The sequence below is a fragment of the Tetrao urogallus genome (assembly GCF_951394365.1).
Source record: "Tetrao urogallus genome assembly, chromosome: 18".
Classification (NCBI taxonomy): domain Eukaryota; kingdom Metazoa; phylum Chordata; class Aves; order Galliformes; family Phasianidae; genus Tetrao; species Tetrao urogallus.
Genome location: NC_136831.1, coordinates 6,700,637 through 6,756,949, shown reverse-complemented (window position 1 = coordinate 6,756,949; position 56,313 = coordinate 6,700,637). Strand labels below are relative to the sequence as shown.

Below are 56,313 nucleotides of genomic sequence, written 5' to 3'. Positions count from 1 at the left end.
TTAATTTCTAATGCATTATGGAGCATTTTTGGTAGGGTTTTCCTCTTTTTTTTTTTTTCTCTTTAACATTTATACAATTTAAAAAAATAATCTTAGCTGATGCACTGATCATTTTTCCTTCCAGGAGAGCCCTTATGTTGAGAGTTAGGATTCGTGCAAGCACGCTTAAAAATATTTATGGCTGAGTTAGGAAAAAGGTTCGGGTTAAGAGACAGGAGGCTGGATCTTACAAGGACCAAAAACCACTAAGTTTAAAATTCAAACAGCTACTTTACTATCTACAAAAGGCTTCTGTGGGGGTAGGGGTGGTTGTTTTTTGCACAATTGCCAGTTGTATTGCAGTCAGCTGCCACAGGCGAAGGTCTGGCCATCATCATTTTCGTCTGTTGTGGCACTACCTGGAAATCATGGAGCTGGAGTGGGACTGGCTGGAAGAGGTGGTGGCAGCACTGAGCTGAGAGAATCCGCTGTGGCTTGATTCAAGGCTGGTCATAGATCCTCTGCAATGAAAACCCAAGTAGATGTACGCTTCTGAACATACAAGATTTGGTTTCCTGCAGTGTTTCTGCATTGTATTTCTTTGCACGCTGAATAAAAATCATTTTGGTGCAGGGGCTTAAAAGCTTTCCTGCTTTACCATGTAAGACAATGGCAGAAAGCCTTGCAAAGAAGAGATGCTGCTTAAAAAGGCTGAGTTTCAGCAGGTACCTCAACAGGCAGACAACTGAACCAACTCAGCTCCATGCTGAGCTGCATCTGTGTCAGCACGACAACCTGCCAAGCCCTGCGGCTCACAGTACTCCCAAGAAGAGCAAAGTAACAAATGATGATTAGAAAGATAACTGATTGGTCCCTTTTTTGTGCTCCTATTGCTAACCTTTTTTTTCCCCAGAGCCAACTAAAGGTTATTTAGCTTTATGACACTAACGACGCTCCATTAAGAAATACAAGCCCTTACAATTTATTTCTACTTCAGTGGACTTGATAGTAGCACCAAAAGGGTTTGACATGGGCTGCCCTTCACGATCCCTGGCCAGACGTACCTGAAATCTTCAGATCCTATCACTTCAGTATAGTACATCACTTTGCATTTGTGAGAGGAGACCTGCAGAGATGCCAGCACATCATCCACACGAGGCAGGTTGGTTGCAGCACAGGCAGGCATGCTGTGGAATTTCCACTGGAGAATATAGAAGCCAGGCCACCTGGTCACATGCGATCCCTAGAAGCAGCCACAGCCAAAATGGAACCTGGTTAACACACGGATCTGTACACTTGCAATTTGTTTTCACAGCTTAGAAAGACTGCCCATAATACGCCCTTATTTTGTCCCCCCAGTGCCGCATTTCAGCTGCTCACCCAACCAGCAGTGGTCAGCTGGGATCTCTGAACATGGAATACATTTATAACAGAATATCAGAGGTGCCTTTTTTCACACACACCCCCTCCTTACAGTGACAAGGGTTTATATTCACTTGAAAGTACAAACTCCTTGGTTAAAGCAATCTTTCTCCCCCCCAACCCCCCCCCCCCATTTATTTTCATCAATGGCTGTCCTTTTGAGGCTGTGAACAGAGCAAAAGGTTCTGCCTCACAGAATGGGAAAGCGTAGTTCAAGAAGTCACTGTCCATACTTCCAAAGGTGCAACACTTTCGATTGCAGTAAGGCTGTCCAACTCTCATTTCAAGCCGTAAGGAGTAGCAGTGGCAGAGGATGACTGTAAACATGCATCATGTGGAAGCACGTTTCATAAATAAGGCTGCAAATGCCATTAAAAGAAATAACGGAGCCTTTTGGGGACCTTGGCCACCGGCTCCTCCCTGTTCTGTTGTTACAGAAACAAACACACAACTCAGTCTTCTTTTTCCAGACTTCTCTCATTTCTGAGAGAAGACACCAGCATATCCTTCAGAATGTTTGCCTCATAGTTAGAGCACAAAGCACACCTGGGTATGCTCTGCACATGCACTGTTCTGGGTAACTTTCCTCTGCTCCTTGCTGATCAGTCTCAATCACTATCAGACTGATGCAAGCTGCCCTTCCATCAGATCCCATGTAAATACAATCCCCCTTCCACGAAGCATGCAGCTCAGAACAGAAGCTGAAATGTCAGCCAAAATCGAGCAGACAGTCCAGAGCTGAATCACCACTCAGCCATCAGTAATGCCTGGGAATGAGAACATGCAGGTTTGGAGCTACTTCAATCTGTTTCCACACAACAATTCAGTAGCCTTACCTGCACACTTTCCCCTTCCTTGCAGATAAGAGGAGATTCCACCATGCTGTAATCGCGGCCCAGCTGCCAGACTTTGTCTATCAACTGGACGTTGTTCCCACCAGGAGATGTGATACTGTGAGCTCCCAGAGAGTCTTTTTTAGGAGGCTGTGGAGCCCTCTTGGAATGGAAGATGTTAAAAACAATGTCGCCTTTACACACATCAAAATCCCATGTGATCACAGATGAGGCATCCACAATCTGAATGAGAACCTGGGACGGGAGAAGAGTCGTATTAGACACCAGCAGTTTGGTTGGTAAAGGCAGAAACTCTTAGCAGAAGAGAGCTTTTTATTGCTGGGCTTAATTTAGACTGTCAGAAGGCATTCTAAATAGAAGTTTCCTTCTGCTGGAGTGTCCTTATTTTAACACACAACCTTCAGAAACTCTTGAGTAGCTTCTGAGAACATTATTTGCCTTTGCTGCTCATTTCATCCAGAGCCGTGTCCTTCTAAGCAATGATATCTTCTAAATGGCAACAAGATGATACCAGAAATGGCCACAAACTTCAGCTGCTAAGTATTACAACATATCAGAGCTACAGAACAACAAGGTGAATGCAGGACAACTAAATAATCTCATTCTGGACCACTTTCAATTCAGGAGACAGACTCCAAAGCAGAGAGCTGAGATGGAAGCGCAGGCTGCAGCCATACCTCATGGGGAGCTCCTTTGAAGACACTTGCAGACTGGTAGATTGTTTCAGTCCAAAGCTTTATGTCTTCATTTTCCAGCTCTTCTGCTGTCCGGTAGAGGGACTTGGGAACCAGCCCGCCCTCTGGTACTTCACACTGAAAATACAGATAGCCATTAAGAAGCATCCCCTCTGCACGCCCACCTTGCTCTCTCTGCCTGCTGGTTTCAGAAACGACTCGCAGCCAGCAAGTGTTTTGAAGAATGAGATGAACAGAATTTAAAGGAATGTCAGAGCTTGCACATCGTATGCATGTACATTTTGCACAAGCCACTAAAATAAATATCTAGCTTGCATAAATTTACAGAATCCGATGCCAGAGAAACAGCTTTACTTTATACACTAGAGCTGCCTTTACAGAAAATGACTGTGCAAATGGCATTGTCATCACTTAGGCTGCCCTATGCTGAAGACATGCAGGAGCCACTTAAAAATCACAGTTGCAGCAACTCAGAGTTGAAAAAATTGAGCCCAGAGTGCTGAAGGAACTGATGCAGCTGAATCCAAGGACTAAAGATGGAGGAGAGATACAGCAAGTTTCCAAACAAGGCAAAAAGATATTGCAGTGAAGGTAACAGTTTTCAAGTTACAGTCTTGACAGTTGAGTACTGGCACTGATTACACAACATCCTGAAGCACAGTTCTTTATGAAGAAGCCTCAAGCAACAAAGTTTGACAACACTCTGCTCAGGAACAGGTTCCATAGAAGTGTTTGGGGCAGCAGAAATATTCCATAACTGAATTACAGGAGAGAATTGGAAGAACCTTCGAGAAGTCATTTTTGTCCAAAGTAAAGAAGAAAAAGACCCTGTGATTGCCTGCGACCAGCAGGAAGTATTGCAGCAATTTGCTTTCTGGTAACCTTCACTTCTGTTTACTCAGGCAGTAGATTTTACCCACTTCCCAAGCTGTGAATTACACGGTACGAACTCTGCACTGAAAGCTACTGCTGCTATAAAAGGCAGCCCACTGAACATAAGCATATGGCCTACTGTAAAACATCTAGCAGTGCTCCAGGGTAGTATGAGACTGCAACTGAAAAGAACTAGATGCATTCTCCAGAACAGTACAGAAATTAATCTAGAAAATGTTAGCAGGGGCTTAATAAGCAAGCCTGGAATTATCATCCTTCAACAGAGCTGAGTACAAAAAGCTAACCATAAGCCAATCAAACAAAATCTAAATGTTATGGTGATGGAAGCTTCAGAAAGTGCCTGAGTTGCAGTGAAACAAACAAGTTGGCAGTCAGAAACATCATGGAGCAAAAAAAAAAAAAAAATCTTACAGCACTGTTCTATGTTCTGTGTTGTATGTTCTGTGTTGTATGTTCTGTGTTGTATGTTCTGTTGGTGGATCTGACTGACACCTACAGCCCAGGCAGGAAGCAGCTGTTAAGGCACGTGACATGAGACTGAGAAATTGCACTACACTCCAGCAAAACACTGCTTTTGTTTGGTGTGGTCAGCACAGATCCCAACATATTGCACATATGAGACTCAGCTGTTTGCTAAACCCTGCTAGCAGCTGGGCCACCTCCTTGTGCTCCTTATGGTATCAGTCAGTTTGTTCAGAGGATGCAGGCTTTTCTGATTAGTTGGCAGCGTCACAGCCAGTGAGATCTGGTAGTTACAATGAAATGTTTTCAATTGGGCCCATGCATGTCAGAATCTTCCCTGACCATCAACTTTTCTTGGACAGTTGAGACCACTATTGATACACTGTTAAGTGAGAAAAGAAACGAACAGCTCCTAGATGGGCACAGAATCATTTTGGCACGTTTAATCCGTGGTGCGATTTGGCTACCGATGGTGACAATCGAGCTTTTGCTCCTCTAGCAGACTGGTAAGGATATTTCTGAATCTCCAGAATATTTGAAATCTTGGCGTGATGGCAGACCATAAAATGGCATAGTGTAGCACAGTGGCTATAGCTAACCTTTCATCTTGCTGCCACGACGAGGAAATAAAAGATCTTACACTGCATCTTATGCCCTCACAAAGATGCAAACAACAGAACCACGCACAGCTCCAGGCACCTATATTGCACACAACAAATGCTAAGGTCAAGAACTGTGGTCACACAATGGCCACAGTCAGCCACCGTGGCTCCACAGCTTGCAATTCAGTTCTGCTCTTCAAAGGCTTCCTTTTGAATTCTGACCAAAACCAACAGGCTTCTTTGTTTAGAGGAGTGAGGGGAAAAAACCCAACCCAACCCAACCCTCCATATGCACTGGTTTAAATTCATACCATGCACTCTCCACCAAGAAAGTCAGGAATAATTTCCTTATCGATGTAATCCAGCAATCCCCCAGGACCCTGGTAGTCATTTCCAGCATAAATAAGGAATTTCTTTCTAGTGTTGTCATCGATGAATGGACTAACCTATAAATGAAGAAAAATAGAATAGATCAGGTTCCCAAGTTCGTCTCAAGAAAGCGTTACTACCTTCGTTATGAAAATTCACACCATAGCTGTTTAGCTCAATTCACTGGCTATATAATGAAGTCTTTAGGTTGGAGTTCTAAATCCATCCCGAGAATCCCATGAAAGAGACACATCCAAAGGAAACATTTACTGCCTATAAAGCCCAAAAGTGCTTTTACAAACTACAAATGCAGAGCAGAGTACTGAGAGCGTTGAGAAAGACCTTGAATTAAAAACATACCAGTGTCCAAAGAACTGGGAAGACTCGAGGTGCTCTCAGGATAAGAAGACGACCCAAAGTCTCAGGGTAATTTGCTTCTACCACCTCAATGATTCTTAGCAATGCTTTGACACCAGGCCTCCATAAATGCCGCATGTTTAAGCCTTCTAGATCTACCAGACAGGTCCAAGAGCTGAATTTTAGAGACAGAAAGGGAAAATAAATCTCGCATGGAAGAAAAAATATCCTACTTGTTGGTTCAGGTGGGAAGACAGATTTCAGCCTGCACAGGGGCAGATGAGATGCATTTATTTATACCTATTTCACGTGCCTTACGCACACATCCAGTACCCTGGACTCCACTGCATGTAAAAGCGTGACTGCAGCTCAAAGCTAGTTCTGCTATGAGATCTCAGGAAGAGAAGCTTTTTCATAGGATTAAATGTGTTCTTCAGACAAAATACTGAGCTTTAGCATATGCTTTGTTTATTTTCCAAGCTCTGGTCTCACCCTGGGCACAGACTCAAGACGTACAGCTGTGCTGTACCAGCTCGCACCCATGAAACCACGTGCCATGTCAGAATGAAAGAAGCGTTTGCTGTTTCGTATGCAGCCCTTTAGCAAGTGCTGTGCTTCCATCAGGCTTGGAAGTCACTCAAGTGGTAATGAGGGCAGGTCTCAGTTAACAGTAGCTGTGCTCATATCTGTGTGTGAAACACAGACTGCCCTTTGCTTGGCCCATTTAATAAATGGAACTCAGTAGCATTGCAATGCACAATGTCATCCCACCCTCCTCGCCCCCACAGTGACACTTGGTAATTCCTGAAAAGCAGATCTATAATGGATGTCTTTTACCTTATTGGTCTGCCAAACACTTTTGTATTCTCCTCACATCGCCTCAGACCTTCTTCATTTATGGAGAGAACCTGCACGAGAAAATTGCCATGAGAAGGCAGTCAGGAGACACTGAGAACACTCAGTAGGTAGGATAAAGAAAAAAAATGTTCAACCAAAGTCTAATTAAAACTACAAGCTCGAACCAGCACAAACTTAAGTGAAAAAGTTATAACATGATTGATTTTCCTGAGAAATTACACAAAAATGTAGTACTTAACTTGGCATCATTTTTTCCCCTCCAAAGAATCAAAGAACACCAAGGTTGGAAAAGAGCTCTAAGGTCATCCAGTCCAACCGTCCACCTAACTCCAGTGAGTGAACTAATGATTACTGCGTTCACTTCACTGGTGGATCTTGCTAAAATAGAAGTGCCTTTCCTTAAAACCAGGAACAGGTAAACAATGTGCCTGGAAAAGCTGCTGGAGATGAAAAATGAAATCCAACCCCTGTACCTAGAGGTTACTATGGCTATGACTGTCATTACTATTGAAAACCTGGAATTCTGCAAGCTTCCTGCCTAGAAACAGAAAATCCACACTAACAGTACGAGTGCTGCCTTTAGGAAAGGTAACATTAAAAGCATTCTGCCTTTAAAAATAGCTTATTCTAATCCAAGTGATAAAGTCTGCAAGTCTGAGCATGTTATTTTCTCTTCCGCACAAATGCAGAGACTTCAGTTCGAAGCAGCACACAAACTGCAGAAGAATCTACAAGAGTGCTAACCAGAGACTGCAGGAGCTGCCAAGAACTACGCCTGTCCACCATCAGTTTGCAGTTGGAAAGAATGCAGAAGACCAGGAGCTTTCAGATGTATTCAAACTGAAAACAGACGGACAGGGAGTACATCAGAATACCCAGTGTGATGGATGTTCTGGCAGAAAAGGAAGCTTCTAAATGAAAATATCACATTGTTAGCAACTGGCTGGCTCCAAGAATACTTACGTATCGAAGCAAGGCCTCTTCCCCAAGAGCCCTCACTAAGCCTTTGGTGTCCATCTGTCCCAGCCTCAGCACGTACAGCGGGCGGCCATCTGAACAGCAAGGACAATCACATCAACATAACATTTTTACAGTAAGAAATACAAGAGCAAGGCAGCTTTATGCTAAAAATCCAAATGGAAACGAGCCATGTTCAGTTCTAACTTTGTTGTACAAGTGGAAGGAGGAGTACCTGGAATAGATGGCAATAAGAGCTTAACCCTGCCCAGTTATACCACAAGATTACCAGTCAATGATCTGCTTACAGCAACCACTTTGGACAGACACTACACTAAGTGCTAAGAGCTAAAGAAACAAAATGTTAGCCTCCAGTTTTGCTTTCTGAGTGTTTGCTGAAGTCACACCTCTCAGCTGTATCACGACATTGTGTGGAACTGGCACACAGCCTCCCTTATGCTGTCTGAGCCTGGAGAACACAGACTTTGATCCAGGAATCAGCTTCAGGTGATTCTCTGTATACAAGAGGTTGCCTTTTCACAGTCCTCTTGCCACAGTATGCTGCTCTGTCCCAGGATGCAGTGGCACTAAGTTTAACAGCTGCATTATCTGAACTTAAGAAAGATTGCTGGTTCTTTATAATAGGAGCTGGTTGTCCGAACTACTTTCCATCCTCCTCCAAAGACCTGATGTATTTGTTCAGCTTTGCTCCACCTATTCTAGTACACAAGCTAATAACCACCAACTTATAGAACTAAATATGCTATTAAGAAAAAAAAAAAAAGGAAATCAGCAATAAAAGGCAGCTTTCTCCGTAAAAATCTCCCTCAAGCCTGTATGTCTGTTTCTATCGCTCAACAACTGCAAACAGAATAGCAAATTATCATGAAGTCCTTCGGGAGTCGAGGAAAGAAACCGTCAGGATATGCAATATTAAAAACAAATTGCAGAGCCAAAGCACGTTGCTGTTTTAGCAAGGACACTGCTCCAGGACAGTTCACAGGGTCAGCTGATATTCAATCAGATGGTCTGAAAAACAATATCGCTTTAACCCAGCACACACTGATCTTGTTTGGTGTTTGAAACGCCACACCAAGCAGCAGCTGAGCTTCCTGGTAGGTGCCCCTCTGCACAGATGCATACGCATGCAAAACTAAACAGCTTACTAACCCTGCTCCACCCAAATGACACATGAAGTCTCGATTGACAGTGCTGGATATTTAATTCAAGCTTAATCGTTTAAGTAAACATTTGACTGAAGCACTCTTGACACTCTAAAAGCCACTCATGTAAAGAAACACTGTGCTAACTGAAAGCCAAGATAGTAACTTTTGCACTGACAGCTTCTTGGAGACAGACTTTGCACACTTCATACCTCTGTTGCCTCTGTTTCAGCGCTAAGAACTATGCAGAATTCTGCTAGCTTAAGTTTGGCACATCTTGCTCATGTGGGAGGGAAGGAGCAACACTGGAAAAGAGGATTTTTTTAAAAGCTGCCCATTCAAGTTTTAAACTGTAGAGAATTGCTCGGTTTTTAAAGTCTGTTTCCAATATTGACAGCCCTGGTACATTTGAGGGAACGGCCAGAAAAGGACAAAGAATGTGAGGAGAAAGGAAGAAGCACATGAAGTTCACAATGCTGAAGATCTGCTTAGAAGGACAGTAACAACTCAGGTGTGTTTTGCAGCTTCCTGCTCACTGGCAGCAGCCTGTTACATCTGGAGAGCAAGGACAAGGAGTGACAGAAAGGGGGAATGGATTCACAATTCTTTTTCCTACAGCCTTTATGATCATATTCTCAATTTCCACTTTCTAAGTTCGAGTCTGCCCAACCCTGAGCAGCAGGGCAGAGCCATTCAGGCTCTTTACAGCAATAAAGCTTCTGCTGTGTCCTCCTGGCCAGGACTGCAGACAGCTTCCTGTTATCTTCTCTGTAGCAGGAAGAATTGGCAGAAACAATGGTGCCTAATGGGGAAAGGACTACAGCAGAAGGACAGAGATAGCTCCAGTAAGAGCCATTTCCTTATCTACAGAGCCCAGCATGCCTCAAGCAATGAGTTCCAAAACATTTCATTACTGTGCATGTACTGGCAACAAGACCAGTGCACAATAAAGGCAGCTGAGGGACGAGGGAGCATATCATGTATTGTCTTCCATGTTTTAAAGATTTGGCCATGCCAAATACATACATACAAATACAAATTCAACCTGAGTTTCCTCCCATCTTAAATAAACCCGCTCTATCTGGTGTTTCTGCAACATCCCACTTCTCTTCATTAAGCTGACTGTAATGCCAAATAAGCATTTATGCCATGAGCAGCCTCACCCAACATCAGAAATGAGTTGATTAGAAAAAGCATTTATTTACAAACATCTCTTAATCACCACAATAGAACACTCAGCATTTGCATAACACCATTCTAAGCAACTCAGAGCAGCAGAGAAGTGCAATTACATTGTTTTTTGAAGGTAATGACATTAGCAGAGTTAAACATGTTGGCGTTAGTCAAAGATGAGGACCTAGGAATCTGCTCCCAGCACCTAAGGAGCTGGCAACTCGAATTTAAATACGTTCAGTACAAAGCAATGGAGAAGACCTATCCAGCTTTCTAGCCACCTCTAGCTAACAGAGGAACCATTGCAGCCTTTCACACAGAACATAAAAAGGCTGGTCTATAACCACAGCAGAGATCATCATACCTTTGTCATGATGATGCCAGCCTCCTGCATAGTAATCCTGGAGTACTTGAGGAGGATTCCAGGTATCTAGAATATAATCCACCTGGTGCTGCTTACGCCACGTCAGAGACTGGCAGAGGATCTCTCTTGCTTTATCAATGTTGAAATCCCGGGCACGGAGGAATCTTAAGATGTGCTCATCCTTTGGGATCTGTTACAAAGGACACAAACAACAAAACCAAACACCACGACTTTGTACTCGAGGTTTGAAACTAGCAGAACAGAAGGATGAACAAGAGGAGCTGAAAAAGCCTAGCACCAAGGCAAGAGGATGGTATAGAACACACAAAGTTAATCTAGGAAATGAGTCTCTTTTGCAACTAAACCTAAGCCCTGTCAGATATTGCAATTGCTATCATTTGAAGGACATAAACATTTCATGAACTCTTACAGTGGTTTACATCTGTGTGACCATAAGTTAATCCAATTTAAATGAACGTAGTGGCAAAACAGACTGCACCTCATTGCTAAGTTAACAGGAAGGCCTGGAAACCGAGACAGATAAGCAAGTCAGAAGCAACTGGAAAACCCTCAGGTTTTCTCTCACAAGAGATTTCCTCCTGTGAGGTTTTCTCACAAGAAATAAACAGGAACTTACTTTGCCCTTGTGTGTCTCTTGGAGCCATTGCCTAAGCCGAATGAGGCAGCTTTCCTGCATGGGTGTCAAGTCGCCCAGATAACGTTTGATGTAGTCTGCATCCAGCTTGTCTAAAGAGAGAAGTACATGCGATTAAAGCGGTCCTCAACTGACCTAACCTAACCAGCAACTGATCTTATGTGCTGATATCTGAGACAGAAGTGCAGGCTTTGTGCTCTCTGCAGAGTTGAATGAGATTTGCCCGAGTCAATGAAAAGATGAGCAAAGAAATGAGAGTTATCTTCATGTCAAACTGAGAAGACTCATTCTTCTGCAACTAAGAAAGAAGTGAAAATAAGCATTTATAAAAGGTTTTTTTTTCCCCCACAGTATATTCAGACATGTCAATCAGCAATCATAGGGCTTGATTCTTCTGGAAATACTGGAGAAGCTCTGACCTAAACCTTCCAGTGCAAAAATTTTCCCAAATTCCATTACTGACAGCAGAAAGATAGAACAGAATACAGCGACCAGGGAACTTTCCTCCTCATTCCTGCTGCAGTTAAACCCATCCCAGAATTTCTGGGCAAAATGCCGGCTACTGATTTGCAACCTAATGAACAAAGAGAAAAGCTTCTCCACTCTTCTGATCTTCGTTCACTAAACAGACAAGCTGATAACAGCTCTTCAAGCTGATGTTCAAGTTTTCAGCCACCCTGGATAAGTAGCACAGTGCTGCCAAGAGCCTCCAAGTACAAAGAATCCCACTAAAACAAGTCAAACCACCATACCATCAGGTGTTCCTGCTGTAAGCTCTGAGGGGCTGCTTGAGGTGTTGAGGATCTCCTTATTGTTCAAGCCCTCCTTTGTGGCAGAATCTGGCACATTAATAGCAGGTGAAACTGGTCGTCTGGTGTGGGATGTGCTGCTCTCCAATTTACATGCATCAGGAGGAGTCCAACGAGGAACAAAGGTTATTCCTTCTTCCTCCAGCTGCTTCAGGTAGTACTCTATTATTTCCTTTCCCTTTAAAAAGGAGACTTTACTTCAGCTACTAAAAATACCTTTAGACACAAAAAGGATTGGTCTGGAAACTTTTTATGCGGCCAGACCTCTCTAAGGATTCCACTTCCAACAGACCTACACACACACCCTGCCCTAGGCTAAAGAGCAAACGGCCCAGCTTTCTGACCACAGCAGCCTGTGACTTAGCAGCAGTTACACTATCTTTCCATAACTTAGAGCCAGGCACCAAATTCATGGCTGCAAGCTCACCTTTTTGATATTGCTGGTGTACTGCTTCATGGCAATCTTTTCCACTGTGCTTTCAAAACCAAAAAAAGATTTTATATCCAGACTTGCTGACTGTTCAAAACAGGTCCAGTCTTCGTTGTCAGGATGAACCTAATATTTAAAAGGAGGTCATACAATCTAGTTATATATTTGGTATTCTTTTTCCTCACAGTGCTTCAGATGACTCTTCATCAGGTTCACAGAGTCAAAAATACACAAGAGGAATTTGCAGCCTTTTGCTTCATTTGCAAAATACAGATAGGAAAAGATAACACTAAAGAACAATTGGCTGAGAAGCCCTCCTGTAACCCCCACTGCTGGAACAGAACGTGTTCCTAACGACAAAGGGAAGGGTGGAGAAATCCTAGCGCACGAGCCAAGATACAAGAGAGCAGCAGGTTTAAATAATTAACAATATCTCACTGCAGAGGTGAGTTGAGACTGCAGTGTAGCCGTGGAACAAAGTAAAATACTCCACAGTGAACTTTCTGTTCCTGCAGGTTAGGCTGACAGACCAGGCCAGGCAGCTTAAGGACTGCAGCAAGCACAGGGTAAGCACTGCCCAGCGCTGCCGTCTAGACATGTTTGCAACAGACACAACTGCAAGGTTGCTCCTTCCTTGACCTACAAAGTACCAAGGTAGAGAAATATTTTACTTTGTTCTCCTATGGTAATGCTACAGAAAATGTAAACTTCTCATTTGGCTGAGCAAACCATCAGGGAGGCTTTTGCTACCATCTTGCCTTTTAAAATTTTGAGCATCTTCCACAGCAAAAACTGCAGACTGAGGAGTATTTTTAATGGAAATAATGGAGAACTAATAACAGAGTAATAGTAATAATAATAAAATAAAGTAATAGTGGCAAGTGGTTTTGAATTCTAGTGACATTTCAACCACATTTCTGTAAAAAACTGAAAAAATATTAGCTGCACATTAAAAAAACTACAGTGCAAATAAGAGGGTTACATTTGCTAGCTTGCATTTAACCTTTAAAGTCTATTTGAAGTTTTACTTCTATGAACACGTGCTGTATCAGCCTATGAGTACTTCCTAAGCTGCTAAGAAAAAACATGAGCAGAAGAGCAGCAAGGAAGCCACCACACTCCTCTGTATCAGAAAACACCTGCACTGAAGACCAAAGCCAGGCACTAGTGAAGGAGTTAGGTGAAAACACTGCTGATGATGAACATTTGAGCTGAGCAGAAGGCAAATGAAGCTATGTTGAAGTTTCCTTTAGCAGTTCTGTCAGGGTATCAACAGCCTTGACAAGGCTCACAACTGCTATTACAGACCACAGATCTGCCTAAACAGAGCTGTCAAACACAGCAAATTATGTTGTGTTCTGCTACTGAGAAGATGCTCAAGCAAGAGGGTGCCAAACTTGTTTCGGTTCTTCAAGCAAGCGTGTTACATTTAACACTAACAACAATTATCACTCATGCTGGTATGTTGGTTATTTCTTTTTGCAAGGCAAAAGCCAAGAACAATCTAACTCCTGTTTGAGTTCTGAAATCTAAACACTGACTTAGTTCCATCTGCAGCACCACCAAGAGCCTGTTACTCACTGTGTAAGAGCAGTGCTCGTTAATAATGACTCTGTTAGAGAAGGTTTCATTGTAGGCTTCTATATGCAAAGTCCTTTCCCGTCTGTTCAGAGAATTCTTCTGGACAAAGTAGACGTAATCCACTCCTGCAATCTGAGGAAGATGCCACAGATTCTGTCAATGTACTTTATGATATAATTTCACATGAATATTGTAAGGACGGGCACTTCAAATCACCTTTTTCAACAGCCGTGGCGCATCGATATCCAGCTTACAGCGCCGTTCGATCACGTGGATGGCTCCATCCTCACTCTTATATTCACTCACGGTGTCGCTGGCTACAAACATAGGAATCAGTGGGCATGTAGGAAACCTCCTCTCATAAGCCTGCAACAGAAAAAGAAAAACTGTCATCACAGCTAAGTCTTGAGGGTGGGGACAGGGTTCCTTCGCTGACATCACCAGCATCTGAAGGCAAAAGACCACTGATACCTTTTGCAGAAGGGATCCTTCCTGGCATATATATATGTGTTACAGTTGAAAGAGTTCATTCCAAGCAAAGCATTTAAGATGTTCTTAACGTAGCCCTCCTTGAGTAGAACAACACAAAAACATGGCCCTTCCCCAGCCTTCCCCCCAAAAGGAAACTGCCTGTTGCACATAACGACAGCCCACTTGTCAGCAATAACAGGAAAATGAGACTCTCTAGTTCTAAAATACCACAAGACAAGAACAATTACATGTTGGATTAGAAAACCCCACATGTTAATTATTGGTGTTTCACCAAGCTGTCTACAGGGTTTTCCACACAGCTCCCAGAGGTCTAATAAAAACATTTCAGAGCCTATTTCTTAAGCTAATGGAGCTCTCAAGTTCCCTACACATGGCGTATTCACGATCACAGACTGGATTGGGTTGGAAGGGACCTCAAGGATCACAAAGCTCCAACCCCCACCACAGGCAGGGCCACCAACCTCCACATTTCACAGCAGCCCAGGCTGCCCAGCGCCCCATCCAACCTGGCCTTGAGCACCTCCAGGGATGGATGAGGCATCCACAGCCTCTCTGGGCAAAATGCTGATTTCACGGCACCATTTATCAGCTTACAGTTATGTTACAACATATGATGAGCCTTTCCAATGAGACAAGGCCACGTCACACTTTTGGCAATTGGAACTTTTTGTCACCATGCCAGACAGCAATAGCTGTGCCTCCAGTTACAGGACAGAGTCATATAAATGAGTTGATCCCTTAAATACTTCTCACACATACAGGAGACAGAATTAAATTAGGCACGTTCAGATATAGTTTAATATTTAGAATCAGTAACAGGTTTTAAAAAAAAGGAGTTATCTGCATTAAGAACGCTGCTGAATTTTAGTTTTAGAGTCAACCACGACTGGAAGATACAACATCACTGTTATCTTCTCCTTTTCACAGTCACTACCATCTCTCTGCTTCCCTCTTGTGAAGGGCAGTGATACCACCAACGTTTTACCCTCTTTTCCAAACACTGAGTACTTTCCTCTTTGCCATTAGACTCAAAACCTTGGCTCTGGTAAATAGGTAGGACGTGCAAGGTGCCCCAGTGCAGAAATCTGAGAGCCAAACGTGAAACAAAAGCCTTTAAAAAGAGCTAAAATATGCACTTTGTCCTTTTAAAGCTTCTTAACTGCTCTTAATATAGCTGCACAGCAGCACAGGAACAGCATCAGCAGGGAGAGGGTGTGGAAGAAAACAAGCAGCAGCTGCAGAAAGCATGCAACCACGGCCCCGGGAGAGAAAAGGTCTCTTAATTCTGCTTTTATAAGAATAAAAATGCTTAGTTTGCTACCAGAGTTCAACTGTAGCAGCGTTGCTGTGGTGACAGCAGTGCAATGCACTGAAACAATGTCAGCTTTTCTCCTCTTCATTAATATTTTGTAAACCATTTTTGCAGTAAGACCGCCCCGAGTTCATAAAGCTCCTCTGTAACTTACTCTAAATGCAACCAGAATGAATACACACACACACGCCTTTCTTCCAACCTCTCATTTGTGCACAGCTGGTTTTGCTTAAGGAAGAGAAATAACTCCTGAGCTCAGAGACGCGCGTGACAGAAGTGGCAGAGGGTGAATGCTGCAACACAGCAGCTACAGCATGGAGCAGAAACCGTGTACAGTTCTAAGGGAGGACTGGTCCTGTTAAAACACAAGAGTTTGCTTGTGTGTGTGATGAAGGTGCTGTTCTGAGCAAAGCCTGGGTGTTTCTGCAGTCGCACAGGAATGCCTCAGCCCTCTCACTGAATAACAAAGCCCCAACATTCAGAATTAATTTAATCACTACTGCAACTACATGGATTTGTTGTTTATTTTCTAGGCCAGGCTGGATGTGGCTCTGGGCAGCCTGGGCTGCTGGTTGGCAACCTGCACATAGCAGGGGGTTGGAACTGGATGAGCATCGTGGTCCTTTGCAACCCAGGCCATGATTCTGTTCTATGATCCCATTTGAGGACTCAGTAAACAATTAGGCACTCCTTCCTCAGCTTATGAAATATCTAGCATTTCTCTCTATTTTTGTTTGTTGCTACTATATAAGACAATGAAACATCCCCACTGAGGAGCCCCTATAAGCCTCTGCTGTCTCATTGATTGCACATATTGATTGCATTTCTCATCTCAGTCCTCAGAAAGCTCATTTGCCCTGTGAACACTTGCAAATTGCAACATTACCTGCTGGAAGGGTTTATTGAACTGCAAGCAAAAAAAAAAAAAAAAAGCCCAAGAATTTGTTGTTCTGAAAGGCAGGACTGAGCTGAATGCATTCAGTTTGGAAGAGAACAAAATAATTAACGTCAGAGGTTGGCAAGCTCGGTGCTTACAGCAACAAAGCACTTGAAAGTTTCAAAGAGACTAACAGCAAGCCCAGAGCCTCTCTCCCCTAAAGAATGTGCACACAGTATTGAGAACTGCTCACAGTCAGTTTCATCGGGCTCTGAAGTCAGGCTGGTTCTATTCGAGCTGTGTGCCACCAGAGTACCAGCTCTTGTAATGCATCATTCCTCAGCACAGCATCGTTTGAGAATTATTACAGTGTGATTACATGTGCAATTACAGCAAACTGCAGCCACATCAACATTTTCTATCTGATTTAAGCACTGCCTCTCTTCCACACGTGGCAAACAGTTCTTTCACAGTGCAGAGCAGACAGGAGAAACTGTACAGACTATGGGATACTGAGAGATCCTCCTTTGCACCACAGACCAACACTGCATGAGAAGAAAACCTGCAGTGTAAGAATGGCACAGCAATCAATAAGAGACGTCGGTCAAAGCAGCACGTGCATTGCCAGAACTGGAGCTATTAGAAGAGCAAGAGAACATAAAATATACCAAATGCTGCTTCTCTGCTTGTAATAGAACTGATTTGTTTTAAAAAAGAAATTATCTCAAGTCCAGCTGTGTGGGCAGGAAATAACCAAATTGTGTCATCCAATACATCTTTAGCAGCCTGATAAAGCAGGGTGTACATTATAGGATGCCACATGTGTTTTCCCTCAATGACAGGCCTCTCTTTACAAAAAAAATCATTAGGTGCTACACACCTTCCCCTCAGCACTGCAACTGCACTGTACAGATGCAATCACAAAAGCCAATTATTTCCTCAAAAGCAAAGCAGCTGAGGCAATATTGCTGCACTGTGCTTGCAGTCTGCTCTGGGACTAAATGCATGCAGGATGTTGCAAGGACGTTACTTCGTTGTACCCTTCTGTTCTGTCACCTTTAACAGAGAGGTTAAGTGGAAATCTCTGCATGTAGCAGAAGGAGAGCAGGAGAGCACATGGTCTGCAATTGGTGCGGGACACAAATGCCCTCTGGGCAGGGCAGAGGTGGATGGGCAGAGCTTTCAAGCCTGCAGTGCTGCTGTTCCCTAAATCATCCCAAAATTAAGATTTCCCACCAGCCTCAAACATCTGTATGCTCCCATTTACTAAAGGGCAGCATGGTGTATTCAGAAATATACTGTCCAAACTTCAGATTTCATGGGCCCATTATATAAACCCCTAACTTTCTTAATGCGTGTAACAGTGAGAACATTGACAAGCATAATTTCCACCAAAAATAGCACCGTATTGAAAGCCTGTTCTCCACCTGCTTCCCTTAGCAACTCCTGTTCAGAGTCGAAATAACAGTTTACTTTCATCATGTAGCTGTGCTTAATGACATGAAGGCAATTCAGAAGTGACACTATTTTAAACCTCACACCCAAGCAAACTGCACTTGCTTCTGCTAGCTTACATTTCAGGATTGCAGTGTTAGCAATAGCAGGATCCTCCCAAAATATCAACTTCAGATCAGTTAGGGATGATCCCAACCCAGTTTTCAGGAAGACTGAAGACGGTGTTTTGACTTTTTGCTTCTCAAAGCACACCTGAGGCTAACAAAGAGGTCCTGGCCATCTGAGAACAGGAATGTGCTCAGCCCTCTGGGAAACATCAGTTATTTATATACAAGTTACTCAGCTTCTCCGGCCAGATTAATATTCCCTGTTGAATATATTAGCCTCCCATACCCAGGTCCTGGTCTCCTGTCTTAAAGGATACAGATCATTCAGTTTGTTCATTAAATGGATCAAAAATACTTCTACACACGCACAAAAGAAGAAAATCTGCCAAAAGCTTGCAAGCAACCTTTTGCTATCCCGTTATTCTTATAGTACCCAATCCCTCCAAATACAAATCTAAGTCTGATAAATAAGTAGGAATTTTAGACATCACTCAGGAAATTAAGCATGCTGATTATTTTCTTCAGAGCTAATTAAATGGAACAGGCAAAGATGCTGCATTTCTCTTTGGTCACTGTTCAAAACGACAAGAGAAGCAGCCCTTTAAAAGTAGCACAGCTTTCCACAAGGGCATCCCAAGAAAGGCTGGCTCATGCTGCTAACTGAACCCGCTCCTCTGCTATTTGAGTGTGCCACACACAAACATTCTTCCTGCAATAAATACCTGACCATGTTTGGCTGCTAATCTGCAGACGCGTACCAACATCCACCACGCTCTTCTACCCGCTGCAAGCGTGTGGAATGCGAGTTGTTTATAAACACGTAAGAAGGGTCACTGGAGCACCAGCCTGACAGCCTGCATTCCAGCAGCTCCATCACTCCTGGTATCACCAGACCCCCTTCCTCCCCTGCAGATCAATAGAAAAAACACTGGCTTGTTGGAGGCCAACCAAGAGGCTGCAAATTCCTGGCAGCTGCATTTGAAACGAAACAACTTTGGATTAACTCTCACAAATCAGCAAATGCTTTCTCATCCATAATGCACTGCTGTTCATACCTCTCTGTACATCAAACATGAATTTAAAAATCATTACACTTCTACAAACATGGTGCATATCTCAGCACCAGTGTATTTCATGCACGCTAGTTCATACATCAGTTTTCAATTGGAGTTGAGAGGAAGAAAGTGGATGGGAAGAAAAGAATATATATACCTCAAGAAGGTCCAGAAATGGCTTCAAGCTAAGTTAGTATTCCAGTCACCAGAACTGGAGTGCAGCTTGGGAAGCAAAATCTTTAACGCAGTAGCCAGCCCTTTAGAAAAGAGCCCTGCTGTGAAGCAAGTTCAGTAAGGACAAACAGAGCTCCAAAATTCCCCTCCTGCAAGTCAGACCCTGATATCACACAAGCAGCACTGCTAAACTTTGGGCAGTTAGCTTTTCTGATCAGCATGGCTCCCCACTCATAAAAAAAAAAGCAAGTTTAAGTGTTTTTTCCTTCCTCGTTGCATTTTTAATTCATTAAATGCACTCATTTACCAAAAGTGATTTTCTTCTTTCTGAGAAACAAAGGCAGCTTGGCAGCGACTCAGTACTCAGAACTCACTTTCTTTGGAAAAGACCAGGAAGGCTTTAATTACACAAGACTACAAATGAGGTTTCTACAGGACTACAGACAACCCACTGAACATGAAAGAGGCAAATTCAGACCAAAGAATGAATGAGGGGATAGCATTTAAACTGAAGTTATCCATGTGCTGCTAGTCCTTGACAAATAGCAGGTAGTTGAACCAACCTTATTTTTCACTTGTTCGTAAGTCTTAGCCCAGTCTTCACCACCAACACAACCAGTCAGGTTTTTAACGTACTGCTGCAATGACCCACAGCTGCAAAGGAAGGTGGGATGTATTTGGTGTATTTCTTCTACCAAGAACTGGCTGACATTCACCTGGCACGTGTGGGTACCTGAAAAGCCCCAAACCCCAACCTGCAGGCACAAGGCATTGCCCAGTAACTCCATCACGCCTTACTAAGGTGGCAGCTGCATCTCGTCCTTTCCCTCTTCATCCCTCTTCCATCCTCCCTCCAGCCCAGTTCATTGTGCCCTGTTACTGAGGAATAGGAACACTGTATTCACACACCGTTCCTTCGTACCAGATGAAATTTGGCCTTTGGGTATTAATGATAGCTATTAAATGTATCTGAGATAAAATAACTCTCCTATAAGTTACACAGTAAAATCAGTAAGACAAGTTGATATCAATCAAACAAGCATTCTGCTTATTTTAAGAGGCTAAAAAGTTCTTGTTTATTACATACAAGTACAGAGCATTATTGACCTGGGACTTCCTGATTAAATGCTCATTAGTGTACGTAGAGAGGAAGCCCACACCACTGGAGCAAGCAGTAATTGCACTGCTCCCAGACCATGCACCAAAGCAAAGCATTCCCTACGTAATGCAGACAGCCCAGCTGCCATCTATTTCACTGATGTGCACCCCAGTATTGAAGTTCTGAGATGGAGTCAGTCTAAAACGTTCATAAAGGGTGCTGTGATGCTTATAGCATTACAAACTGTAACTGTGCTCCCAACACCCACAGGCATGAAGCAACCTGCACTCCTCACAGCCTGTATGCCCCTACCTACACTGAACAGCACTGCATTTCACACTCATTTCATTAGCAACACCAGGGATTCACTTGTTAGAGTAGGAAGTGCTAAGATGCCCTCTTATTTGCAGTCCTCTTGTCTCTGGAGAAGTGTTGAAAACAGCCAAGCCAATAAACTGAGCTTTGTTAGCTCCCATCTCCTTCAGAGGAATAGGAATTACTGAGACATTCTCCAGGAAACAGAGAGCTGAGGGAATTGATGCCTGCTATAAGCAGAGCTGGACGAGAAAACGTTTCTTTTCCTGGCACACATCAAACCATTACATTCTCACTGCTGACAGCTCCTCTTGTCACTTGAGAGCTGGGTATGGAAGAAAAGTTTTTATTATATGTACCAAAGAGTATAATCCCTAACATGCCTTGTCTTCTTCTGATGCTCTGATAGTTGTTTAAAGGAGCCCATCTGATTTAATCAGGTTCAATTGAAAAGGATCTAAAATCCTACATGGCTATGAATGACCCACTTAGACCTGTGCAAACATCCACACTGAAATACGAAGGAGGAGAGGGGAGATTTATTCCAGTACATTTAAATTCACACCTTAGTCCAACTATGTAAAGCCTTAAGTTTCATTGCTGCGTTTGAAGACAACAGAACTGTTCTGTCCATTTTCACATTCAGCTGCTTCAGGAGCCTGTAGTATTTTAAATAACTACCCAGCTCTGTTTCTTGCAGGTCTCAAATATATCCTACTCCTAGGCAACATGAACACAGCCACTGAAAAGCTATTAAAGCAATCTTGTTGATGTCACCAAAGAATAAACACTGTGCATTTGTTCTACTCAGTAGATTTAAGAGGCCTGTCACATGAAAAACTGGCACTGAAATTCTCTGCTTCAATTGAAAAGACAGTGAGAAAGCTTTGGATTTTCACATCCATTCCAGAAATTCCTGAAATAGAAAGCTGAAAGTATCTGGAAACAAAGAAGACATGACAAAGTAACCCAGCACACAGATTCAGCAGCTGCTGTGCAATACCATGAGGACTGCACTGAAGTAATACCTCCTATTTTCTTACGGTGCCCTCAGCATCAGAGGTGATGGTGGTAATACGGAGGCAGAGGTTCAAGCTTCCCACCAACATGCCATCACATTTTGTTGCTGCTGTCTAGAGGTAATTGCCTGCTTGCTTTTAGATCACCATCACCCCAAACAGCGCTTACCTAAAACACGCGGGACGCATGCAGTGAAAGCAGAGGAACCTTCACAAACAGAGGCACTGTGGCTTTTGCACAAGGAACAAAGCTCCATTACACATACCAGGAAGTACCAACACTTTACACACCTCTGTAGACACTGTCCAGGCTATTTCACACCCACTTAATGTCTCAGATGTCTTCTGCAGGGTTTCAGGTACAACAACAGTTTACACACTGCCATCAGCTATCAGGAAACACAACTGAGGTGGTATTAGAAATGAAACGGCAATAATTGCAATAGCTTGCCATTAGAGCTGCTGACACAACACGTCCCACACCACCTGGATTTCTGACAACAGGACCTTTTCACATGTTAACACTGCTACAAAGCACTCCCAAGTGAAAGCAATAGCACTGACCAGCAGTGGTGTTTCTGGTCACCTTCCTTCAAGCAGCATTTCCATGGTTACAGTGTTGATCACTACTGGCTTTAAATACATTCCAAATATAGATCAAATGCACAGCTTGGCATTTTAAACAGCCCTAATAACTACCCTGCAGGCCAGCTCTTGTGAGCCAGCCCTGAGTCTAAGGCATAATGCACTTAAATAGCACGTTGTGTTCACTCCTTAGAAGTTACCAAGCATACTGCTTATTGTATCACCCCGATCATTTGTAAAAGCAATCACCAAAGCTGGGCAGATCAGTGAGGAATCATCACTGAAATACTCAGTTCTTTACCTTGAGCCAGAAATCCAAAGGTTTTAAAGGACTCTGCGCTTATTATTTGCTCAAACTTATAAAGCATTCTTGATAAATCTGAATTATACTAAAAAAACATTGCATATTTGCTTAAGACCATCCCAAAGCAAAAGCAAGGTGGGGAATAGAAGGAAAAACTGCAGGAAACTGAAGGGAAACTGCAGAAAGCTTCCTCTGTATCAGAATGTGCAGTGATGTGTAGGCTACAGAGGCACTGAACCAGTTTCAGAAACCAGGGTTACTTTAATATTTTAATATCTCATTAATATTATTTAGACCTTATAAATAAAGCAAGAGAATCAAAACAGGCTATGAAGCCATCGTCTGGATTAGTGGAATTTTCCTGGTAACTCGCTGCTGAGTTACACAACTGTGGTAACCAACTTACCAGCTGGCAGCTCTGGAAGAGATGGGCAGGCACAGAAAAGCTCTGTTCTAAGGAGAAACATCACCAACACAAGCTCTTTTAGTACAGCACTGTGCTTTAGCCCCTCGGAACATGCATGGATAACTCCTGATCCCTGCCTGCATGGGTGCTGTTCATCAGTTGGTCATTTCCATTTCAGAAAACTAATCACTGAGAAGCTTTACCAGCAGAATTATAGTGGTGTGATTGCTCCATACGGATGCATATAATGAAACTGAAAGGGAACTGTCGCATAACTACCTAAAACATTTTGCCACATGCAAACACACTTTTCTTCCAGATAAAAAAATTAACTTGTCCTTTATTCCAGCTCTTCCATAACTTGCACCTTTATTCCAGCTCTAAAAACTCAAGATTTAGCAAGCAAGAAAAAAAAAAAAAAAAAAAAAAATCCCATCATTTGGAGAGAGTCTGACCTTGACACAAGGACTAACGTTCTGCCTTTTATCTGCAAAAATCTCCAACCACCACAGGCATGCCTCAGCGGAGCTCTAATTGGAAGAGTGGTTTCTTTATAACAGATATGAGCCTCTTGTGGTTCGCTTGAATAAATTTGCACACCTGAAACTGTGTAATACACGTTCCTACCTGTGAGAACCTGAATGTCCACCTTCAGAGAACACATGAATGAATAGGGCAGATCTGAGGAGAAAGTGGGTGGCCGCTGAGAGAAATTAAGAATTACACCTGCTTGCCTCAGAGACACTTACAAGGAGAGCGTTCATTCTTTTCCTCCCTTTGAGAAGTCTGGAGAGCCTGAAAGAGCCCAGGGCACAGCACTACTCCACTCAACAGCCACTCTAACAGCTTACAACTTCATTAGAGCCACTGCAGTCTCAAGACATGAATCTCTAAAACAAGAAGTTAAAAAAAAAACAAACATTGGGCAAGTTTGCAAGTTTCTTCCTCTAGGAAAAAAGACTGAGGACAGAAAACCCCAAGAGGCTGAATATAAATAAAGCCATTTCCATCATCCTTTGGAGTAAGCAAGGAGAGCCTGCTCACTCAGGTTAGGCTGGCTGGCGACTGGGAGACCAACAGTAAAATGCTGGTTGGAAAGGAAGAAAGAAAAAAAAAACACCAAAGAAAAAAAAACCTGACATAGTTGTGGTCTGAGTTAATATGGAACATCAAGGACAGCTAATACAGTGACACTGATATATGTCACTATTACACACCGACCTTCATTGCCCTAGTGGGGGTAATAGTGTGAGATTGACTTGCAATTCCACTTTAACATGTTTGTATTAAATGTGCAAAACCATTCTACAGAGAAAATGAGTGTTTGCTCTGTCCGTGTTCCAGGCAAGACAGATGGAAATCAGTTCTGGCTCAGAAGCCACGTAGCTCTGAGCACAGCACTCGGTTTGACAGAATGTGCCTTGCAATTAGCATCAGCTTCACTAGCTGCTGGGAGAGGAAACTTGGCTTCTGACCCCAATTGCACAGGACACGGCTGCTCTGGTTCAAGGTTAGAGTGCTCTGGCAAAGAGGCTGACCTCCAAAAAAGCATCACAGGAAAGCTGGCCAAGGGCCAGTGAAAGCTGAAATGCTCTGAGACCGCCGCGATTACCGGGGAATGTCAGCTATTCTCAAGCACTTCCTACTTCTCCGCAGCAATGGCAGTATATAAGCCTTTCCACAGCCCAGAAACATATCTTTGAGATTAAGATACACACATGGAAGGACTGCAAGCCATTAAAACCTTGTCTTTCTATTGCTTGCAAATAACCACAGTATGTCTTACAGCAGCTGAACAGTGACAACTCCGTTTGCTCAGCAATGCCAACAGGCATCCCCTCATGTACAGGAGACAGCCACACTGATATGCTGATTTCAGGATTTAATTTCCCCATTCCTCCCATTAACAGAATTTGTCTGGATCCTCCGCAGTCAGTTTCACTTGAGAATTCCACTGCAATTCTAATGTGTCCACTGAGGATTTATTTTTGGAACTGCCACACATCCTTACCGAGTGCTTCTTCCATATTTCAGGCTTACTTTCCTGGATGCCAGAATTGCTATTCAGCAGGGTTGTTTTTGTCTTAGAATCACAGACACTTTCACCAAGCAGCCCTATTAAGACACGTTGAACATATGGAATATACATATCTTCTTTATAAAATTATTACTGTTTAGACAAAAATCTAGTTTAATGGTGGGAGAGGGAAGATGGCTGCAGTGTTGCTACAGGCTCAGAATTTCTCTGTGAAATATTAACAGAAGGGCCAGAGCCTCTTACTGCCACAAAGACCCAAGTCTGCTTGGGTGTATGCATGATCTCCATGCTGATCAGCCCCAGTTCCTTGCCACCCCTTGCAGAGGTTCAGCCAAACAGGTTTGGCTTCATTGTCAGACTGCACCCACCAGGTTTCCATTTGGCCTCCAAGCAACACTGACTGCTCTACCAGGAGTGCAACCACTACAGTAACCTTTGGCAAGAAGGCAGAATTCAAGGTGAGCAGTGTAGATCAGCTGTCTGGATCTGGTTTTTGGACCAAAATATCAGCTTCTAGGTAAAACAAGTCAGATATACTCCATTAAGCAAACCAATAAAACTATTAACTGCATCAATTACATCGTAGCCATTCACTAATGTCAAAGTAACGTCATCAGAACACAGTATGACAGGGACTGGGACCTGCATTAAAAAAAAAATTACCTCGAGCTAGAGAGTTAAATGCAACATTGCAAACATGTATTCTAACCTTACACATCTGACTTCCCAGGAAAAGGCTCAGAAATGTTCAAAGATGGAAGCTAACAGTATGCAACAGCTATGTCTCATATGGAATAGAGTGGGACTCATCACCACAATAAGAACTTGAGGTCTGAGGGAGGTAACACACAGCTATCTAATGAGCAAGGAGCATAATGAATGTGAGCACAGAGCAGGTGGTGTGCAGCCGAGCCAGGCTCCAGATAAAGGATATCTCTCTTGACAGAATGTGTCATGAAGCACAGCCACCTGCTGGAGGGTGTCATGATAGAGAGCTCGCTTTGTTCCAGAAAAGAATTGGGTGAGCACAGGAAGCCAACCACATATGGTGCTATTACACACAACAGGCACTTTCTGGACTAGAAGGGCTGTCAAGACACAGCTGTAGATTGAAAATGTATCAGAGACAGCATTAGCACTTGTTTCTCTCATCCCTATCCTCTTCTCTAGAGGGATGCTGCACCAACTAGGTAGGACTTAAGCTGCTCATCAAAACACCACTGCTAGGTGCCATCCCTGCCAATAACCAGGTAACACCACTGCTAGGTGCCATCCCTGGCAGTGGGGGTGGTGCAGCCTCTGCACCCCACATCTGCTCACCAATAAAATGAGAGAGATGCCACCAGCTTCAAAAGGCAAAGCAGCTAAAGAACAATTGAGATCCCTTCCATTCGTTTCCTAAAAAAAGAATTAAAATCATAGATCATAATCACTGCTTTGTTCCTCACCCTCCTTCAGAGCAAGGAAAGGCAGACTAAAGGTGGAATCAGTTTAGTTGAAACAGAACAAAAGTTCAAGTGAAATTGCATTAAGCCCTGTTCACTGCAGCGTCAGTAGCTGCACCACGCAGACCATGAAACACTTCAGTAAGTAATTTCACAGAGCCACGAGTTCAGTAACGAAGAATTTATCTACAGACCAATGAATTGTACAGCAAAGAGAGAGTTTTGCAAATGAAGAAGCAGAATTTGTACGCTGTATGGAATAGCCAGAACATCCTCTGGAAAGTATTGCACTGATTGATGCTCCTGAACTGGAACAACATTTATAGCATTCACATTTATAAACAAAAAAGCACAGTACACTCAAGGAAGGAAGTGCTTTCATCAGGAAACAAATGGTTCCCCTTCTACTGTGGCATAAACAAATATAAATAGGACCCATCACCATCCTCACCATCACTGTAGAAATGTTCTTGTTCCACACAGTGAGGTCCATTGGTACCATTGCAATATGAAGGATTACAGCAGCAGTAGGCAAGGCAGAAGGTTCCTAGCCAGAGAGACCGAGGTGGTAATGGAATTCTGCAGTATAATTCCCAAATGTTACACAGAATGATCTGCACCAAACCACCTATACTTATGTGGTGAGACTACACATAATATCAGAATGAAAACACTGCTGTAACTGCAAAAAATAATGATAATTTAGGGCTTAACTTTAGAAGTCTGACCATGACAAAGTCTTGATGAACTGATTTTAAAGAACCCAATTGGATACAACGAGTTTTTCCTTGCCCCTTCCCACAGTTCCTGTGCTATCACCAGAACTGAAGCTGGCATGCAGCAATGCCTTCTGAGACTTCTATTTTCAAGTTTGCTGATACATAGACTCCTCACTTAGGTCTTATTTGATGATAACTTAAGAGGAATCCAAGACACAAAATGATCAAATCTGAAGTTTCATACATGAAAGAAACCACAAGACTGCAAGACACTAGATTATTATTATTTCATTTTTCTAAGGTCAGGACGGACTCCTGTTCATACCAAATCAACTCACAGAATCTGCATTTCCAAGCCATTAAGCACAACATGCAAATACTGTGCCCTGCTGAACACCACCAAGCCAAAAGAGTGCTGAATCAACTTTCCAGCAGCTCCTTCGTGTAGCCTTACAGCAACCAGCTTCTGCATGTTTCAGGCTGCAGATCCCTAATGATTCCCCAGAATCAGGGCTCCCTGGCAATGCCATGCTGACTTGTGCTTTCTCATGGCAGCTGCCATCATCTCAGCAACAGCACAGGAGGGGAAGAGCAGCTGCTCCCACAGGGTGCCCACCAGCCTCAAGTGAGCCTGTTGTGGCAGCCAGGCAGACAAAATCATTGACTCTTTGTTCCAAGATGGCTTTTTGAGCAGCTTATCTCCCCAAACTGGCTTGCAGATGAACTGCAGCATCGTTTGCAAGAAAGTATTGAGAACAACCTGGTATGCTGACTTGGCTGTAACGAGAAACCACGTGTTTCTTCTATCTCTGACCCCTAGAAGAGAAAGCCCACAAACCACAAGCTGATAACCTCTGTGGATTGGGGTGAAATCACCATTACTGAGCAAAAGGGGGGCACAGAGAGAAGAAAAAGCTTAGCACCTGATCTCAGATTTTGAAGGCCTGTGCTTGCTTATAGCTTTGTAGGAACCCTGCTCCACACTGCAGCAGATCCAGGTGGTGTCAATCAGCCCTTGCAATGCAGACTTTGGACCATGTTGCCATCATATCCTCCGCATGCTTCTAGGCACAACACACCTCAAGTATATTGATGACAACTGCAACAAGCAGCACGCAGATTATGAGAAAGCAGAATGATTAAATTCCTGGTAATAAGTCCCACTTAATGTTTTACCTGAGCTGCTAATGTTACCTGTCTTAACTACATCATAAAAATCAGATGAAAAGAGTAATTCAGCTTAACAGCCTAATTCCTCATTTAAAATATACACAAAGTAATTTCAAACTGCATGATAAAAAATGAAGAGGAGCTCACTTGGGAGAAAACAGACCATTTAAGACTAACCTGTAATTAATTTTTACTTAAGCTAATTAACAGATTTCCCTGTAAATTCCCAGAAGATTCATTCTATATTCAGAACACAAGAGCTTTAAGATCACAGCGCCTTCCTCCTTTCAGAAACATACTGAATTTCAAGTGAGTGCAAAGCAAAAACATCAATCCTGGTTATGAAAAATCACAATGTACCCCTAAATTCTGTGTTCCAAGATCTGGACTGTGATTTAATGTGACTTGTTGAAAGTCCTGAGGGACTGCTTCCAGCCCTGAGGCTCTCCTGTCCCATCTTTCATTGTGTACTTGTTTCTTCTGAGCATGTGAGCTCAGATCTGTCTGCAGCTCCTTCAGCTCGCAGCAGGAAGAGGAAATGCAGATTATTGAAGCTGGAGGTGCACATAACAGGGCACACCATATGGAAATACCTCAGCCCACGTCTGCAGCTGATGTTTGTGATCTCTAAATTAACCCGTCTGCTCACTGGATGTGATTTTAGAACCTACAAATACACCATATCTTTGATCCACAAGATTTTACAAACTTGCACGCGTGCTTCTTAAGGCTAATTGCAGATTGAATTACAAACATACAGATCCTAACCGTGGTACCAGGAGCGCCCAGGACTCTGCAGAACATTCCAACCATTTCCTTTCTCCCATGCATTCAACATATTTTCAACTCCAAACGTTCCTTGGTTGATCATTAGACATAGAGCAGTACTTCACAGCAGTTCAGACCCAGAATGGCTGCAAAGCGTGGAATTGAGTGCTTTCAGAACAAGACCAGGACTGACACTGATTTTTCTTCCATTGACACCTTTCAGAGTTTGACAGTAGCAGTGTTTTAGCTTTTAAGGCATAAAAGAACTGCCAAGAAAACCTGACTAAAAGCAATGGGTGGAGAAAAGTGCAGCTGTCAGCTACAGCTGGGTCATGTGCTTGCCCACAGAGAACAGGAAACTGCTAGCCATGGAAATATCTAGGCATGCCATGAAATAATATGTAAATTGCACAGTAAGCAGGCTGCTAAGTCAATATTTTTCCCTAGTGCTTTGCTTAACTCTTATGTTTATTAACTACAGCTCATTCCAAACAAGTGGCCAAAATCTCATTTGTTCATACAACACGTTGCAAACACAAGAGACCATCAGCAATGGCATCAAACAGCAGTTGAGCTGCAGACACTGATTCCAAACTCAATACATCCATACAAGGTACTGTTCCACAGCTCCCTCACTAATGCATTTCCAACAGCAAATAGGGCTGAATTTTCAACAAAGCCAGGAAGCAAAGCAAATGAGGGCCTGGGAGTCTTACAAAGGAAGGGAAAAGAGCTGAGCCTAATCCTAAAATTAAAGAAATTACTTGACAATGGTAAAGTCCAGACCGCATTCCTAACTCCCTTGTGTGGCTCCAACACCAGGTATTTTAACAGAGTGGAAACACCATTTTAGGTATTCAAAAGACAGCAACTGAAATCACCACCTCTGAAATCACCTTTTGGAGAAGAGAAGGTTCAGGGAAGACCTCACTGTGTCCTTCCAATACTTGAAGGGAGTGTATAAACAGGAGGGGGAACAGCTGTTTACAAGGGCGGGTGGTGATAAGACAAGGGGGAATGGTTTTAAACTGAGACAGGGGAGGTTTAGGTTGGATATTAGGAGGCAGTTTTTCACCCAGAGGGTGGTGAGGCACTGGCACAGGTTGCCCAAGGAGGCTGTGGATGCCCCATCCCTGCAGGCATTCAAGGCCAGGCTGGATGTGGCTCTGGGCAGCCTGGGCTGCTGGTTGGTGACCTGCACACAGCAGGGGTTGGAGCTGGATGATCATTGTGGTCCTTTGCAACCCAGGCCCTTCTATGATTCTAAAGTTTGTCCCTGCCACAGGCAGATCTGGAAACCTCAGCTATCACAAAGCAACAAGCTCTTACAATGCACAATAATTTGATTAAACATAATACTTATTATTTAATAGTTTAATGCACACTTGCTGTGTTCAGTCACGGTGCTAGTCACACTTGCATTTGAAACTAAGTAATTTGGGGCTGCAAATAAGACGGTTTCTAAGTGGGCTGTAAGAGCAAGATATTTTCCATGGGGCTTCCAGAACCTCTCAGAAAAGCCTGCAGCTCTCAGGACATTCAGTGTGAGTTGTTTTGTTGTGGGTTTTTTTTGTTTTTTTGGTGTTATTTTCTCAATAATCTTATTTTCCATTTGCATGAAACCCCACGATAGCAGATAATTTGTTACTTGAATTTACTATGGTAATTAAACTCAAGGAGAATTACTTAACGCGTGCCTGACCAAAAACAAGCTGTGAATCTCCAAGGTTAATTTCAGCCTTGTGTGAGTTAAGAGGTCTTCAACACTCAACCTCTTAACTGGCTTTTAACATGAACTTATTGGCTGAAGGCACTACATTATTCAATGCAAACTCCTTTAAGACAACATTAAACTTTTGTCAAGTTACCGAAGTTGGAAACTGTAAATTTAAACTGTCATTTTTCCACATTTCAGCTGCTTTCAGTACTCAGTAAATTTAAACAGGGACAAATAAGCTTAGATTCTATAAACATCTGTGCAAGTGTTCATATAGAGAAATACACACATATACACACACAGTGTTCAAGGCATTGATTATGACATATGGCACAGAGCTGCCAAAACCATCACGTCACAACGCAGAACCACGTGGTGAAGTTGTGCTGCCAGCACCAGGCATGTCAGACAACATGGTAACTTCTGGTCGATGATTCTAGAAGCTTTCCAAGCCCAGGAGATGCTTCATTAAAAGATTTGCATCCTGTTGTGACTGTTTTCAAAGCAGCTTAGATATTATCCAAAACCACGCAGCTCATCAGTAAAAATAAGTCGTCTCCACGGAAGTGGCTCATGTTAAATTTTACGTGGCTTGCCTTTAATGTTAAAGGAAAGCAAGAAGCTCAAAGTAATGCACCTCCCCAGTCACTGCCTACAGCTGAGCTTCACCAATTCCAGACTCGAGAGATGAGGGGCTGTGCCTTGAAGAACACTGCCAGACAGGCATTAGGTTCAGTAGCTGATTCCTGGATTTCAGCGGAGGAGCAGAAGAGAAACACTGTCATAAAGAATTAAGAAAGGGAAAGGATGCCCACATTTTGAAGTCTTCCTATCATAACTGTCTGCAAAACACTTGTCAATCTTTACCTAGGTCCAAGGGGAATTAAATCCAGTTTTTGGTCTTAATGTAACTGGGCTCATCCTTCAGAGAGAGAAGAAAGCTCCCCAGATGAGAGCAATGTGAACAGAGTGCTAATTGTACTTCATTCTCCCCTCAAGAACCTCTTTGAAATCCGTGATGGGCAAAGTAGGCAAGTAGGAAGCTTACTGATCCTGAACCAAAGGGAAACAGTACCAAAAAGCATCCAACTATCAGATACTGTTCATATTCTTGGAACAACTTGGCTCACAGAGACTCTTTTGCACTCTTCAGGAGATACATTAACAGTTTGGATAGATTACCACATCCACTAAAAACCAAAAAAGTAACAGAAGCAACATGGCAGAAGGATGCTCACCCAGTGAACACATTCTGAACAAGCTCAAACAGTAACTTGTGGCCCAACATAAATAAAATAAGTATTATCACTAATCCTGACTTCCGGGCTCAGCAAGTATCAATCCAGCTGACCTTCATCTTTATAAACATTCTTCTTCTCTTTGTTCACTGTTTTAATCTTTCACTGATGGTTCTTTTCCCTAAAGCTGCATATGCAGTATAGCTTCCTTCCCTTTACAGAAGAAGAAAAAAAGTCTTCTATGTAAAAAAAAGGCTAAATATTTGCTAAAAATTATCCTGGAAGTTTTGTAATCCCCCAGATACAGAACAGCTTGAGAACTCAATAGTCTGAAGTGTTCCCAATTACACCCAATTAAGCACTGTGAACAATCCTGAGGTCAGCTCAGTACTTCAGCTTAAAATATCCTGGAAGATTTCTTAAAAGAAGAAACTGTGCCTCCCTCTCAGCAGCCAGGTAAAGGCTCCTCAGTGCAGCAAAACCTGCAGAACTGTGTTGAAGACACTCAACTCTGTTCAGTGTTTTTAGAACTAAGGCCACTTTACTTCACTGAAGGATAAAGAGCTGTGTACACAGATTTAAATTCTACAAAGCCACTTAGCTTAGATACACAAGGTATTAAAACATCTTCAACACATCACAGATTCTTATGAAAATAACCACCCCTTGACTTGAACTGTTTGCAAGAGCAAAACCTGCAGGTGTACAGTGGGGGCAGTTTCAGGAATATGATAGAAATTGAAGGATTTCACCTGGTGTGATTTAATCCATTTTTTGCCCTGTGACTGCGAAGGATCACTCCCATAAGGAGCTCTGCACCTCAGCCCATGCGATCTATCTAAATATTTACACAACGAGCACCATTAAAACTCTCCCCCAGAGCCATTAAACACAGCTTTTTCAGCAAGTGAAGCAATAGGAGTTATTTTAGACTATTTACATTTTAACTGTTCTTATCTGGTAGAAGCTGACCTGACTGCTCCCCCACAAGTGCCCTTCCTAACTCACAAGAACCACAGTTGTGGTTTTGGCTGAATAGACTTTAAAATGTCAAAGACTGACTTCCTCTTCATTTTCTAAAAGGAAAAAAAAGAAAGGGGAAGAGGCAGAGAAAGAGAGAACCCAAGTTTTTTTTTGTTAGTTTTAATACTAGCATACAAACCAGCAGTCACACAGCCAAGAAGCTTTTGGCTATCTCTCTAGCCTCCCTATTTTTTTTTCCCCTCCCCACATGGTAGTGCCCCTGCTCCCAGTGCTTCTTCCTCTCTGTTCACACTTAACCCTGCTTTCATGGCTTCTTCTGCGTTTTCTATTCTTTTACAGCTCAAACGAACAAAGATGCCACCACAATAAGCCTTTCATCAGTGCACTTGATGCTTTCTCCCCGCCTGGAATAGATTGGTCCCAATGAATGATTTGGGTTGGAAAGGACCTCAAGGATCATGAAGCTCCAAGCCCCCATCACATGCAGGGCCACCAACCTCCACTTTTAATGCTAGACCAGACAGCCCAGGGCCCCATCCAATCTGACCCTGAACACCCTCAGGGATGGACAGGGCACCCACAGCCTCTCTGAGCAGCTGTTCCAGCACCTCACCACTCTCTCTGTGAAGAACATAATCAACATGAAAGCACACTTCAAAGCAACTTGTGCTGTAAGTTTAAAACAAAACAGTCTGTGAGCTGTATTGAAACGTATAGGGAAGAGGATGTGTTATATAAAAATACTCTGAGGAAAAAGGAAACAGTCAAAACACACATCTCCCATATTTGGTACATCAGCTCAGACTTGCGTGTTCCGCAGCACCTATCAATGGTGCCCAGCTCGTACTGAGCAACACACGGAGCTACCAAGTAAGAGAATTTAAGCAAAAAATTGATACTTACAGCCATAATCAACTCAAAGGGGTGTTTATACACCCGTATGGGTGACTGATACTTCTGCACCATGGCTGCGGTTATGAAGGGCAGCTCCAACCTGAAAAAGAAACATTCAAAACCATTTGTCAGATGCAAGAAGCCAGTTTTAGACTCCTCCTCAGACAGCAACTCCAGCATAACGTAACAGCATTGCTTGCAGCTCTCCTTTCACAGCTCCACCAAGACTTCTCAATGAGCCCCTGAAGAGCTGTGTGTGTTTTTGTTAGAAACGAGCTGCCGTTCTAAAAAAAAAGGCACCAAATACCACGATTTCTGCCCGGTTTTAGTGACAAAGTTTCAGCACACGTTGTGGCTGCTCATCCCCTGAGCCGCTGCTGGGACAGCGGGAGCACCTCAGGGCGGAGCGCTGCTGGGCTGCCAGCACGGGGCTGCTTGGAGCCGTTTGGGATCGGCGTCAAGAGGAACGGGAGAAGTAAAAGTATCCCCAGCGTGAAAACCCTTCGCTTTCGGAATGAAAGCGAAAAGGAGATCACAGCGAACAGACACAACGCCCTCAGATATTGCTTCCAAACGAGCAGAACCAGCGCTCTTCAGAAAAAAAAACTTCGGCAATGTCCGTCTGTAGTTCCTCCCTAAGGTTCATTTCCTCCCCAGACATTCCAACGCACAGCCAACGAGGAATCCACCGGCACCGGACCCAACCTCACCCCAACGCGATCGCTTCGACTGGCTGTACAGCAACACACCGCCAGGCTCATCTGAACGAGAACGGCTTTCACACAACAACTTCGCGGCACTTTGGTCTCTCAGCGCGATCCCGCAGCCCTTGGAGCAGAGCTCAGCCCGGCTCACGGAGCGGCGGCACCGCGAACAAAAGAGCCGCGCAACAAAGCGGCGCTGCCGCCCCGCACCGGGCACCTGTTGGGGATCGCGGGGCCGAGGGCTCCCCGCCAACGCAACGAGGAGAGGAGCTGAGGGTGAAGCGGGCTGGGTGCGTGGGGCCGCGCGCAGGACAGCCGCTTACCGCTTATTACAGCCGCTTACCGCTTATTACAGCCCGCCGTCACGCCGCCCGGCCGCTCTCCGCTCTCCTCATGTCGGTGCGGGGCAGCGCCGCCGCCGGTTCCGGCACAGGAGGAGGAGGAGCGCAGCGCCGCCCGTTGTTAGTGGTGACGGGGCGGGGGGCGGGGCTTGGCCGCCGGCCAGCTGGACGCATGCGTGATAGCGCAACAGAGGAGGAGGAAGGTGGGGGCGGGAGCCTTCGCTTCGCGCTGTAGTTGCGCCTGCGCGTTGCGGCTCGCTGGTGCGGGGGTGCGCATGCGCAGTGCGGTCCATGGCTTTGTGTGTGTCTGTGGGGGGTGGGGCTGCTCCTCGTGGAGCTGTGCGCTCTGTCCGCTCAGTTTCTTCCAGCTGGTCTTAAGTCCTCCGTCATTCCCCTCAACGTGGGGCCTGCGTTACTCATAGGAGGCAAAGCTGTATCTCTGCAGCTCCTCAGGGTTCAAAGTGTGGGCTGTAGGGTTAGATGGAGAGGTTGGGTGTGAGGCATGATGGTGGGACACCTGAGTGTGAGACTTGTGCCGGGTCTGAGGCACACGTCCTCAAGGCAGTGGATGAAAGGACTGTGGGACGGGTCAATCTGGAGAAGAGTAGGCTTGGGGGATTCCTCATCACTGCATCTCCGTGGCAGGAGGTTGTGGTGAGGTGGGGATCAGGCTCTGCTCCCAGGTAACAGCGATGAGAGGTGATGGACTCAAGTTCAAGCACAAGGGAAGGGTCAGGTTGGATATCAGGAAAAATTTCTTCTTCCAAAGGGTTGTGATGCTGTGGCACAGCTGCCCATGGAGATGGTGGAGTCACCATCCCTGGAGGTGATCGGGAGCTGTGGAGATGTGGCACTGAGGGATGTGGTCAGTGGGCACGGTGGGGAGGGCTGGGGTTGGATGTGGTGGTCCAAGAGGTCCAAGCTCAGTGATGATGCTGAGCTCCAGAGGCACTTCTGTGCTGGGTGCACAGCATAGGCCCATGCTGAGAGCATCAGCAGCAGCCCTGATAGCATCACGGGATGCCTCAGGAGGACTGCTGGGCAAGGGGAGACAAGTGAGGACAAGGAACTGCCCCAGAAGCCTGCCTGGGGCATGAAAGGTGGAAGGCTGAAGCCTGATGTAACTGATGGTATCTTCTGAGTGAGAGTACTGAAGTGTTTCAGTCACAACCCCAGCTGGGTTACTCACCTGAGGGGAACGCACACAGCCCTCAACCAGGGTGCTCACGGGTGTCCAAAAGCATTCTTTCCTGCTACACAGTCACACCACGGTGTGCTGGAAGCAAGAAGTACAACCATGCTTCATGCAGCAGTCTGTGTTAGAATAAGGACTTGAAAATTAGGGGCAAATGCCTCTGTTCTCTCCAGAGACTCCATTAAAGCAATTCTTTCACCCTAAATGTGTTTGATTGCTGGCTCCGAAAAATAAATCCACTGAAATTTAGAGTCATTACCCAGTCCTTTTGGTGCAATTCTGTTTCTAGGAAGGCTAAATTTGTGGTTACTAGTAATTAGTGATTCAGCAGCAGTTCTCTCTTACACAAACCACTTGTCTTAGTCAATAAAAGTCTGTTGTCTGATCCGAAACCTGTCCTTACAAGACGTTGTTTAACGTGTTGAGCAATTGTTTCTCTAAATCAGTTTTCTATGGTGGTATTTGGCCAGTTGCACTCGTGTAAGCGAGGTTAACTAGTTAATCTAGTACCTTTGTAATTAGATGGAGTTATCTGATTGATATTGCCTGCCATTACGCCTGCAACATCCTTTTCCTGCTCTGAAAGCCTGAGATATAATCCTACCGACGTAGCAGGGGTGAGGAATGTACGCCCACTCGGATTCCTCTTTGTTCATAACACTTCTCCATTTTGAGACTGGGAAATCTGATTAGCTGCCACTGCTGCATTTAACCAGATAGCCAGGCCAGAAAAGCTCTGTGAAGCTCTGAAATATATGGATAAAGTGAGGGCGTTATCGGTGCATCATTTAATGTCCAAATGGGTCGCAGGAGATGTCTTGGCTTTTTGCTGTAGAAATAATCTGAACAAGATAGACGCAGCAGAGGAAAGTAGAATGCTCTTAAATTTTTCTATTGTTTGCATTCCTGTTACATCTTCTCCTATGGAAGCTCCAGCGTGGCATCACTAGGTGGAATATGAATTAATGAAGGAGTGGGTGAAAAGCTCAAGGAATGCAGTGAGAGGCGCTGAGATTTGAAGCCCAAGGGGCAAAGGCTGCAAGTACAGACTGATATTTTCAGAAAATAAGGCATGAGGCACGCCAGACAGGGAGGGAAGCAGGCCTTATAGAGGTCGTGCAAGGCCAGTCACTGCCCAGCACGTGAGCGTTTTTTTCTGGCCTTCCTTCCTTCCCATTATGAATTCTGGTCATTCTGGTTACACAACTCAAAGCCCGGACATTTTTCCTGTTTCGGGGCAATATTCCCATGGAAATGAGAGCGATTGGCGGCCAATCCTTTATTATTAATATCAGCTAAATCAAAGTGCAATTGCCTGGGAGCAGAATGGGGCTGATGTACACGCACACAGAATGCCTCCTGGCCTTGCTGTGAGTGGGTGCAGGGCTGTGGCATCCAGCAGGCAGGAACTCGTCTTGCTCTCTTCTGTTTGCATCCCAAGGAGCGCTGGTAAAGGTGAAGCTGTCATTGCTTCTTTCTGTCCAGCTGGTCTCATCTTCACGGCTTTTGTACTGAGGAGATTGTTAGGAGCTGGCGACAAACCAGGAATGCCTTCATTCAAGTTCTTGCTGCTAAGCACTAAGCACGTTAAATGTTCCAGAAGGGGTAAGATTTTGAGTTCAGATATAATGAAGTTCTTCCAGAGTAATTCCCTAATAAATCAGTTATGCCTGACTCAGTGGAATTTTATGTACCCCTGGCTAAATTGAAATAAATGCCTGCTGCTTCCTAAACATCTGAAACCACGAAAAAGCTTCTAAACAGTCGTGTTTGCACATAAAACAAGCAAGATAACTGGCAGGCAGTTGGTAGGGCAGAACTGTGCCCCGCAGACATACGATTCTGCCTTGCACACACTTCTTATTAAGCACATTACGTGTACTTAGCTGGGTGTCACAATTCTTTCTTCCCTTTCTAGGCTATCAGCTGCTCTGAATCCCTTCAGCCCTTCACTCTTAGAACCAAAGCAGCTGTGACATCCAAGTTGGGTCCTCCAGACATATCTGGATGTGCTCATCTGTGTAACAGCTGATGTGTGTTTGAAAGCTCCCTGCACGGCTCGTGCTGTGGAAACACTGCACAGGAAGAGGATAACGCTCACGTATCTCTGGAGATCTTCACACCCTTTGTAATGTTAGGGAATATATTATCCATCCCAACATACAGACGTAAGCAGAGGCTCAGAAAATGCCCCACAAAAAGTAATGCAGTGAGTCAGTGTCGAAGCAGACCAGAGCTCTGTGCTCCACGGTGATGCCTTTATTCCCACATGCTGCTGCCTTTTAGCCCTGTGGTAGTTTTCCACCCTTGACAAAATTAGGAATGGAGTAAAACGTCTCTGTGTCCAGGAGGATGCTGTTAATGTACAAAACCTAAGAGATGTGAAACCTGTGCAGTGATGTTCACTTAGGGTTGAGCTGGCTTGAGTGAGCAGTAGTGCAGTGCAGTATAAATGAGGGTGTAGCTTTACACTGTTATTCCATTTATCTGAGCTTTCCCATGTGTCACAGTGCAGAACAGCCATAAATGAACTTGTACCCTGCAGCCCTTTATGTTTTGATGCCACAAACAGGCAGAAACATGGTTTGTTGGTTGTTTTTCTTTCCCTTCCTTCTGAAGGGACTGATAGAAAATTGAATTCTAGGCTAGGAGCTGTCAGAAACACCAGCTGCCAGCACTCGGGCTGCAGCAGCTGACATCAGAGCATGGCTGCCAATGACATTAAAAGCTACGTAGACAAGCATCAGCAAATAGGACTGAGTTGTGATTCATCAGATACATGAATCGGGGTGAGCATGTGAAAGCATCCCAGCCCTTATTCACATCCTCTCTCGCGAAGCCCGTAACCATACAGTGCTTCCTGCGTGGTTCTGCTGCCTGTAAGCACTGTTAGAGCAGTGAGCGGGTGTGCAGGGGTGGGGGCTGCTGGTAAGGGATAATTAAAGCATGAGGAGAGCTAGCAGAGCGTGTGTACCAAGTGAAGCATCAGACCCAATGCTTATCTCAATGCCTGTGCTGGATGTTTGTAACATCAGGGGGCTGACAGCACAGACCTGTTAGGGAATGTGGGGAGGGGGAGGCAGCCTTTGGGACCCCCAAGGTGATTTTATCCTCGAGACATGAGGTGCTGTGGGAGGGCCGCACTGCCAAAGGGAACACCCTCCCCTTTTTGTCAGCATAAAAACACTTGGATGATAATTTATTTACTATTAGCAAAGATGCAGTCGTGTTTGTGGCACAGGAAGCTGGAACTGCAAGCAAGGGTTTAGTGGGCTTTTGGGAAAGCTTAGCTTTCCTAAGTGCCTTTGGAAATGCCACTTGAGCCCATCTGCTGCTGCCCTGACGCCTGCGGGGACTCCCGGTAGGAGTCATCTCCTCAAGTGACTTGCAGGGCCACCTGGATCTGATCCATTCATTAATGACACTTCTCCGTACTCACAAAATATCAATCTTGACTAAGAGGCACAGCAAATGCAAATTTCCTACACAGATAAAAACAAAGTAATATCCCTCCTTCAAATGAGTCTCACAGTGTAAATACTCTCCCCTACTTCAACGAGTGCTGAATCAAGTTACTGGTTGTTCACTAGCTACACGCTGTCTTTATTTGCCTGTAAAATGCTCTGATTATTACGTATTTATTTTAATAACACCAGAGGAGTAATAAGAAACAATTACTCGTTATTAAAAGTTCTCTGCAAACCCAGCTCCTTTCAAAGCATGCACTGCACCAGAGCACGGTCTGCTCCCTGTGTGTGAACACTGAGCCCTTTCACAGGGTCAGGGTCAGCACAAGCCTGCTTTGTGGATGCTGCACTGCTGGTATGAAGGTGCTTATATCTGTAAAGTTTATTTCCATGCCTGAGGAAAACGAGGTGTGTCATTATGAAGCACTTCCACACCAAAATACCTACCTGGATGGCTATTCCAGGGTTTGGGTTGTTTTAGACCACGCTCCTGAGTTTAAAAGCTAAAGCAGCCCAGCCTATGCATGGATCGATCCTCTGCTGGCAGCCTTCATCCAAGCACTCTGAGAAGAAAACACTTGAGAAACGAGCTTCACAGCACTGCTCACAGCCCATAGAAATGCTGCTTATCTCCTCCGATCAGCAGAATTCTTTGCATGAATTCCAGCCCTGTATCCAAGGCAATCTCATTATTTGCTATCCACGCTCAATCTGCTTGCTAATTTCTTTTTCCTTGTCATGGGGGAGGAACCTTCCTGTGCTCCACAGCGTGCCTGTGCTTGGGAGAAAGCAAGGAGACACATAAACGTCACCCTCCTGCAGCAGAGAGAGCCTGGATGGGGAGTGGGAGTTGGAGCTGTGCATTCCCATTGCTCTGTGCCACTGGCCCCAGCGATTTCCATCCCAGGGAGCAGCACACTGCTCTGCTTCACTGTGGCTGTAGCTGTCAGCATTGGGCAGGGGAGCCCCAGCAGGGAGGGAAGAGGTGGAACTGCAGTGAGATGTGGAGTTTTTTTCTGGGGCAGCTTCCCAACAACAGCCTCAAAATAACCTGGTTTAATGAAGGGCAATGGTCTCCAGCACACAAAGCCTGTTTGCAGTCGTGGTTTCAAGCTGGTAGCTGCAGACTGATGTGTGACCACTAAGTATTTCAAATTAGCTAATGAACAGCTGCCCTTTTCTTTGCTTCTGGTCACAACCAGCCTGTGTCTGAATCAAACAAAAGGATCCATATGTCACAGTGCAGCTCCATGAGCAGAGCCCAGCAACAAAGCCCCCATTCCCAGTGCTGCAAAACATGGACTGGCAAACCCACTTTGTCTCTCAATCAGTGGGGAAGGACATTTTGGGCAGCCCTATGCCACCACTCCAAGCAAACATGCAGCATGGGCACATCCAGCAACACAGAGACACAGGCGGTTCCCAAACCCATCAGTACACGGATGTAAGACACATCACCACAGCTTTGCTCAAACATCAGAGATTTTAAACATAGGCAAGTGAGCAGCCAAGAAAAAGCTGCCCAGCCCACAGTGGCTGCTGCAGTGTGCCATGGGAACAACACTGTGCATATGATCAGATTCAGCAGGACACCAGCAGCCTAAGGGTCCTTTTACATTTGGCTTGCAAAGGCTAAAAATAGCTCCCCAAACCACACTCTTTTTCTTGCTTTGCCATCTCCTCCCCCTGTTGCCATTCACTGGCACTTCTGTATGCAAAGCAGCATTTGGAGCAGGACCTGGTAATTAGTCTTCAGCCCAGCAGCTGCAGGAGGAACAGCTGGAGGTGTTATTTTGGTGGGTTACTCATTGACTCCACCAAAAAAAAAAAGGAGCCCGGAAAACTCCGAGCAGCCCACAGCCACATGACAAGGTCCTACTGACAAAAAAAGAGATAAAATAGAAGAGAGAGCCCTATATCCTAAAGCCGATTAGTTATAGCAATTTCTCCAAACCTAAATATAGATAAAAAATCCTCCCTCATCTTTAGCTCTGTTGGCGGAGATCAGAAAGAACAAGGAGGAGACAGAGAAAAATTTCATCTTTTGCTTAACCCCCTCATCGGCTGCAGAGGACAACTGCTGCCGTGGTGATGTGCCCAGCACTGAAAAACACATTGCTCTGCCACAGCCCTTCCACAGGGCCTTCACAGGGGCAGCAGTGCCGCACTAAGAAGGTCGGTGCCCAGTGACATCGGCCCCTTGACTCCAGCCTTAGGTTTCACTTCTGAAAAATCAGTCACTGCTGTGGCAAAGCAGCACCTCTTGCTGGTGCACGGGCTGGGAAGAGGACAGCCAGGTCCTGAGCATCTCCCACAGCAGCACAGAGGTGGGAGAGGCAGCAGGACCCCTTGGGGCCCGGGCATGTGGGCTGCAATGAGTTGTGTGCCCCCGCCTGGGGACACGAGCTTGCAGCTCTGGCAGCACCAGGTGTCCCCAGGCACTTTTCCTTATCAGTTCTCACTGTGTGCCATCTGTGCTGCCGTCACACCTCCCAGCAAAGCGCCAAGTCGTGGTTGCACAAGGATAAACAGCTCTTCGGGGCAGCAGAAGGAGAGGAGGCTTCTCTAAGGGGTGTCAGAGCTGCAGGTGCCCTCCCTGCAGCATCCCTGGGCAGCCCATGCACCCCACAGGACTGCCTGCCTGCTACGGGATGTGAAGCAGCAGCACTGAGCTAGCTGAAGGATGCACAGCTAACGATGCAAGTGATTAATAAACAGATGATGCATCCAGGAAGACAGAAATGAGAGGAAAGGAAGAAGGCGGCGAGGAGCAACATTTAGAATGGCAGCATGCAGCAGTGAGCTCCCTACAAATCTGCTGAGGAAGGCGCTTGCACAGCACATGGTTTGGTCGGATCAATGGAGCTGCAGAGCAGCTTGCTGCTGGCAGGCACACAAATCCACTTTCTAATGAAATTTACAGCAAGTGGAATTTAGGTCACTACTCAGAAGCATTCAGTTTATTCCAGGCAGCTTTTAAAATATTTAAGAAATAGCTGTCAGATTAAGCCTGATCACCTCTGTCTGGATAGTCCAGAATTTGGAGCCAGGGCAGATTTCTTAACTCCAGACCTTAGAGAACAGTTTTTAAAGCTTTCTTCAATTGCCTGCAGCCCATCATGACTGAACTCAGCCCAGCTTGTGATCCTTGTGCTGCACCAGCTCCTGCCCAGGGCCCGGTGCAACAGCACAGACAGATGTCAGCAAAGGTGAAACCTCAGCTAATGATTGAGAGGAAAGGGTTCTGCCCAGGGCAGCACTTGCTAACCCTCTTCCCAGATGTGTACCTTAAGGGAGCAGCCAAAGCTTCTCAATGGGGATGGAGAGGGAGGAAAGGAGCAAAGCAGGTGGTGCTGCTTGCCCCAAGGAGCAGCTCTAGCTCTCCGTGCACTTCCTGTAGCTCCAAGCAAAAAGTAGACATTTCCTTTTCTAGGATGCAAAGTCCAACTGCTTATGTAATGCACCAGTGGGATTAACCTGCTCCTGTGCCAGCTGAGGTGGAAGCAGAACCACCTGGGCACACTGTAAGAAGGAGCTGTAATTCTAGAGCACTGGAAGCAGAATCAAGGCTAAGGAACACTCAGTATTTTGACATCCCAACCCTGCTGCTCCCAAATAGCTTCCTTCTGCCCAGGGATGCAGGAGGGAGTCAGTCCCAGGCTCTGCAGCCTGGATTTGTCATTTAAGAGGAGAGCACTCATGCTGACAATGTGAACAACCTCCTAAAGCCCTGCCTGGAGGATGACTGGGTATGGAACATCAGGGAAGGAGGCTGCCTCTCACTCAGTTCAAGCTGGGTTCCCAGTTCTGAAGCCATCTCCAACTCCAACAGCTGGGAACCCTGAGGACTGCTTCAGCCAACAAAACCCACTGGGCTCACGGTCAGCTCCAGGAAAAGCCAACTGCCCATTCCAGCTCTCCAGCATTTTTCTCCTTTTCCACTTCACAGATCCCAGTACCTCCCACTAGGACCAGAACACGGTAGCTCTGGTCCAGCAGATCACACAGACTTGACCCAACACAAACCTTATCAAGCCTCAAGCCCTGCAAGAGGATGGCAGAGCTGTTGTGGCACAGTCGGTTATCGGTGTCTGCCAGCAGAGCAGAAAGGTATGGCTGCTGGTACAGACAGATCCCTCCAGTAGATAGGGCTTTTTTTTCCTTCTTCCTTCTGTGTCAGAAGAAAAGTTACTGTAGAGAAGTTACATAGTCCAAGAGTCCCATCCTGGAGTTTTACTTTTCCCCAGAGCAGCTTGCTATCTGGATGGGCTGAGAAGTCAAGCACTTCCCCATGGATGCTGCCACGTGGCTGAGCGCACATGGTATCCTGCATTCAGAACCAAGAAGTCATGGGAAAACCTAGCTCTGTGGTTAGAAACACGAGAGGAGATTGCAACGAGCCTCTGTGCTTGGGTTCACTTTGCAGGAGAGCTGACAATCGAGCCCAATTTCCCATGCAAAAACACAATGCACAATGCTAGAGCTTTTTCAAGCCAAGGGATGAGGAGAGCATGACCTCACTGCTCAAACATGGAGGGACTGAGCAGTGCTGGGGGAGGCAGCCCCAGCAATGCAGCAGCTCCAATCCCTGCACTAGCAGGAGGAGCTGCAGTAGGGCACAGTGAGAAAATAATTGGATGTGTTGGCATTGCCCTGGGACCTAATGGCACAGAAGGAGCAGAGCAGAGCCAGGCAGAGCTGCCAGGGCTGGGGGACTCAGGGGGATGCTGCACTACTCACATATGCAAGGGCTTAGAGCTGCTGCAGATCTTGGAGCTGTTTCCAAGCAAGGAGCACATCCAAGCACAACTCATTGCTTCAGAGACCTACGTTGAGCTCAGGGAGGAACGTCCTGCAGTCTGCATAAGCAAGTGCATGGCTCAACAGGGCACGTGCTGCAGCCAGGGCTCTGCCAACACTGCATCACGCTCAGGTGGTGGAGCTGTGCCTATGGACCCTGAGCTACGGGGGTGACCAAAGCACTTTGCTCACAGCTTCCTTCATGACGGGGGAAGAGAAATAAACAGGGTGTGCTTGGAGAGTCAGGGTGGGGTACTGCTTTGGGGCTGTGCTTGGATCAGTGGCAGAGGTGCACCCAAAGGGATGCTCAGCCCAATTTAAGGTCCTCCAGGAAGAAGGGTTGACAAGATCCTGAAGTGAATGTCTTGGCTTGAAAAAAAACACCCTGTCTGCAGAGCCAACGTGGCAGGCATTCAGTGCAATGCCCTCATTCATCTGCAGGACTCCATTCGGGGCCCCTGTGCCCCACCTGCACAGTGCGAGCTGCCTCATTTTCTCCCAAGCACAAGGAAGCTCACAGCAGCTGGAGGGAAGCCACACAGTAACAAACATGGTGCATCCATTCTCCCAGGGCACGTGGGCCTTCAGACAGCAGGGCTACAGCACTCACTGCTCCTGACCCCCATACGCCACTTTTACAGTGCAGTTTGAGAGTCACTTCAGCTGATGAGCAACTAAGACCCTTAAGCATGTTTTGCAGTTTCCAGAGCCCCAAATACACAAGTGACCCACTTCTCCCAACTCCATTGTGCTTTCCTCAAACTAAGGCTGTTTGCAATCTCTAATCCACTCTCCACGTTGGAGGCAGAGACCCCTGTGCAAGCTGCACAAAGAGGCTTTTTACCAGAGCAGCACTTCAGTGCAATCCATCAGCTTCAGCCCTGCACTGCTTTTGCAGCAAGAACCTGGGTGAGCTGGGGGTCGTTCTCAGCAGTCGGTGCACATGACTGTGACACAGCAGCTCCCGGCAGATGGGAAAAAACACTGACCAACTTCTTGCTGACCTACTCCAAATTAAAACCTCCAGAGAGAGCGTTACTATTTTTGCAGAAGCAAAAGGAGTTAAGGAGCAGCGTGTCCACTGTGAGATGAGCTCTGCGTAAGCACCAAGCACGGGGGAAGCACACACACAGGCTGTATCAGCTCAGCAGCTAGCACGGTTCCAAAGCACACCAGCCTCAGGCTTTATTTGTATTGGGAATACTGCAAATTCAGTGAAAATTCCCCCTACGAGAAGAAACCCAAAACCCAGGCTGTTTGCAGTGCAAATGAAAACTCACTGTTTGCTGCTTGCTTAGCAAGGGTAGATGTTACTGTTCAGATGAAAGGAAAGGGAACTTGGAAGCAGCACCAAACGCAGAGCAGAGCTGCCTCCCCCCGGACACACACACACATTGCTCAAGAGCATGACAGGATGCACGATGGCAAGGGCTGAGCATCACATGGGCTTCACAGCCAGTGCAGCTGATGGGTTACATAAAGCAGATGTAACTTGGGCTGCTGCCAACACACAGAGCAGTTTTTCAACTGGAACATAATCCTGCCACAGTCTGACTGCCTGCACATCTGATTAAACAAAGTCTCCCAGTTTCAATGAAACACAACTGTTCTTGCAGACATTCACACCCTCTAGCGGAGACTAGAGCTTGGCACACTGCAAACATGCTCTCACATTTTTCAGGATTGCTTTAGCAACTGTCAGGAATGAATCATTCCTTGAGATCTTGAAAGCACCACGACCCTCCAGCGTGGCTGCCCTGCACACAGGTGTCAGCACAGGAGAAAGCTTTACGTGCCTCCTTGCCTACATGCACACCTCCAGCATGTTAAAATCCTTCCTACATTATTCACAGTAGCAGGGATTAAATAAGAAAGAAAAACAGTCAGCTTGAAGAATTGGAATTTATTCACATTTACCATCTACTTTGGCAAAAATACCTTCTACAGCCTACAGAGACCACACAGGTATAAACAAATGGAACTGCAGGGACAGAACTCTCACCATAATGCAGACAGATCTTCGGTTCAGCCACCTGAAAAGAAATGACCAGGACATTCAAGCAGAACAAGCATACTGCAGGGAAAGCTGCACACAGATGTCAGGGCTGCTCAGCGTGCGAGCCAAGGCACCAGAGCAAATAAGTGTTCCATGAGCAGCCTGCAACCCAGGGCCCTCTTGCAAATGGTTATGCTGCACATTCATTGAAATGAGGAAATACTTTGTCATTTAAAAGTTGGTTGACAGGAAAATCCTCACTCAGACAAATAACTTTTTCCAGGTGCAACAGAGTTCAGGTTATTTGCAATCACTCTACCTACGGTCCCACGTGCTTTGTCCTCAAGCCCAGGTGATAGAAAATACCAACTTGTAACCCAGGCAAGAGTGGCATTAGTGAAGGGAAAGGGAAATGGAAATGCTTGTTCCAGTAATAAGCTGAACAAAGGGTGTCAGTCTGCAGCAGCACAAAAGTGAAATGTTTTCTAACTGCAGCCTGACACTTCTGTCTGTCAGAACAGACAGTTCTGCCCAGGTGAATTTAACATCAGAAGACAAAGGGAGGACTGACTTCAAATTCCAAGCACACAGTTTGCATCTGGTGTGCAGACAGCACAGCTTAGCTCAGTTACCTTGGCGAGGGTGCAGATTCAGCAGCCACTCCATGGTCAGCAGGAACACCTACATAAAGAGCAGCAAGCATTAAGCACAGTACTTAGTGATGTGTACACTGCAAGCTGCTGCTTCTAAGCCTCAGACAAGAGCCCAGGCAGCAGCTCAGGTGCCAGTCTCCCTCCCAAAAGAAACCCCATCCTCACTGAGCCACTATGGACTTGAATCCAAGCACAACTGTCACTGTTGGCTGAAGTCAAAAGGCAGCAAAATTCACCTTACAGTCCACAGAGGACCAGAAGGGTGACGTTAAACTGCATCACTGCTACAGTTTTACATCAGGTACAATACTTGCTATGTTAGGTGAGGGCTGCAAGAAAAACAGAGTTGACATAGGTGAGAAAAAGCAATAAGCATTCAGCCCATCAGCTGAATGCAGTACTGGGAAGCACCATGCTTTATCTACAAATACCTTGCAAGCTGCAGGCAGCCTGGCTCACTCTGAAGCAAGGTTATTCTGAACATGTGTCTGTCTGACACTGATGAAACAAACACTTTGCCAAAGGTGTGTGTCATTTAAGAAGGCAGTTACTTTATCACCTCACAAATCTATACAAGCTTTGATTTCAACCCTGCTGTGGAGGAAGACCAGAGGACCTGATGTCTGTCTCCATCTCGAAGTAGGACCTTCCCCTGGGCATGGCCAATAAGGATAGCCCCATGCATTCAAATAGCTGCTGGCAACTGGGCAGATTTAACTGGAAGTGCCCCACGTCTGCAGGCACCCAGTAATGTCTGCTGTTCCCTTTGCCTGCTCCTGAGCCCTGCAGCTCTGTTCAAATCCCTTAAAGAAAAATGAGATGAGCATTAGACTTTTATCATCTCAGTCATGCTGAACTTGGCCCTCCCTGCTGTTGGCTGGTAATAGCAATGACAGCTACACTTCAGCTCCTCTCGTGATCCCAGGCAAGCTTCCTGCAAAAGCCCAAAAGGCTCCAGCTCATACACAGTAAGTCACCTCACAGAAACCCCTTAGGGCTGCTTTACTGCCACACGAAAGCAAATTAAAATGGAGATTTCCTAAGCGCTGTGCAGTGTTTTTCAAACAGAGCCCATTACCCAGTCAGGGTTTTAGCGAGAAAGCCAGCTAAAGCTGGAGACCACTGCCCCACACAGACCTGTCTTCTGTGCACCAGCACCAACTAAAACAATCCATGAAAACAGCACCCCACCCCCTGCTTGTTTTAAAATCCTTCCCTATAGCATTCTGACCACACACAGCTGCCAGACACCAAAAATAAACAATTAAGTGCCTTTTTAGTGGTGGCAAATGATTTTTTTTTTTCCCCAGAAGTCTGGGCTGTTTGGGTGCCAGCTGCCAATCCAGGCCTGCCCCACACCTGCGAGAGCACACAACGGCCTTAGCTGGGACCTCAGCTGAACTCCTTGGTTGTAGAAAAAAAGTCAACACTAAAGAAAAGCACAGATGCAACAGGAGGGCAAAGTACACAGCCTTCAACAGAACCTTGGTTTGTTCAAATAAAGAACCAGCCTATCGGTACTCCCTATTACATGAAATAAAGTTTGGGAATTAGATAGTACCTGTGATAAATCAAGGGGAAAATAATGATCACCCATGTACCTAAATTCTACCTTCCACATGTAAAACCTGCCTGTAAAGGAAGGGCAGTGACAGCTTAATAGCACAAGACAGCTTTTAAAAGATGCACTACACATTACAAAATTAATCCTCAAGCTGTAAAGAGAACTTTTCTTTAGCTGAAGACAGCAACTCGTTGTGTGCAGTATCATACATGACCATCAGAATGCTGCATGGATGCTCACACCTGTTACTGCATAGGAGGAACCCAGCAGGGGAACCTCTGGGGGTTGATCTGAGCCACGGGTGAGGCCAGCAGGCACTAGGCTGAGACACAGCCGCCAGCAGCCATCCCCAGGCCCTCAGCCTACGTGGCACCAGTGGGCATGAAAGGCTCCTGAGTGGCTGCTGCCCACCCAGGGAGAGTGCATGAGTCACTGGCCTTGCCTCAGTCGCACTCACCTGATGAATGCTGGCTTCCCAAGAAGACCTAGTGATCTTCTGCCATGAGTTGGAGCTGTATTTCTTCTGGAAGCAACCCCCACCACAGACCCCATGACACATGATGCTCAAGGGACGCTCCCTGTCCATTTGCATCCCATAACCTCCCGTCATGATCCCTACTCCCCTCAGCCCCGCTACTCACAGCACCCTGCTGCCCCTCAGTGCCCACTGTGCTCCCTTCCAGCCTCATGAACCCTGATCCCCAGCCTGCAAAATGATACCCCAGCCATGCTCAAGCCTTCCTCTCCCCACTTCATGCCCTGCCCCTCAGCCCAACACGAACCCCCCGAGCCCCTGCCCCCTCACCTATAGGCCCCAGTATTACCCCAGGCCCCCATTCTGTGACCTCAAGCCCCAATATGACCCTCTGAACCTCCCCTACCCTGACTGGCAGACCCCAATTTGAACCCTCTAGTTCTACTCCAGCCCTTACCTCCACCCTTAACTCTAGCTCACCGTACGAGCATCTCAAACCCCTATATCTTCATCTCCAGCCCAAAATACGACTCTCCACCCCCATACCCTGACCCCAGACCGCAATACAACCCCTTCGCTTTCTGCCTTCTCCCTCCTCCCATACCCATACTCATACCCTAACCTCATACCCCTATATGACCCCTCCTTCCCAAACCTTTGCACCCTCCCCCCCACAGTGACTAACCCAGCTCCCATATTCTTATCTCCAGCCCTCAATATGACCCTCAGCTTCGCCTATGACCACCCCAGGCCCGGACCCCTGCCACGCCGCCCCTCACAATGCCCGCCACCGGAAGCAGAAAGGCAGGAAAACCACAGAGACGAAGAGAAAACCAGAGCGCCGCACGGAGCCACTTCCGGCCTCCAGGAGCGCTCTTAAAGGGGTAGGCAGCCAGCGCCTCGTCGCTATGGCAACGCGCAGGCCCGATGCAGGCCTGAGTGAGGCCTAAGGGTGGGCTCGAAAAACACGGGAGGGGGAAACCAACGCAGAGGGAGCCCCAACGGGCTGCCCCAACCTGCCCCACGGGGTGAAGGAGGAGAGCTCCAAAAGGGGGGACTTGCTCAGGCAAACACAAAGCATAGGATGTGATCAGCATTGCAACACGGCTTTCGTTTCAGTCTTGTGCTTCTGAAAAAGCATTAAATCTCCGTGTGCACATATATCTATATGGAGTAAATCAATATTTAGATCTGATTTCGTGCTTATGGCTTGTGAGGCCCTGTTTATGGTGAGTTGTGCTTCCCTTTCAGTGGCTCTGACAGCTCCAATCGGGCCTGAATGAGAGCAGCCTTCCAGCACAGCTCGAGGTTCCTCAATCATGCCATTTTCTCACAGGCAGCCTGGCATCCTCGCTGCATGGATGGGCTTTTCCAGCCGGGTCAAAGGGCTCTGAGCTTCAGCACCAGGACTGACCGCATTCTGTTATACCTGCAGCGATGTGAAGGGGGGTGAAGGCAGGAACAAAGGGTCTGTTCAGCTGATTTCATTTTAATTAATGAATGCAATGAATCAAAAATGCACCTTTGGTTTTCGGCAGAGGCAAACGCCCGGTGCTGGCAGCGAGGTGCACTGGTTGGACACTGCTCCATACAGACACAACCTCCATTGCCCAACCCACGTCTGGTCAAAGCTGAGAGCAGGGCACGCCTCCTCACCTTTTCTCTTTGCTGCTGAATGAAGCCCACTGCTGCCTGGCTCTGAGTGACAGCTTCCTTGCCCTGTGCTTTCATTTTCATAGAATTTTGAAATCATAGGACTGTTTAAGTTGGAATGGACCCTAAAGGCCATCTGGTGCCACCCCTGCCCTGAGCAGGGACACCCACAGCTCCATCAGTGCTTACAGCCCATCCCTGCCCTTGGCTGTCTGCAGGGATGGGGCACCACCGCCTCTCTGGGCAACCTGTGCCACTGCCTCACTGCTTGTAGTGTAAAAACTCCTTCCTTATATCCAATCTAAGTCTCCCCTCTTTAAGTTTGAAACCATTTCCCCTTGTCCTATCACAATAGACCCTGCTGAAGGGTCCGTCTGTTTTTTTCTTATTGCTACCTTTTAGATAAAGGCCACTATCCCTCAATGTAACACCACTAGGGCTGCAGCCTCCTCAAAATGTTATACATCTCCTTGTATATCTGAACCAGTGCTGCCTGGCTCTGAAAACAAACACTCTTTCTGGTTTTGTTTGTTGGTTTGTTTTGTTTTTCCCTTTGGTAAAAGAAAACATTACCTCTCTGAGATTTACACATTAGATCAAGCATAAAGCTGAATTATCTCCCCCTCCTTTTCTTCCAGGGAGCAGATAATAGGTAGATCTATCCATCCATCTGCTCTGTTACACGTCTCCCAGCTTGGCAGCATTTCGGTTACTATTAAACCATGTTCATCCCCCTTGACATTCAAAGGGCTGTTATATGATTACTGTCACAGTCTTGTACGTGGATCCTTAAAGTAATTCTCTCTTCCTCTTCCTTCTGATGATAGATTTGCTAGTTTATGCCACAGTAATTTGTTTTTCACATGCTGTACTCCAGCAAAATGCTTTCACTGTCAAACATGGTTTTCTGTACAGACCTTCCCTGCAGTGCTATGTTGTAACAGAATGGCTTCAGGCAAATTGGAGCTGCCTTGTCTTTCAACAGTGTTAGCAAAGAGAAACAGCAGGAGCCTGGGTCAAGTCCTCCTAGTTTGCAGCAAAGCAAATAGAGATGGGACACAGCACTGTGACTCCAAGATCTCATCCCAGTGCAAGATGTACCTTGGGACACGTGGTTGTCAGCTCCATGACGAGGAGCACGGGGTGCCTGCAAACAGGGACTCGCTGCTTTCTGGCCTCTTTAGGAGCAGATTTTGAGCACTTGGAAACCACCATCTGTTTGAAGGGGTTTGAAGCTTACCTGTAGGTCAGCAGGCACTGGGAAAAAGCTGCCATGGGGTTTGCTGCTGCTGGGGCTTTTCCAGATGATTTGCGAAGGGGAGGAACATTTCAGTACAGAAGCATGCCTTAAAATTCCTTTTGGCCTCTCCTATGTTCTCCAAGGCTGTCAGCCAGGCCCTCAGAGATGCTCACTCCAGGTACATCTTCCACCCTCAACATGAACTGGGGCAGGAGCCATGCTCAGGGATGCCCTCACCCATCTCACATTTGGAAGATGTGTCCAGCACAGATCCCAGTGCCAGCATGCCCTGTGGGGATAGGGTGCTGGTGGGCATCGTGATAGCTCACATCATCAGGATACCCAGCATGAAGACACCTTCAGGAGCTGACACCGACCCCAAAGCACAGTGGGTCCCCCACCCACTGCCCACCTGCAGGGGCACAGCTCCACAGCATGCTACAGGTGCCAATGCCTCCCAGCAGCACAGCTGGATACAGAGCTGACGGCTCTTGGCTGTAGGTGTGCCTGCAGGGCAGGATGACAGCACCAGCCCTTACTCACCCTGTCCTGCAATCATTGCAGGCTGACAGCAAGCACCAAGTATGCTTACAAATGTTGGGGATAACACCCATCTTCATCTAATCCTGCCGATGCAAATGGCCATTTGCAGGAAACCATTTGATTCACGGGTTCATCCTTTACTGCGGCAGATAACATTGGTTAAACGCCTGCTTGGCGAGAACAATATAAGCCACTTAACGACACCGATAGACCAATCCGTAAGTGCTTATGAGCTCTTTGATTTACTTCGGCGTCTTTATCTTTGCTGAGTATCTCACAATGTCATTTATTATTTAGCAGTAAATTAAAGCAGAGGAGCTGTGATTTTCAACAACAGAAATTAATATCCCAGGACTCCTTTGTACCATATATATCTATAATTTACAGCCCTGGAATCAGCCAGATAGCGCTGGAAGACGATCCGTTCCCCTTCTCCCTTGTTACCTCCTGATTACTGTTGCACAGGGAGAGATAAAAAATGGGCTGGTGGGAGAGAGGCTCGAGTCAGTGAAGGATAGTTTTAAATTAAAAGTCCGGTGTTTGTGGCTCTCGTGAGATCCCCTTCTCCTCGCGCTCCACACTGGTGCACACATCACTTACAGATTATATATGGAACAGGCCGTGCCTTCGCCCCGAGACCTCTGAATTTTCATCTTGCTGATTTTATGGTCGGAGATAATCATTACTAAATAACAGTACTGGTAATAATCCTTCTAGCCTCAGGCACCAAGCACACTGCAGGGCACTTTGCCCACCCATGGGTGTTGGAGCTGGCTTGAGGATGGTGGCAGCTGGGATGGATCTATGCCCTCATGGCCATGTCTTGTTGGACAGATATGCTCAGGGCCCATTCGGGGTCCCAGGGACATGGATGGGGCACTCTGGGTTAAATCCCCTTGAGCTGAAAGCCTCTCCCATTGGCCTTGCCGTGCTGTGGTGCAGTATCACGGCCAGGAAGCTTTATGAGCTGTGTTGGGCTTGGGCTGACACCAAGAAGCTGATAATTTACAGCAATCTGCTGTAATACAACAGCGAGACATGCCCTGCTCGGATGTAGCTGCACAAGCTGCAGGGATAAATCAGCTCCAGCAGGGAGCAAAGATGAGAAGCAAAAAAATGATCCCAAAGTCACTGCTTTTCCCTACAGGTGCGGGGCATGGGGTTGGTGCTGTGCCACTGCAGCATCAGCTGGCATGGCCAACACCTGTGGGGGCATTGCACTGACATCCCCGGCATCACTCTGAGAAGATCAAAAGGAAGAAAGACACTGAGGAATTTGGCTTTTGACAAATAACCCTTTCCCCTTCTCTTCTCAGAATTTTCAAGAAGAAAATGTTGAGGTATTGTTTGTTTCTGGGAAGAGAAGCGAGCGGATGAAAAGCAAACATACAGCAATAGCTGGGGGGTCCCGGAGGCTCCTCACAGCAGTTCAAAGGAAAAGGGAACAACAGCAGAAGCATCAGATCAAGATATATTGAAGCTTTGAAGATTATATCAATTACGGATGAATTAAAGCATGCAATAATTAGCACTGAAAGCTACGACGACACCTGAAGAGATGGGGAATATCGCTTTCTTCATGCTCAGCCTTTCCAGCAGTGCTTGTGCCAGGATGGGTTATGGCAGTAGCCATCCATGCCTTGTGGGGCAGGATGAGGTTTAGCATGTGACACTGCTCAGGACAGCGTGCCCTTGGACACTGGGAGGAATGGGACCGCAGTGCTCTGTGCCCCCCAAATCCCATAATGGGACCTGGAGGTAGAGATGAGCTGAGAAAAGGGAATTGCCCCATCAGAACTTGGGAGGCACTGAGGTTCTCTCTCCTGCTACCATCAGCTGAAGATTTATTTTCTTCATCCCAGTGGTAAGGAGAAAAAGAGAACTAGGAATAAAAAACAGCCCCTGGAAAGCACAAGACCCAGATCAATACCACAGCTGTGTTATCCCATGAAAACAGCATTTGTCTTCAAGCTTTGGTCACCTTGGGCATTAGGATGCCAGGCTCTGACACAATGAGCAATGGGAACACGCCTGCCAGTTGCTGCTGGCTCCGACTTCTTTGGCAAACTCTTCCCTCTTCTGTGAGTGCAGAAATCTTTTAGCACTTGGCTTCAGACCCACTCCAGAGTTAATCTGCTTGAAAATCAACCCTGTAGATCAGGGGTTTGTCATGTGCTGTGTGGTTGATGGTGGAGAGCTGAATGCCAAGTGCCAGGGCAGACACAGAAAGAGGGGTTGTGCTCTTTTGGGGATGGCCAACCCCTGAAATGGAGACATGGGGATATGGGGCAGGAGCTCCTGGGCTGCCTGGGCAGGTGTCAGCTCCTCGGGGAGCTTCACCTTTTGTAATCCCAACACAACTAGAAGCAGTGAGAGCCTCTGGGGTCCATGGGTTGATCTCATGTCCAGCAGGTGCTGGAGATGGGAGCAAAGGAGCACAAACACATCACCCTGGGCAATGATAAGAGCACTCAGTGGGAAGAAAAAAATCAGCAAGATTCCTGTTAAATAGCATCTTACAGCATAAATAACATTCAGCAGCATGGCGTCTGAGTCAGGTCTTGTGTCACTTCAAGAGGAAAGTTCAGAAATGTGTCGACTGAGAAAGAAAAGCCAAACAAAAAGAGACAGAACCAGGGCTCAGCAGTGACAAAGCGAACCACGTTTGGTCATTTCGGTAGAGAAACCCGGACAGCCCCAGGCCTGAGAACCACAGCCTCTGCTGTGCAGGTGTGCTGCTGGAGCAGCAGGGAGACAGGGAAAGGAGCGATACCCCGCAGCCACCGAAGGTGTGCCTCTGTATTTCCAAATCGCAGGGCTAAGAAGACCAAACACGAATTCCTCGTCCCCTGAGCAGCCGCTAGGTGTCAGTGGAGGCTGCTGCTGCCTTGGAGAGATAACCACACCCCCCCCCCCCCCCAGCTCCCTAGGGTCCCGGGGTGGCCCCGGCTCGAATTGACTCCCCAGCTTCTCTCACCAAAACCCATCAAGACCAGCTGTTTTCCCTGCAAATAACTCCTATAGCTGCCATTTCTTAGTTAATAATAATGGCACTTTACATCAAATTACCAATCAAATGCCGCTAGCTGTAGGGTTGGAGGTCCACGTGAGATATACTAATTAGAGGAGGGTTAAAACCCCATTCTCCTGCCAAACAACCTCAACGGAATTTGGGTCTTCCTTTTCTCACAACCCCAGCCACGTTGTGCTCCATTCCTCACTCACAACCAGCGCCATTCCCAGCCCATTTCTATCCTAATGAACAGTGTCTGAAATGTAGAAGAGCTCTGCGGTGCTGACACCCATAAATCGACCCCGAGGTCCCCACTGATTAAAAGATATTTCATTTCATCGGCTGGGAAGAGCCAGCCTGCACCCAGCAGGGCAGGGATGGGGTGGGATAACTCACATTGCTGCCGTAAATAATGGATGGGTTTGTGGTGTGTTGAACCACACAGAGCTGCAGGGGCTCTGAGAGGCTCCGAAGAACCGTGTGGGTGAGTGCTGGCTGTCCCAGGTGGGGTGACCCTATTACAGGGAAGGAGAAATGGGACGTGGCCCCCCCAAACCCACAGAGCCCAGGAAAGCTGGAGGCTGAGTCAGAGTTAATTTAATGCAGAAAAACAGCTATTAAGCTTTTCTGAGGCCTTCAGAAGAGAATTAGAGGGGAATTAAGTTGCTCGCTTTAGCTTACTCAGTACAAATAAACCCTCAGCTGTTGGATTAGCGATGCTGGAGCAGGAGTGGTGGCTGCTGGAATTTTTCTTTTTTCTTTTTTTTTTTTTTATACCATTTTGATTCTCCTCATTCAGGGGAACACAGTGTCAAACCAGCCTGGCTCTGCTCCAGGAAACCGCTGCCTTTGTGGCTGCGACGCTGCTGCTT

General features: G+C 45.9%; 1 protein-coding gene across 1 annotated transcript; it reads right to left on the bottom strand.

Moving 5' to 3' along the window:
• Positions 1–394: 394 nt before the first annotated feature.
• SEC14L1 (SEC14 like lipid binding 1) lies at positions 395–33,869 on the bottom strand (the record flags this gene model as incomplete). The annotated part of the gene is made up of 15 exons (XM_079544312.1): positions 395–500; positions 1,044–1,222; positions 2,238–2,489; positions 2,933–3,067; positions 5,220–5,354; positions 5,638–5,809; positions 6,472–6,542; positions 7,456–7,544; positions 10,150–10,339; positions 10,787–10,896; positions 11,557–11,791; positions 12,041–12,169; positions 13,625–13,756; positions 13,841–13,990; positions 33,807–33,869. 15 exons carry the CDS (start codon positions 33,867–33,869, stop codon positions 395–397), a joined length of 2,148 nt encoding a protein of 715 aa, XP_079400438.1.
• Between the last annotated feature and the right edge of the window lie 22,444 nt (positions 33,870–56,313).